This window comes from Vicia villosa, linkage group LG4 (genome assembly GCF_029867415.1).
Source record: "Vicia villosa cultivar HV-30 ecotype Madison, WI linkage group LG4, Vvil1.0, whole genome shotgun sequence".
In the NCBI taxonomy this organism is placed as follows: Eukaryota; Viridiplantae; Streptophyta; class Magnoliopsida; order Fabales; family Fabaceae; genus Vicia; species Vicia villosa.
Window position 1 is genome coordinate 152,423,834 of NC_081183.1, and position 70,704 is coordinate 152,494,537.

A 70,704-nucleotide genomic window follows, 5' to 3' on the forward strand; every position below is an offset into this window, starting at 1 on the left:
GTTGAAGACGAGTCGATTGTATACCTTTTTGTTGGAACTTGAATTGTATATGATTTTAATTTCTTATCTTTAACGCTTATGTATGTTTCTTATACCATTTATAACATCACTACATATTATTCTAGACATATATGTACAGGGTGTTACATGTTTCATAATTTGAATTTAATGATAAATTTTCGCAGAGGAAACATTTAGGGAAAAAGTTATAATCTTTTCCAAAAAGATTGCAAAATTATTATGATAGTGTCATGTTATTAGTAATATTTGTTTTACCTACCCCAAGCTTTATAAAATAAGATATATTTATTCATCATGTTTTAATAGTAAAAAATATGAATAAATAGTTAATTAACATAACTCACTTAATTTTAAATTTTTAATAATACTTTATTATAGTACAAGAAACAAAAAAGGTAAGTTATACATTTAATTTTTAAATGGAACCAATGTGTCACTTTAGAATTGTCTTTGAAGGGATTCATTGTTAATTCTTTGAATATACAATGTCAATCTCTTAGAAATGAACTACGACCTCAATGATGCGTTATTATTTCGACTTATCTAAAAGCTACAGGAAATTTTGACATAAAAGTATTTTTGATAAAAATCTTTAGGTTAAAAAATAATTTGATTTTTCTTTATTATATTGATTTATCCTAGTAAACGAAAATTACATTTTACATGACTTATGTGCGATCAATATGGTGACCTTACCAACTAACACAATCTTCGCCGTCATAATTTATGAATATTGAAACTTCAAAAACATAAATAAAGATCATTTCTTTGATAATCATATATTTTTAAATAATCAATAATTATTTTGATTGACGGATTCGTTATGATCATTTTAAAATTTATTGATGAGTTCAAAGTTAAAAAATATCAAAAGTAGCTTAATTTAAACTTTTATCATTTTAAGTAAGATCATATTATTAGTCAAACAAATAAAATAAAATAATATTGAGAATTTAAATGAAGTGAATAAGCATTCAACTAATATGTCAGTTACTTAAATATATTAATTATAAAACGAAAATACCTATGATTAATTATTTTTATTTTAAAATTTACAAGATACAAATACAATAAGAGATTAACTTAATAACATAGAGGGAGGAATGTAAAACTTTGTATGATACGAATATAAAATTGATAACTATTTTTATTGTTTTTAATAATATTTTCCCAAAACTTCTTCTTTTAATTTAGAACATTTTACTAGTTTTTAAAAGTTTACTAGTTTATTTATAATTACATATAGGAAGAATTAACTAAAACTTATTGCAGTAGTGTTGTGAAACAGTGGGTGCAAAAAACCAAACAATCATATATATATATATATATATATATATATATATATATATATATATATATATATATATATATATATATATATATATATATATATATATATATATATATATATATATATATATATATATAATCACTTTTAATCATTTCTAGCGTAGATTAATTTTCACTAACTTGAAAATATAAGACAAAGCCCTTATAACTAACCAAACACCTAAATTATACTCCCTCCGGTCCTTTTTATTAGAGACACTACACCTTTTTAGATTCATTGATTAATTAATGTATTTGGTCTATAATACTCACTAGGTAGTAGGTACATTAATTATTTAATGAATCTAGAAAGGTGAAGAGTCTCTTATAAAAAGGGTCGGAGATAGTATTTGGGTTAAAAGGTAGTGCACTGACAGTGTAAAATAGTTTTACACTGTCATCCAATAGAAAACTATCAATTAGCCATGTCATTAAATTATTTTTTAAATAAAAGAGTGGTTTAATTGGAAACATGGTGGTGATTGATTGACAGTGTAAAAATATTTTACACTGTCAGTGCATCACCCCTTTTCTTATAGTATTTAATTATTTCCAATAATAAAATGAAGAATAAAAATTTTGACTGAAACATGTTATAATATATTTTTTAATTATCATTATGCTATGTATTTTAACAAAATTATTTTCTTTAAATTCTCATAACAACAAAATTCAATGTTTTACAAGGAGTGTGCAATATATATAACAACCTTACTGGATCAAACTCACTCACTACAACCCAACTTGCAATACAATCCAATTTGCAAAACAATTGAAAATTCCTAGTTACAATACATTCATAATGACAATTCAATCTTTTATTCTTATTGTCCTTGTTGTTGTTTTTTCCTCTGCGGCCATTAATCATGCTACCTTCATCAACCCCAATGATCCATTAGTTAATGAAATTGGCAACTTTGCTGTAAACGAATACAACAAACAAGGTAATAAACTGAAATTCGAGAAGGTCTTAAGTGGTGTATCTGAAATAACACCACAAGGAACCAACTACCGCATCACGCTTTCTGCCACAGATGGTTCAACCTCCAACAAATATGCAGCCATTGTATTGGATAATCCAACACAACATGTTAGAAAATTGGTGAATTTTGCAGTTATTAAAGTCTAAATTATTAGATGCAATGCCTCTTATGTTGTCATTTGTCTTTATCCTTCAAATTAGTGTACCAATAACATACATGTTTTGTATATCAATAATTGATTATTGAACTAAATAAATGATAAGAAGTTTAAACTATGTTCGAACAGTCTGTGGTTTTTTCTCTCTAAAAGGTTTTTATTATAACTTTGTAATTTAAGTGTGGGAGTATTCACTAGGGGAGAATTCTAATATTTTAAAAATAATATCTAATTTATTCGATAAAATTATAGATTAAGAATTCTACTCAACTATAGAATTTGGATTGTTAAAGATCATTATGACAAATCAATGGTTCATAATGTGTGAATCAGTTAAAGACAATTTCTTAAATACTCAAATTTTCTAAATGAAACAATATTTGTTTTGATTGAAAGCTTACAATAATCACGTGTAGGGGCTATCGATGGGTTTTAATTGCATAAATATATAATAAAAATTTCTTATTCTATTTTTTTAGAGTTTTAGAATATTACTTCTAATCAATTTAAAAATATTTATAATAGTCATTGTAAAAACGAGAATACACATTAAACAATTAAACGATAAACATGTCTGTATCCTTTAAAAAAATAATTTTTTAATAAAAATACTTCTATATTATTGTTCTTCTTTAAGTTTTTGAACTGCCTGCAAAGTAAAAGCCATATTTTGTAAAGTTGAGAGATAAACATCAAAACCCATGTTGAAATGTTGCAATAAATCATCAGTGTTCAATTTTTAATAATAATTTTATATTCCGAGAGTTTATTTAAAATTTATTTAATTATTTTATTTGGTCTTTAAATCTTTAAATAATCTTTTATTTATTTAAAGATTATAATTTGTTAATACATATAAGAGCGGTTTTCTGAACATATAATATATGTATGTCAAAATATTTATTTGAAAATTTAATATCAATTAATATCAATCCAAATCCTCAATATATTATTCATTTGTCATATGTTTCATGGTTTGAATTTAATGGTAAATTTTCGCAATGGAAACATTTCGGGAAAAAGTTATAATCTTTCCCACAAAGATTGCAAAATTATTATGACAGTGTCATGTTATTAGTAATATTTGTTTTTTCTATCCCAAGCTTTATAAAATAAGATATATTTATTCATTATATTTTAATAGTAAAAAATATGAATAAATAGTTAATTAATATAACTCACGTAATTTTAAATTTTTAATAATACTTTATTATAGTACAAAGATTGCAAAATTATTATGACAGTGTCATGTTATTAGTAATATTTGTTTTTTCTATCCCAAGCTTTATAAAATAAGATATATTTATTCATTATATTTTAATAGTAAAAAATATGAATAAATAGTTAATTAATATAACTCACGTAATTTTAAATTTTTAATAATACTTTATTATAGTGCAAGAAACAAAAAAAGGTAAGTAATACATTTAATTTTTAAATGAAACCAATGTGTCACTTTAGAATTGTCTTTGAAGGGATTCATTGATAATTCTTTGAATATACAATGTCAATCTCTTAGAAATGAGCTACGACCTCAAGGATGCGTTATTATTTCGACTAATCAAAAAGCTACGGGAAATTTTGACATAAAAATATTTTTCATTAAAATCTTTAGATTAAAAAATAATTTGATATTTCTTCATTATATTGATTTATCCTAGTAAACAAAAATTACATTTTACATGACTTATGTGCGATCAATATGGTGACCTTACCAACTAACACAATCTTTGCCGTCATAATTTATGAATATTGAAAACTTCAAAAACATAAATAAAGATCATTTCTTTGATAATCATATATTTTTAAATAATCAAGAATTATTTTGATTTACGGATTCGTTATGATCATTTTAAAATTTATTGATGAGTTCAAAGTTAAAAAATATCAAAAGTAGCTTAATTTAAACTTTTATCATTTTAAATAAGATCATATTATTAGTCAAACAAATAAAATAAAATAATATTTAGAATTTAAATGAAGTGAATAAGCATTCAACTAATATGGCAGTTACTTAAATATACTAGATTGTCGACCCGTGCTTCGCACGGGGAACACAGATATGTTAGAAACAAAACTACATTTTTATAATAGTTGATATTTAATTTTTTATTTACATATAAAATTATCTTGTAGGTTATTTAAATTATAATCAATTTTATTATTAAATTTTTAATGTGAAACAATAATACAAAAAGTGTTTATAATATTATTTTTTAGGTTATTAGAAAATTTATTATGGTTTCATTTATATATTAAAATAAGCAAGTTATTTCTTACAAAATATGACTACTTGAACTATATTGAGTTTAACATTTAACTCATAATTTAAATTAATTTTTTGTACTTATTATTTAAATTTAAATATGAAATATAGAAGAGAGAGATTTTCTAGCTTATATTTTAGAAATGATAAATATATCTTAAAATTGTATTTATATTTTTAATCATTCTCTATTTTAAATTATTTATATAAAATTTATTTTCTAGTCATGGAAGTAATTTTAAAAATCAAGTAATTGTAATAAAGTTTAGACAATAATTGGTAATAAATTGAAAGAAAGAAAAACTTTATGAGTGTTAAAGCCAAATATATTTAGTGAATATGATTTTCCTTTAATGAGTTGTTTTACATACAATCATTTTATTTTTAATTTAAATAAAATATTATTAATCATTTTTAACAATATTTTGAATTTTTTTAAAGAATTAATAAAATATAAACTTATAAAAATTTATTTTTATTTTAAATCTAAAATATATTAAATAATAAGCATTAGGATTAGGATTGTCATGATAACAACCTTAGATTTATATTAAGGAGATTATTATTATTATTATTATTATTATTATTATTATTATTATTATTATTATTGTTATTATTATTATTATTATTATTATTATTATCTCTTACTATTATTAGTTAAACATTATGTTATTATACATTATTTATATATTATTATTAATAGTTATATTTAATATAATATCAAATAATAAAAGTTAGAATTAGGGGATTGTATAAATTATATTACTTATATAAATAAAGTAATTTTATAAAAATAATTTTAACACATAATTTTATAAGTATAAAAAAATGAATTCCTAAACTATATTAATTTAAAAATTTAAGTTATAAGTTAAATTAAATTTTTTTAACTTATTATTTAAATTTGAATTGTTGTAGAGAGAGATTTTAACTTATATTTTAAAAATGATAAATATATATATATATATATATATATATATATATATATATAAATTGTATTTATATTTTTTATTTCTTATCCATTATAAATTATTTGTATAAACTTATTTTATATTTGTAATTTTCTTTTACTATTATTAGTTAAATATTATATATTACATATTTATATAATTATTATTAATATTTAGATTTAGATTTACTATCAAGGTGACATGTGGCTAAGTTTTGTTTAGAGATACTACCAAGGTGACATGGGGCTAGGGTTGCCATCATGACAACCTTGGATTTATATATATTAAGATTAATTATAAAACGAAAACACCTATGATTAATTATTTTTATTTTAAAATTTACGAAATACAAATACAATAAGAGATTAACTTAATAACTTAGAGGGAGGAATGTAAAACTTTGTATGATACGAATGTAAAATTGATAACTATTTTTATTGTTATTAATAATATTTTCCCAAATTTTTTTCTTTTAATTTAGAAAATATTTACTAACTATTGTTTACGTTATTAAAATTAATACTTAATGTTTACATTAATAATTAATATTAATATTATTAGTTAATTATTATTAGTTATTAGTTAATATTTATGAGTTAATGTTAATGTTATTAAATAATATTAGTTAAATTATAAAATAATAATTAATATTTATTTTACTGTTTAACTTAATTAAAATATAAAATATAAACTAAAATAACTAATTTTAATTAATATTAGTTTATATTAATTTAATTTAGTTTAATTTAATTTATATTTTATAATTAATACTATTTTAGTTTATATTCTACGGTTAACATTATTAATTAATATTTGTTTATATTATTTTAATTTAGTTTAGATTTTCTAATTAATATTAGTTTAATTAAATTTAATGTTTATATTAACGTTTATATGTAATTTAATTTAATTAATGTTATTTTACTTTTAACATTATATTTAACTTAATAAGTTTAATTTAAATATTTTATATAAATGTTTATATCTAATTTAATTTAATTTATTTTACTGTTAACGTTATTAATTAATATTTTTTATATTAAGTTAATTTAGTTTATATTTTCTAATTAATATTAGTTTAATTTAATTTAACATTTATGTTTAATTTAATTTAATTTATTTTATTTAATTTATTTAATATTATTTTACTATTAACGTTATATTTAAGTTAATTAATTTAATTTAAACAATTTATATTAATATTTATATTTAATTTAATTTACTATTAACGTTATTAATTAATATTATTTTATATTAATTTAATTTAGTTTATAATTTAATTAACTTTAACAGTAAAATAAATATTAATTATTATTTTATAATTTAGTAATATTAATTAACAATATTAACTATTAACTATTAATTATTAACTAATAATATTAATATTAAATAATAATGAAAATAGTAATTAAATCAATACTAATAATGAAACGTTAACAAAAAGTATTATAAAACAGCTAAGTCAATTCTATGTCATAATGTGAAGCCCAGCGCAGTGGTAAGGTGTTGGACATAGATGCTATGGTTCCTGGGTTCAGCATCCTATGGGACCAGTTTTTAAACTTTGATATTTAACATTTTAAGAACTAAAGAATATAATAGTAATAATAAAAATGTGGAATTAAATTAAATAAAAAATAATAATAATGCCACATAAGCCACATTTTAAGAACTAAAGAATATAATAGTAATAATAAAAATGTGGAATTAAATTAAATAAAAAATAATAATAATGCCACATAAGCCTGCCACACGGGTTTTTCAAATACACCCCATATGGCAGGGGTGAAAATAGGTATTAACCCTTGATTAATTAATGTATTTGGTCTATAATACTCACTAGGTTAATGTATTTGGTCTATAATACTCACTAGGTACATTAATTATTTAATAAATCTAGAAAGGTGAAGAGTCTCTTATAAAAAGGGTCAGAGATAGTATTTAATTATTTCCAATAATAAAATGAAGAATGAAAATTCTGACTGAAACATGTTATAATATATTTTTTAATTATCATTATGCTATGTATTTTAACAAAATTATTTTCTTTAAATTCTCATAACAACAAAATTCAATGTTTTATAAGGACTGTGCACTATATATAACAACCTTACTGGATCAAACTCACTCACTACAACCCAACTTGCAATACAACCCAATTTGCAAAACAATTGAAAATTCATAGTTACAATACATTCATAATGAGAATTCAATCTTTTATTCTTATTGTCCTTGTTGTTGTTTTTTCCTCTGCGGCCATTAATCATGCTACCTTCATCAACCCCAATGATCCATTAGTTAATGAAATTGGCAACTTTGCTGTTAACGAATACAACAAACAAGGTAATAAGCTGAAATTCGAGAAGATCTTAAGTGGTGTATCTGAAATAACACCACAAGGGACCAACTACCGCATCACGCTTTCTGCCACAGATGGTTCAACCTCCAACAAATATGCAGCCATTGTATTGGATAATCCAACACAACATGTTAGAAAATTGGTGAATTTTGCAGTTATTAAAGTCTAAATTATTTGATGCAATGCCTCTTATGTTGTCATTTGTCTTTATCCTTCAAATTAGTGTACCAATAAAATACATGTTTTGTATATAATTGATTATTGAACTAAATAAATGATAAGAAGTTTAAACTATGTTCGAACAGTCTGTGGTTTTTTCTCTCTAAAAGGTTTTTATTATAACTTTGTAATTTAAGTGTTGGAGTATTCACTAGGGGAGAATTCTAATATTTTAAAAATAATATCTAATTTATTCGATGAAATTATAGATTAAGAATTCTACTCAACTATAGAATTTGGTTTGTTAAAGATCATTATGACAAATCAATGGTTCATAATGTGTGAATCAGTTAAAGACAATTTCTTAAATACTCAAATTTTCTAAATGAAACAATATTTGTTTTGATTGAAAGCTTACAATAATCACGTGTAGGGGCTATCGATGGGTTTTAATTGCATAAATATATAATAAAAATTTCTTATTCTATTTTTTTAGAGTTTTAGAATATTACTTCTAATCAATTTAAAAATATTTATAATAGTCATTGTAAAAACGAGAATAGACATTAAACAATTAAACGATAAACATGTTTGTATCCTTTAAAAAAAATATTTTTTTAAATAAAAATACTTTTATATTATTGTTCTTCTTTAAGTATTTGAACTGCCTGCATAGTAAAAGCCATATTTTATAAAGTTGAGAGATTAACATTAAAACCCATGCTGAAATGTTGCAATAAATCAGCAGTGTTCAATTTTTAATAATAATTTTTCATTCCGAGAGTTTATTTAAAATTTATTTAATTATTTTGAAGAAAGTGCTCAATACCCAACCTATCTTCTTGAAGAAAGTGAAATGCATAGTAAAAGAAAACATGGCATAACAGAAGGTATTATTTGTTGGAATTCTCTCGGCCAAACCTATACAAAGAGTATTTAAATTCAATCATAGAATTGAGATAAGTAATTCTTAGGATAAATTAATTAATAAAAACAAATTTAGTTCTCATATTAGACATTAACAAAAATATTGGGGTTTTTCAGAATTTGGGATTTGGGGTTTCTACATAATCTGTCCAAGCGAGATTGAAAATTCTAAAAAGTGAAGAGAAAAAACGTTGTAGCCAAGGACAAAGGAGTTAATGGTATGATAGGAAATGAAATACTAAGACTTGAAACTACCACACCTTATTCAACAGAGAAATTTGCTATTTACATCCATGATTTTTTATCAGAATACTTTGAAAAAGATAGAGGGGCTAAAATAATTTTGTAACACCAATGCTCGAAGTAAATTGCAAAAACATGACAGACGTAAAATTGAAATTACAGTGTTATCTCTTTTATTGTTCATCTCTGCTAGATCTGTGTTGATTTCCTTTCCCTAGTTTTAGTTTCATGTGTTGATTTACTAGGGGTTAGATCTGCAAATGAGCAATCAAAATTTAAAATGCAGAAAAATTTGGGGAAGGAGATAAACAGTAATTAAAATTCAGAAATAGTTTTAGCGTCGATTTTTTCGACGCTGACTCCGTTGCAATAGTTGGTCAAATGTGCCACGTGGATTTTTAACAGACTTTGACTAACAGAGTTGACGGAAGAGACTTGTTTGCATCGTTTTGAAAATTAAGGGATCAATTTGGCACGGAAAAAATATAAGGGATCAAAGTGAACCATGACCTATAGTTAAGGGATCAAAATGAGTATTTTTCCTATCAAAAATTATTTTGATTGACGGATTCGTTATGATCATTTTAAAAATTATTGATGTGTTCAAAGTTAAAAAATATCAAAAGTAGCTTAATTTAAAATTTAATCATTTTAAATTAGATCAAACTATTAGTAAAACAATTAAGATAAAATAATATTTAGAATTTAAATGAAGTGAATAAGCATTCAACTAATATGTCAGTTACTTAATAACTTAGAGGGAGGAATGTAAAATTTTGTATGAAACAAATGTAAAATTGATAACTATTTTTATTGTTATTAATAATATTCTCCCAAAAAATTTTCTTTAAATTATACTACATTTTATTAGTTTTTAAAAATTTACTAGTTTTTTTATAATTACATATAGGAAGAATTAACTAAAACTTATTGCAGTAGTGTTGTGCAACAGTGGGTGCAAAAAACCAAACAATCAAAAGAAAAAATCACTTTATATATATATATATATATATATATATATATATATATATATATATATACACACACACACAAACACACATTATGTTCTAGAAAATAAGGAAAAATAAAAATGTTTATAAATTATAGTGTCATAAATGGCGACACAAACAATCATTTTTAATCTTTTCTAGTGAAGATTAATTTTCACTAACTTGAGAAATTAACATCAAAACCCTTGCTGAAATGTTGCAATATATCAGCACTGTTCGATTTTTAATAATAATTTTTCATTCCGAGAATTTATTTAAAAGTTATTTACTTATTTTATTTGGTCTTTGAATCTTTAAATAATCTTTTATTTATTTAAAGGTTATCTTTTGTTATTACTTATAAGAGCGGTTCCCTGAACATATAATATATGTACACCAGAATATTTATTTGAAAATTTTATATCAATTAATATCAAGCCAAATCCCCAACAGACATATAAACCTTATTATATTATTCATTTGTCATATGTTTCGTGGTTTGAATTTAATGGTAAATTTTTGCAGTGGAAACATTTAGGAAAAAAGTTATAATCTTTCCCAAAAAGATTGGAAAATTATTATGATAGTGTCATGTTATTAATAGTATTTTTTTCTATCCTAAACTTTACAAAATAAGATATATTTATTCATTATGTTTTAATAGTAAAAAAATATTAATAAATAGTTAATTAATAAAACTCACTTAATTTAAAAATTTTAATAATACTTTATTGTAGTACAAGAAACAAAAAAGGTAAGTTATATATTTAATTTTTTAAATGGAACCGATGTGTCACTTTAGAATTGTCTTTGAAGGGATTTATTGTTAATTCTTTGAATATACAATGTCAATCTCTTAGAAATGAGCTACCACCTCAAATATGTATTATTATTTCGACTAATAAAAAAGCTATAGGAATTGGTAGTCTAGTGGGATGCCTTAATTTTGCCTAAGTCAATTAACTTAGCGACCTTTTCTTCTTCCTTTTTTTCTTTTGACTGAACAAATCGTGTGACATTGGCTTTGTCTTGACTTTGTTGAGAAGGTGATGACTTCCTCGTTCTTTGATGGATGAGGGATAACCATTGTGGTTTCACATCTTCTGGCCTCATGATATGTGAAGGATAACCATTGTGGTTGATCTTCAGAAGTGTCTTCCTTTTTTAATTTTGAACACTCGGTCATATTAATTGAAGACTACCTTTCTCCTGGGTTAAATGTGAAGGTTTTTCTGTATAAAAAAAGAAACTCCTACTTCAAGGCTCAAAGTGGTTAACGAGAGATTATCTTCCTTATATCTCCAGGGGAGAATACATCGGTTTTATCGGTATGTGATACACACCTGAGCTACCATTGCAATGCGCAAGTGAGGGTATATGAGGTGTTTCCCACTTAGAGTACGTGTCAGTGTGCTATGTATGGTGAGTTAGTGATGCCACGTAGGCAATATCACTTTGATTACTCGCCTCTAGTGGTGCCACATATGCAATGCCACTAGGCTTTCGCCCGGTGGGCTTGTACTGTCATGTAGGAATTTTCGAATTTGGTCAATCACCTGCATTTATATGATTGATGCGGTAGTGACACCACTTAGGAAGTCGATGCGGTAACTCGTCACAGAATAAGTTGTGTTGTCAAGTAGGCGTAAATCCCACGGTATTCATCTGATTCATCATGCGGTGGTCTTATGCGAGTCTCTTGACGTGGTGTACAGGGGGAACTCACCAAGGGTGTGATAGGGTGGGCCTAGGTAGATAATTTACTTCTAGATTTCTCGTACATGGTTACGGGTCTGCATACTTGTTTATGTGACTTAAGGACAATTTCCGACCTTGAGCGTAACTCCCAAGAGAAGGCAGGCAGGTAAACTCAGAAGACCTATTCTGGAGGAAACTGGTACTCATGTTTGTTTGTTGATCTCATTGGTTAGTCAAGGGACTTCCAATGTGGATTGTATCTTTTGTTGAGTGTTTGTACCCAGCCGTGAGGAAAACCCGGGATCCACAATGGATCCATTTGTTGCATGCACCTTGTAGAACCGACTGAACCCATAAGATAGGGGAAATCATTGAGATTTAGTAATCTAACCCCAATCACCTTATTGTTTTTCATGAACATGTTAGTAGTAGAAGAATCGCTAGATGGATGTTATCGAAGACTGCTGGTCAGCAGATGGCAGGAAAACCTCGTCAAATCTTATCTTCCGTTGCGCAAACCTATTGAAGACACATGTTTTATACTTTCTAGTAGAATGTCATGTTGTATTCAATATAATCTTCTTGTATCTTTGACTTTTGTATGTACTCAATATTAATTTTAATGTTTCATGCATAATATACTAGTCAGTTATGTATGGGGTGTTACAATGGCAGGTAGGGGTGTTTGCGATGCGGTTTGTGTGGTTTTTGCGTAAAACAATATCCGAACCGCAAACAAAAAAAGTGTGTGGTTCGGTTTGTTTCGGTTGAATTTTAAAAGTTACACCGAAATAAACCAAACCAAACCAATGCGGTTAGGGTTGGTTCGGTTTTTAAAAAAAAAATATTGAACCATACATATACCTATAGATGGCAACATAACTTTGTATTTAATCATTTATGCATTATCAAAAAACAACAAAACTCATCATATTTTAGACAACAACTTTCTATTTAATATACATAAATAAAATAGATAAAAGTGGAATAAAAAACATAAAATAGTAGCATAAAACAATATCAAAAATATTATAATGAAATAGAAAAAGAGAGAAGTGAGAGATTAGAGAAGATGAAAAAAGAAAGAGCAAAAGAGAGGAGAGATTAGAGAATAAGAGGAGCATTAAAAACGTAATTGGAAGAAAGAACAGTAGAATTAAAATAATAGGATGAAAAAGAAATAACTTAAGAGATGAGAGAATAGAGAAGAAGATGTGATATGTACTTGGAAAAGAAGATGATAAAAACGCGTGATACCGCTAGGTGAGATTTGAGAAGACTTAAACTAAACCTTTAGTGTGCGGAAGGGAAAATCATTCGTAATCGTAAGGTTAAGGCATAATAGGTTTATGTTTGAGTTGGATGTGGGTTAAGTGAATGTTGGTTGTAAAGTAATGCGGTTTGGTTCAGTTTGTAAATTACAAACCGCAAACCGAATCGAACCGCGCAGTTTTGTTAAAAAATGAACCAAATACATTCGAACCAAATGCGATTTCTTGCGATTTCGATTTAGTTCAGTTCGATTTTGCAATTTTGTATTGGGTCGATTTGGTTTTGAACACCCCTAATGGCAGGGGAAAATGGGTTTTATCCTTTATTAATATTGTTAGTTGATGAAGATTTAGTACCTTACTAAATAATTTATCAGTCAACCTCCTTGTTATAAACTCAAATTGATTCTCAATGACTTTAGTTTTTTTTTTAAATTTTTGTTCAATCACTCTTTCTCATAACTTAATGGTCTAACTCATAAATTTAATCCCTTATAAATAATTTACATAATTTTATATATCCCCTTGGTCTAATAAATTAGAACTAAAGTGTTTCTTTTCCGTTCATCCAACATTTTTTTTTAATCTTATCATTGAATTAAAGAATTTAATTAGCTACTCCATGTCTTACTTTTACTCCTCATCTTCAACTATTGGACAAAATATTAGAAACACAAAAAATCACACTTACAAAGAATAGAAAACCCATTTAACTCGAAAGAGAAAGGAAGTTTCTTTTCGCACCTTGTATTTTCTTCTAAACCCCTGACAAAATATAAAAAATGCCCCCATTTTCATCTTTAAACACACAATTTCTTTATTTTACTTAAATTAAATTTGGATATGCATCTCCGGTTAAACTCCAAAATTTTTTAATACAAAAAGGGTAACTTCGGAGATAAATATCCGAAAAGGTGACTGGTTGAATTTTTTTAAAATACGCGAGGTTTATTCAAATATGTATATCTAAAAACTTACCTAAACGAGGAGCAAACCAGAAACTTAGTATACAAGCACATACAATATAAACCATAAAATTTTTAATCAAGAATTACACATTCATTGCTGAGGTTATATATTATGTATGTATTCAATCGTATCAAGATTACATCGGTGACGATAATACGTTCAAAAAAGTGTATCGATTATAATATAAAATGCATCATGATGCGTCCAAAATGATCTTTAGGTGAGCCACTCCGAAGTTGAAAAAAATTTCTCCAAGAAACCATATTTTGTCGGATCGATACACACCATGTCATACGAACTTGTTATAAGATGGCTCCTTTCGGGGAAGCGCGTCCATTTTGACTTTGGTCACTACAAGAAATTGGTTCCCTAGCGCCATATATTTGTGACGTGTTATTCACGTGGGAAGAAAAGGATTGTTCTGACGTGAATAACACGTCGGTATATTATTTTAATGAATAATATTAACAATTACGTAATCACATGGGGGATCAGAAAAAAATGTTTTTTAAAAAAACTTGTGAAATGATTTCCACGTCGCAAACGATAAAACAAAATTTTTAAACTTTGAAATCTGTAAAGTCTAATGGGGGAAAACAAAAATTTTGAAATTTTCAGTTGTGACGTGGTTTTCACGTCAGAACACTTTAATGTTGACTTTGAATTGACCTGCGCAGGCTTTGGCAGGTGAAGACAGATTGGAATTTCAAAATTTATTACCGTTGGCAGCTTGCGACGTGGCATCCCAGTCACTAATTAGCGACGTGATTCTAATGACGCTGCCAACTGGACCGTTGGCAGCTTGCGACGTGGCTTGAACGTCAGTATTTACCGGCAGTGCATTCACGTCGCTAATGTTTAATAAATTATGCACACTTCCCCTTCTCTTCCTCTCTTATCATTCTTCCTCTCTTCCTCATTTCTCATTCTTCCTCTCTTCTCCACTGTATATTTCTCCATTCCTCTTCTCTCATTCTCTTCCTCTTCTCATTAATTTCATTCTCACACCATTGTTGAAGGTATTAATTTATTTAGTTTATTTATATTTTATATTTTGTTTATTTATAATTTGTATTGATTAAAATTCTAACTTATTTTAATTTTTTTATTCAAGATTTTGAAGATTGGAGGTGATATATATTATAAGAATTGAACTTGAAGATTGGAGGAGATTAGAAGATTGAGGTATTTTTATAATTTTAAATCTAATTTTTTTTAGTATATTTTTGTGTTATATTTGTGTTAATAGATAAATATTATATTTTTTCTGTAATATTTGGATATATTAATTAGATTATTGAATATTGTTAGGTTAATGTAGTATGTAATATTTGTGATAATTGTATGTTTTTTCTGGAATTTTTGTGATATATTAATGTAGTATGTAATATTTGTGATAATAGATAAATTGTATGTTTTTATAGAATTTTTGTGATATAAATTGTAGGTTATGTAGTAATTTATGGTAAATAAAAATATTTATGTTTTTTAATAAAATATATTATGTTTTTTTATTAAGATAGATTGTGGCATATAAATCACGTGGCAACTAATTTTCAATTTAGTATTTAATATAATTTAATTTAAGTTATATATACATAATTTTTATTCTATTTTATGTGTAGGAGGATTATCAAACAAAGCTTGTGGATTTTTTGGTCGCTAATCCCAAATATACTCCTAGAGAAGGAGAGCCGCTTCATCCAGATGTTAATTTTTATATTTGGAATGAAGTCATTGACGGAAAAGGGCCTAATGGATGTTTTTTTGGTGCGGGAAATTTGGCGGGAAGCTTGAGAAGTGGAGATCGAAATTTATTTCAAAGAGTTAGAGATGGGGAAGGATCGTCACGTCCAACACAATTGGCACCGCAAGTAATGGAAACAATAAGACAGTTGGCTCTAACTGAGGCGAGACGCGAGTTAGCGCAACGTGAGGCGGAGCTAAAGGCCCAAATGGATGAACGTGAGGCGGCGCTAAAAGCACAAGTGGAGGGGCAACAACGAAAAATAGAGGCAATGGCGAAGATGCAAGCAGAGATGCAACAACAACAAATAGAGGCAATGGCGAAGATGCAAGCAGAGATGCAACAACAAATGCGGTTATTTATGCAGTCTCAACAAAGTGGTGGTCAACCGTTTAGAGGAAACGTGGGAGCAGCTGACACTGAGCAAGAGAATGATGATGATTTCAACCTTGATAATTATCCTGATCCCGATGATGATTTTTTATGATGAATTTTATTTTTAATTTAATTTTAAATTGTATGAGATAACAAAATTTTATTTATTATATTTTAGTATTTTAGATATTATATTATAAATATAATATATTTTAGTAGTTTAATATATTTTTGTATTTAGTTATTATTATTATTAATTTAACTAAATAAATATTTTTATTAATATTTATTAATTTTCAACAAATAATATTAACAATTTTTTTTTATAATAATAAAAATCAGATTTTTTTTAAAAACATTTTAATGTTTGTGGCGTGTTTTCCATGTCACTGATTTGTGACATGTAAGACACGTCGCAACTTCCAAAATTAATTTCAAAATTAGCGACGTGTTTTACATGTCACAAATCAGTGACATGGAAAACACGCCACAACTTTTCTTCGTGTACTGTGCCATACTGCTTTTTGCAGACCTTGTCTGTCCCAGTTGCAGATGGAGGCTTGGTAATTGTGCAAGATTAGCGACGTGAATGCCATGTCACAAAGTTGTGACGTGATAAACACAACACAAAAAGTTCCCACGCACTCTCAGGCGACGTATATGACCATGTCGCTAATTTTACGTTCTGACGTGATTTTCCATGTTGTGTCATGGATTCCACGTCGCTACAGACGTGATTTTTTGTAGTGGGTGCGGGACCGCTAACACAAGGAATAAGAGCATCGTGAATTAGTATAACCATGTGTAGAATTCCCTATGCGTCGTCAACTCTTTCAAAAGTTGTTGGCAGACAAGAAAGTGATTCTCATCTTCTCTACCGAGCAAGCTGGATACGACATATGAACCGCAATTACCATCACCCTTAACATTTACAATTCGCTCAATGTGTTTGTGCATAAAAATATCACTAAGTGGTTGAATGTTAAATCATCTTAATAAAACTACTGTGAAATAGCTTCAGATGTATTTTTGAAAATGCATTTGCAAATTAACCTCATAAAAATTCAGAGATGCATCTTTAAATGTATTTCAAAAATAAATAAAATTTGGGCCAGGGCCCTGGGCTCTTCTTTATACAAGACCAAATGACATTTAGACTAAAAAACTTGCAGATATGGCCCCCACAAAAAAAAAAACAGTACTTGCATGGGTTTTCACATTATTATCTCTATTATTGTTTCAGTTTGTGGCTGAAATATATAGAACATCAATAATTTCCATTATACTCATTAGTGGGTAATAATCATTCAACTATTTTGCGCGTGATATTCCTTGAAGTGAGAAGTTATATGTCAATGTTCTGAGCACTAGCCACGATATTTATCGATCAGTTCATAGATACCATTGCCTTATTAGGGCTTCTATTTTAAGTCAAAATATAACCCAGGTAAACTAAACATATGAATTTCCATATATAGTTTTCAAAAGAAAGTATATGATAGTATTACGTTGCATTCTTCAGTCCCTAAAGAAAAGGTGTGATGTTGTATTTGTTTAATGATGTATGACATGTCACCCTTGATAAGTAAAAAATTAGGTGGATATTTATGTATATCTCATAGTTTGTTAGATTCGGTATACAATTCAATTATTAATTTAATGGAAATACACCGATAGTGTAAGTGAAATTCAAACCGTTAAATTTTGTAAAAATTTGACTTTTCTTTAAATTAAATATAATATTTACTTTTTAAGAGTTGTGATGTAAAAAAATTTACACTGTCAGTGCGCTAACTTTAAGCTTTATTTTTTATTTAATTCTTAAAATGAATTTAATTTTTTAATTAATTTTTTCACATGGTCTTTATACCTATAATAAACAATAGATGAAGGTGTAACAGTTATGCTATTTTTAATGGAAAATATATATTAGTAAAAGTCCCAAATAAAGAAGAAGAAAACATTCAAAGATCCAATAACAAGTACATAGAAGCAACTAGAAAAAAAAAAGTATCTGGTTAAGTCAAAACAAACATGAAGAACAATAACCACAACAACAACAAAATACAGCAACAAAGCTCTAAAAGAAATACCCACACCAAAATAATTAAGGCAGAACGATGCACATGTTTTTCAAAACCTTCACGTTTATGGGGATACTTGGAAGTGGTATAGTAGTTCTATTTGTTTTGCCCGTGTATAGGTTTTTTTTTTCCTTTGCATATGAAGGTGTGATTAGAAATATTTAAGAATTTTTTTTTCCATGTAAACTACAATGATTGATGCCCAACAAAGGAATCTACTGGATGAAATTTTAAATAATTGAAATCTTATTTGGGTGTGATAATGGGCAAATGATTTTAAGAATAAGAGGGGGGTTTAATTGTGATATTTAAAATTTATAATTAATTTTATATTTTTTATTAAAATCGTATTAGTAATTTTAGTCGAGTGAATTGCAGCAGAAATAAAATAATGATAGTAAATTGTTAAAATTGATAGAATAGGATTAGAGAAATCGCACCAGAGATTTATACCGATTTTGACGAACGTTGGCCTAGTCCTCTTTCTAAGAAGTCTTCTTGAGAGTTTGTCTATAACCATTGACATTTTGAAACTAATGCCCACGAAACTTAACACAATCTGATCTTGATATTTTTACAAGTTTATCCCCCAACTAACGACAGCTTTTACCCTAGACTAAGTTAATGAATTGTTTGGAGATTTATGACTTATCGCAATAATAAAAACAAGGTTTTTTCCAGCAAAGCTCAAGAAACCAACCACGGAGATTTTATGACAGGTTTATCTCATGAATCAAACTCAATCTCTCAAAAGTATCACACTCATAAGAATTTAAATGACCAACACAATCACTTAAAAAAAAGTGTCTTCCTTACAAGCAAAACTTCACTTACAAGAACTAAGGTAATATCAAGTGAAAGAAATATTTTTTAGAGAGAGAGTGTGTGTGAAATTAGAGAGATATATTCTTAAAAAAATGTAAAACGTTGGAAAGTGGTATAAAATGAGGAGGAGGCATGTCTCCCTTAAATTGTAGTTGGAAAAACCTAAAATGGAAATAATTCATTGGCCAAATTAATGAGTCAGTCGATTGGCATAAGGTTTCAATCGATTGGCTATCTCATTTATAAGCGATTAACAATCCCAAATAGGAAAGTTTTGATATAGAGCCGTAGCAAGTCATTTATGTGTTGTACTTTTAATTTGGTCAATTGATTAGCACTCTTACAATCGATTGGATGTGTTAGAAATTTTTTGCCAATCGAATGGTTAGTTTATAAATGTTTTGGGAAAGGTTTGGACATCTTTTTAATCACTTAGCTTGGTTCAGAAAATCATTTTTAAAACATTCGAAGAGATGATTTAGGTTTGTGTGTGTGTGTGTGTGTGTGAGAGAGAGAGAGAGAGAGAGAGAGAGAGAGATTTGCCTTAGTACTTCTAAGCTACTTCTTTACTTTTAACCACATAGTTTTATGACAGGTTGATCTCATGAACCAAACTCAATCTCTCATGAGTAACGCACTCTTAAGAATTTAAACGACCAACACGACCACTTACAAAAAACGTTTCTTCCTCACAAGCAAAGCTTCACTTACAAGCACTAAGACAATATCAAGTGAAAGAAATATTTTATAGACGGAGAGAGAAAGAAATAAATTAGAGAGATAAATTCTACAGAAAATGTAAAACGTTGGAAAGTGGTGTAAAATGAGGAGGAGGCGTGCCTCCCTTATATAGTAGTTGAAAAAAATAAAAATAGAAATAATCCATAGACCGAATTAATGAGACAATCGAATGTTATAAGACTTTAATAGATGGGCCAAGTCATTTCTAATCGATTAGCAAGCCCAAATAGGAAGGTTTGGATATATAGTTGTTGCAAGTCATTAATGTGTTGTCCTTTTCATTTTGGTAATCAATTAGCACTCTTCCAATAGATTGCTTAGTGATCCAATTGATTATTTGACTCATAAATTTTTTGTCAATCGATTAGTAAGTTCAAAATTGTTTTAGAAAAAGTTTGGAAAGATTTTAATTAATCATTTTTCTTGGCTTAAAGTATAATTTTCAAAATATTTGAAGAGATTTTTTATGAGAGTGTATGTTTGTGTGTGAGAGAGAAACTTTAATAGATGCCTTAGTACTTCTAAGCTACTTCTTTACTTTTACAGTACTTGGATCACTTAGACACACGAAAATACATGATTGGCGAGTTTTCACACTTTACTCGAGGCTTCAAGAATCTTTGCTAGATTACTTTTGATTATATAAGCACTTTAATCTCAAATCTCTTTTTTGTTGATGAGGCATGAGATGTTTCTCTAGTTAGATCTCCATCATCAAGGTTGAAAGTTGTTGTCATTGACTTTAATTATCGTTGTCGTCATTAAAATATCAGAGGAGATCTTTTGCGGGGCTGTCAAATTTATACATGCAATCACATAGATCCACAAATATGTAAATGAAAAAAACCTGAATTTCATATTAATTAAATATAGTCTACAAAGAATTTATAAATAGTGGTATTCCTCACCTTACAAGTCAGTTTTGTACAAGAATGAATTATGTCAAACTCTATTTCTTAAATGGTACCAGAGTTTATTGATTGGATCTTAGTTCACCCACCTTTTACATCCACCCAATAAGTTCAATAACGCTAGATGTAAGGAAGTGTATTGAGAAAATCCCAAGTCCGACATTAATTTGAGATAAAATTAGGACAAACTTTATATAGAGTGGCATCTTTCATCTTACAATTTATTTTTTGTTGGAATGAGTTAGGTTAAGCGCTAATTCTAATAGGGTATCAAGAATCTATTAATTCGAATCACTCACCATTTATATATTTGCACCATACCCAATAGTGATGAGTGTATTGAAAAAATCAAGTCTCGTGATTGGATCTTAGTTCACCCACCTTTTACATCCACCCAATAAGTTCAATAACGCTAGATGTATGGAATTGTATTGAGGAAATCTCAAGCCCGACATTAATTTGAGATAAAATTAGGACAAAATTTATATAGAGTGACATCTTTTATATTACAAGTTATTTTTTGTTGGAATGGGTTAGGTTAAGCGCTAATTCTAATAGGGTATCAAGAATCTATTAATTTGAATCACTCACCATTTATATATTTGCACCATACCCAATAGTGATGAGTGTAAAGAGTGTATCGAAAAAATCAAGTCTTGTGTATCAATAATATGGATTACTTATTATTAATGTCCACAAACCAAATCTAATAGTACTCAATGTGAGTGGTATGTTGGAAAAAACTCAAATTACACATTATTTAAAGGTAAAGTCTACACTTAAGTTTATATATAAAAATTCTTCTCACTTTATAATTAAGTCGATTTTGTATGAGTTTAACTAAATTTTAATTATAATAATGTGTACCATTTATTTTTAAATTGTATGTTTTTGTAGAAAACATAGATGAAAGTAGTACGATAGTTAAGTTTTTTCCTAGGGACTTATCAAAGTATATTTGTTATTTTATGAGACACGACATTAGTATGCACGAGCCTCTAAATTCTCTTTAAAAATTTCTGTATCCATGGTGTTATAAAACTAAAAGTGTCAAAGGCAATTGGTATGAAAGTATGTTGATTCTCGAAACACCTTTGAAGGGTATGAAAACACTTAGAAAGGGGGGAGGTTTGATTAAGTGGTTTCTTTTTGCAATAAAAAGGACATAGTATTTTTATCCTGGTTCGTTATAACTCAACTACTCCAGTCCACCCGCCAAGGTGATTTCGTCTTTCTCAGTCGAGGACTTAATCCACTAATCAAAATTGATTACAACAATCCACGAAGGCAACAGCCAACGTCTTCTTGAGAATCTTAACCACAACTTGATTACTCAAGGAATACAAACTTTGACTTCTTGAGAATCCTAACCACAACTTGGTTACTCAAGAAACAATTACAGACATAATTTCTAACAAGTGATCTTAAGTGCTTCTTAATCTAAGTTGTATCACAACTATAATTTTTGACTAAGTTTAGTACAATGAAGATAAACTTTAAACTGATACTTTGAACAATAATATTTTCTTTCAGTATAAGTGTTCAAGTATGAGATATTTTCTTTGAGCGTGCTAACTTGTATCTCGCTTGTGTTGTTTATATCATGTATGAGCTCTCTTGTGTTGTATATATTTCTTTTTCGAATGATCTTCTATTTATAGCATTTTGAAGATTTCGTCTGATGCTGGATAATAGGCTAGCTCAGCCTTTCATGTTTGCGTGTTATCTTGGATAAACTTGCTTTCCACGCTTCTTGAGACTTGTTACTAAATCTGCTTTTAGCCGTTAATAATCATGATGTCTCCAACGGTAATCTTTCTTCTGTTAGAGTATTTTATCTTTGTATTTCTTCAAGAAAACTTCTTTCTGACTTTGTAGAGATAACGTCTATCAGAATTTTGCTTCAGCGGTTGGTGCTTTAAGAAGTTTCTTCATTAGAACTTCTTTAGACTTTAGTGTGACTGTCTTTCAGCATTTGTATGTAGTCCAAGTTCTGATGGTACTTGTTTTTCTTGAACTTCAGCATATGTTTAGAACTTCTTCTGAAACAAGAGATATATAATTAGAGTATCATATTTACTTATACAAAATTTATTTAATTGTTACCATTAAAACACTAAGATAATATTAGAACCAAACTATGTTCTAACAACCTTTTTCATGTTTGGCCACTTTACTTGAAGCGGATTTGAGGTTCTTCCACAATAAAATCTCTAGTCCTTAATGCCACAAATGGAGAAACTCCAGTCAAGTCTACGCATCTATGTTTCTCTCATACTCACTTGTACATCATAACATCTGATAGGCTAGGTGTTGATCTCCTCACATGTGGGACGTTAGACAAGAAATTCACATGCGACTCATTTTTCACAGATATTATGCGTCATCAAAATATGTCAAATAGTACATTTCTAATAAAGTCATGTCAGTACTTAAAGTCTAAAAGCTTCCTACAATAGATTGTATGTTACCTAAATGTATTTTAACATGCCTTGAGATAAACAGGGAAAACCTTATCAATAGGAAATAATGGAATCATAAGGTGATATTTAAGGATAGTTCGATACTCTACTAGGGAAATATGTTGGCCTAGTCCATCAATCGGAATAGCAAGGAGAAAATTATGAGCATGTGTTGCTTGCCAACAACCAAAAATTGTTTTTTGTTTTGTGGTCATTTCAAAGCTTACATTCATGTCTTGAGCACTTTTAATAAAAATGCCACTCGTTAAAACATGTTGTGTTTAGGAGTGAATGTGTCATTGCTAGTAAAACTTCTCAAGTCAAAATCTAGAATAGCAGTACTAAGACCATTCAAAACTTTATAGAAATCACATTCCATACCATATATCCCATTGTCTCTTAATATATGATCTTGTAACACCAAAGATATTGGACCCTAAAAGCCACAAAAGCGTATGAGACAACCCTATATTCCCGAATACAAACTCGATCCCCCAAATCTAATACGTAAATAAGACACCCTCTATTGAAGGGCCTTGAAGAAATGACCTTTTCAACCACTATACATAATTCTTTATCAAACCAAATAGATGCTTTCTCCATATATGTTGACATTTTCTTAGGCCAAAAAAGAGTTTGGCGATACCCATGCAAGATGGACGAAGAAGAAGATCACTTTGAGGACCCCTTATATGTGGCTAAAGATACATTAACTTAACATTCCTGATTACTCTCTTCATGGACAACCCCACGATAAGCCTCCATATCGACTAAAACCCCTCCAAGCAACTTCACATCCAGGATGCGTCTCCCAATGAAAAAAAGAACAACTCCCCCCCCACGAAGTTTACTACCAACATACGAGATCCAAAAGGTCTCATTTTTAATAATATTCAATTTGAGACCTAATCTTGGACCTGACTCTCAAATGATGTCAGTAGCTTTAGCCACCTCCATTAAATCTTTTATGATGGCCTAGTCGTTAAAATATTATGCATGAAGAAGAAGCTTACAATTATATATAATATGATGAATAAGTAGGTGTAACATAAGAGCAAAAAAGGAGCGAACCTAATAGGTCACCTTGTTGCACTCCAATGATTGACGTTATATGTTTATCCCCAAGGTATAACATTGTTACCTAACCATAAAGAAATATAACCCACAAGAAAATAAATGGGCATTTCACCCTCACTTTTCGTAATAGGTTTAATCGATCTATCAAGTTGAAAGCGTTCGTGAAATGTATCATGAACATAGCCAAAGATCCATATTCACGTCGCTTGCTTAACACCCTATTGGTACTGTACAAAGTGGCCTCAACACCACATGATACCCTAACTATAAACTAGAAGTCATTGAGACATTGCGTCACCATATCATTACTGACCCTTTTTATTGTAATATTGGATACCAAACACCTCCAAATAGAATCCACAACAATTGACATATTCCATCATCATATTTTAATAACAGTATCAAGGGTGCGGAGGCAACAAACTCTGTCAAACTCATCAGACATCCCCCTTCTAACCATAAATTAACAACTAGAATGATTGTGCATAAGAAATATCTAGACATAATAGAATCTTCTTCACACACTACGTCAAATAAGTGTTTGACACGCAAACCATAACTACATAAACCCTTTTGAAAATGATGGATTTTAAATAATGTAAAATTGATAACTAAACCTAGATTTGATTAGTTTAATTCAATTTTGATCGAGACATAAATTATTTCAGTTAAATTAGATTGTATCATTGAGTTCTTCAAATAGACATTTAAAAAATTCTTTTATAAAAAGAAATTTGAAGATGCGGGCATGAAAACTACGTGTCTTTAGCCACATCACAAGAAGAAGTAGCAGGGGGACACAAGCAGGACCAAATTTAGTTATATATGGCCCCCTAATTTTAAAGTTATATCTCAACACACAACAATGATATGCCAAGAGAGTGCATTAAAAATATTTGTTAATTCGTGGCTAAGGTAGGGACTGTGGGGAGATACTATAAGGTTGCTCCACGTGTTAGATCAGTTTCAATGAAAGGATTCGAAAGGAACATTGCTTTCTGAATAAAAGAGAAGGCACCCCACCCCACATACAAATTAAAGAAAGAGTGTGTGGGTGTGGTATGGGCTTTCAGTGTGTATGTATAAGCACCTTCTTGTGCTTCTAAATAAGGGCCGTCAAATACTGTACATAACTTTCTAGCCTGTCTTTCTTGTCATGTGACAATGACTAGTATAGAACATTTTTGAAAGAGAATTTCATGTAAGATTTAATTAAATTTGATGTTTTTGTATTTAATATAATCGATTGTTTATATTATGTTTATATTTATATTTTATGTTTGTATCTAGACTATACTCTATTTGTTTAGTGACAAATTATATATATGAAAAGGGAAATAAGGCATCTCAAATGCTATTCAATCAATTTTAAAGATAGTGATCAACTAGACAGCACCTCAATCCAAAATATAATTTGTTACACAATGAAACGAAAAAAGAAAAAAACACACCCCAAAATAGTGGGAGAAAAAATCTAAAAAAAAAAAAGAAAAAAAAATGTCACACAATTAAAAAAAATCATTTTAATCTCTCACAAACATTACACAGGTTAAATTAGTTCCTCACAAAAAAATAGAATTGACTTAATCCCTTATAAAATTTATCTAGATTATATTGGTCCTTCTGCTGATATTTTTTCAAATCGATTTTTTCTATTTTTAAATCGGTTTTTTATACTTTTAAACCATAAATAGACTGTCACTGCCACATTAAATTTTATTTTTTATTTTTTACTTTTAAATATTAAATTAATTTTTATTTTTAATTTTATTTTCAAATAATTATTAATTAGAAAAATTAATTTCTATTATTAGTAAATGATTATTATTTACAATAAGAAAAATCAATTTCTATGGTTAATAAAGTGACTATTATTTATAATTAGACAAATCAGTTTCTATTATTAGTAAAGTGACTATCATTTACCACTAGACAAATCAATTTCTATTGTTAATAAAGTGATTATCATTTACAATTAGACCAATTAATTTTTATTGTTAGTAAAGTGAATATCATTTACAGTTAAGCAAATCAATTCCTATTATTAATAAAGTGACTATCATTTACAACTAGACAAATCAATTTCTCCGGTTAGCAAAGTGACTATCAATGTAACAACTAGATAAATCAATTTTTATTGTTATTAAAGTAACTATCATTTACAAATAGACAAATCAATTTCTATTGTAGTAAATTGACTGTCATTTAATCTGGAAGGACTTGGGTTTGTCATTTGATCTCGAAGGACTTTGGTTTGACACTCTATTGGTACAAATTTTATATTTTTATTTTAAATTCAGAATTGTTTAAGATTACAAGAAATCATTGGAATTACTTATCATGAATGCTTATCGGTCTAATTATAAAAACGTAAAAAATAATTGTGCGGTTCTTTTTTGCTAATGTAGGTTGGATATCTATTTTCTTTCTTTATTTAAATTTTTTACCTTTAAATTAGAAAAGACTATGTAAAAAAAATAGGCTAAGTTTCTTCTTTTTAGATTTAAATCTTAATGAGTAGGTTTCGTCCTAATTCTCCTACTATCTTTTGTGTAACAATTTTCTTTTTAATATATTTTGGCCTTTAATTTTTTTTTTTATAAAACCATTTCAGAAGCAGAAAAAAGGCTTTGCAACCCATTCATAAAAAGTACAAGGAGACAATGAATACTTATAAAAAATCTATACCAATTGAACAATATTTGCTTCCATATTTGAGAATATTGTATCATTTCGAGACTTGCAAATTGAACCCACCACTAAATGCAAAACTAAAGTTTAACAATATTTAAGGTGAGTGTCAACTTCAAAGCACAAAAAATTGAAAATAAATCAAACTATACATGTGACATTACTACCTCCTACCTCCACCAATTAAAAGCTGTGTGCCAAACTTAAAAGAAAAATTCATAAATTACAAAAAACTACATGAATATCTCTTGGTAGTGACCACATAACACATAGTTGGACCTATCAAGTATTGAATAACCCAACACCCAAAATGTTTTTTCATTTAATATTTTAAATTTACAATAGATATTATAATTTTCTATTATATTTAATCCACATATTAAAGAGGAAAAACAACTCATTTCATTTAATCACTTTAATAAACTCAACAACCTTTTTATTTTGTTTGTCTTGTTGAATTATTTAAGTTTTTAGATGATAAATGCTTGAATGAAACTTTTATATATATTTGGTATCATTTAGTTAAGTTGAGATTTTTTAGTTCATTTTTTTCATGAATTTTTTTCGTTCTTTTTTTAGTTCTAAAGTCTTTGATTGCCTATGAACAACCATCGGTAAGCCCTTTTAGCAATGTGTCTTTCTCATCGTTGACTATAGGGGCGATGGGACCGATGTGGGTGGTGTGATACCGTCTCCTTGTGGGTTTGGAGGCGGTAGTGGGAATTCTTCGTTTGCCAAGGATATCTCCAGAGGTGGGATGTCTTTTAGACGAGAACGAGAAGATGAGAAATTTGTTATCAATGGTTAAGGTGGAATTAATGCTCCATGATGCAAAGAGGATGTTGTGAACATGTCATTAGGGTCATGGTTCACTAAAGGATCTCTCTAGCTAGAGATATCGGGGACGAGTGGAGGCTAGTGTAAATATGTTGCCTCTGCCCATTATTTAAATGTTGATTTATGTGGTGGAAATGTTGATGATTGATTTCTATAGATGACGCCAATGATCTTGCGGAGACCTGAGATGCTCAATAACGAAAAGGTGAGTCTGAATCATGACGGTGAACTTTGAATTGTGAATGAGGTCTTGAGGATCGAGTCGTCATTAGGGGGTATTTTAGGGATAGAAAATGTGTACATTGATGTGACACCTTAATTCTCTTTTTATAGCGAGGTTATAGGATTTCAAAAAACTCTGATATATGGCAATTGTCTAAAAGAAGGATAAATCTCATAAACCTACTCTAAAAATCTGGCATTTTTAAAACATGTCAATACAGATGTCCCAACATCAAAACAAGATATTGAGACAGATGTTACAACATTTGTTGGCAGACAAAACCAACATATCAAAACAATAACTTATGCAGAAATAATTTAGAGAATGATAAATAATACAAAGAATTGTTAACTGATTTCGGTGCAACGTTATCTACTCTGGAGGCTACCAAGCTATAAAGAAAATTCACTATGATAGTATTAGTTCAAAACCTAAACAGTCCCAGTTTACAACTTATCGCCTAATCCCTACCTTGTGCAACTTCTACCTAGAACCCTCAAGATATAAGACCTTCCTCTCACTTCCTACAATCAATCACCTCAGTGATTAAACAGTCACAATCCTAATAAAAAAAACTAGCCACAATCCAAATGACTAATAACCAAAAATAAAGAACCAAAACAGAAGATTACACTTCCAATACAAAACAACTCAGATTTGCGTAACATCTTTCACTGAGAATAATACTCAACTCTATGCTTAAAAGCTTCAAGAGTGAGAACAATAACTTGATAAATTATCAAGTAACAATCAGTCTACCTCACTATATTAAAAGATACATGGGTGACTTACAAACACACAAGAGACTCTCAAAACCTAAGACTCTAAGCTTCCCTTAATTTTAAAATTGTGAAAGACTTGATTACATTAGGTTTATGTATCCCTTTAAATACTATTCAACACTCCATGGATTTCAAAATATTCACCCAGATATTCCTTGATCCACAAGCTGAGAGCTGCACCAATTATGCCAAAAAATCTCCTTAAATCTTTGAACAAAATATTGAATTTTCTAAATTGTCTCAATATCCAATTTTAGAAACTTATGTATAGTTGGAGATCAAACCACTTATTCCAGATTAAATCTTCTTGACCTGCAAAAATAAGTGAGTCATACCCAAACAGAATCTCACAAAATCAATTTAAATCAGTCAAGAATTAAAACAGTTTGTACTGATGTTCTGGTACAATATGTCTCAACATCTGTCTTCAGTGAACCTGACCAACATGTTAGGAAATTTTCTCCAACATCTTTATGTGAACCATGTTTTAGCAAAAATGTTGTCAATCCTAAAGCCATGGTCTAACATACTCTTTATGGGATCTGACAGTTCTGCTTTAGTCATTTGCTATAGTCATTCTTTTAAGATAGATCCATCTTAAGTCTCGTATTTCTAAAACCTTCTTGAGAATTCTGACTACAAAGATGGTGTCCTTGGCTTGTTGCCATGGTGATGACATCATGACTCGGTGATCCTTTAATCTGACGATTTGTAATCTTTCCAGTTGTAGTACTCTATTTTTTGACAGGGTCACTCATAATTTGTGCATTGTGAACAAGTCAATACTATATATATATATATATATATATATATATATATATATATATATATATATATATATATATATATATATATATATATATATATATATATATATTACATGAGTCCATGGAATAATTTAGAATTTGTGTCACCATCTGCGTTCCATAGGTACGGGTGTGTACCCAGTACCCGATACGAGTACCGGTACGGAGTACGACATTTTTAAAAAAACTAAGGTATGGGTACGTTAGTATAATGCTTTAAATAATAAAATTAAAAAATAGTTTGTTTAAAAATAGTTATATATATATATATATATATATATATATATATATATATATATATATATATATATATATATATATATATATATATATATATATATATATATTAAAATAATTAATATTTTAAATGATAATTTAATTTTGAATATTTTTATTTTATTCAATAAATTATTTATTTTAATATCAAGTTTTTTAATATTTTTTTTAATGTTAGGTTATATTTTTAAGAATAAATATTAACTTTATTTTTTTATTTTATATAATTTTAAAAGGATTGAATTTATCATAAGAAGATGTAGCGACCCAACTTGTTTTCCGTTTAAACTTATTTCTATATAATCTTTATTATTAATTTAAAAAATATATATAATAAAGTTTTTAATTAACTTATCATATATATTATATTGTACATTTAATATTAATAAAATTGTAATATGATAGGTTACACTTCTCATATTTTAACTCTTATCATGGAGACCAACATATCCTTATTGTTTAGAATCTATTATGGAATATCCAGAATCAATTAACAAAAAGAATTAAATAGTTAGGTGGAGAAATAGTTTGGAAACCTTCTTCAAAGTATATGGACCAATTTAAGAACTATAGTGATAATACGACACGTATTTAATAACAGAATTTAAAGACCAAAATGATGGAACACAACATCTGAGACAGTAACAAAGAGAAAAGACTATTTCAGCTTCATAATCATCTGTCATGCAGAGACCAGACCACTCAATAAGCACTTTTACTGGTAGGCCTTGACTGAAATATTGGTTCAATTCAAACTTTGAAACTTGATTGGTCTTAATCTAAATCTGCACGTTCAAGAGAATATACTGTTCAAACGGCAAAGAGAAAATTGTTTGCAACTCAATTATATGCACTTAGAAGTTAGAAGTATCACTGTCTGTCACTAATTAAATCAAGAAAGCGATTTCCATTTGCATTAAGCTTTTGTCATTAAGCTTTTGATTTTATTCGTATTAGAGGATATTCATTTCGAGGGTTAAATTGGTCTTTCTTTGATGAGACAAATATTTTGTATTTTGTATATTTCCATTTACTTTGTCTTGTTTGTGTTTATACATTTACATGTATATGTATATGTTATAGTGACAAGTACTAAAGCTTTGCTTAAACAAATGGCTGCCATAAAACATATTGTCGATATGTTGCCTATACTTTTTAATGTGTTGGTATAAGTAGCCAACAGTTTGATGATTTTCATGTATTAAATATGGAATGGGCAAAATATAAAGTATGTACCTTCCATGCAGATTCCAAATTGAACTAAGGATAAAAAAACCATGTTTGAGCTTTGTGAGAGTTTCCTTTTCCATGTCATACAAGTTCAAACTTAAAATAAATATAAAAATAATTAGAAGCAATATATCATCTAGAGTCAAATGTAAATACTAATCATTCAAACTAACTAAGATTCTCTTGGGGTAATATATACTATAAAGATATCCTGAATTAAGGGTATGTTTGGTATGCAAGAAGTTGATGCGAGAGAGACGTGAGAGAGAAAGAGCAGAGAAATAAGCTATTTCTCTTGCTTGGTGAATCAGAGAAATGTAAAAGAGAGAGTTAAATTATATGGGACCCACCAACTTTTCATTTCTCCTCACAAGTGCGAAGAAAGAAGAAATTGGAACACTTTTATCATTATACCCCTCATATACCTTATATATTTCCACATTTATGTTTTTAAAAAAATTGAAAAACGTGTTATTATTAACTTAAAAAGTGTGGTGTATATTTAAATCAAAATAAATAATTAAATAATTTAATTATTTTAAATAATTATTTGATTAATTATTTAAATTAACATTAATTAATAAATTTAATAAAATTTAATTTTAGTAGATATTTTTCAAATCAAGGATATTTTGGTACTTTCATACTTAATCAACACTTCTCACTCTTCTATTTCCTTTCTTTTTCTCTTATAACAAATAATACTTCAAATCTATTCGACTTCTTACATATTTCTCTCTTCTTCCACTCTCTCTCACATATTTCTTTCTTCAGAACTTCTCTTTACAACCAAACATACCCTAAGTGAAAAGATGTATTTAAACCTAAAAATAGAAGATTTAGAAGTGAGGGACTTCCGGCTAGTTAATTTTGGCCTTTTGACAAAGTGGATAAAAGGTTGCTTACATGAGATTTAGGTCTCTAGTGAGATATTCTTGTAGATATGTAGTTTTGTCTCTTTGTGGAGGGAGGACTAGAGGTCTCCTCTCTACTTCTTCATGGTGAAAAAAGTATCTCTTATTGGATCTAAAGAGGAAGAAAACTCATTATTTTGTTCATATATATATATATATATATATATATATATATATATATATATATATATATATATATATATATATATATATATATATATATATATATATATATATATATATATATATATATATATATATATATATATATATATATATATAACTTCCTTTTGGAACGACTCTTGGTTAGGGTCCATTTCCTTTAAGACAAAGTTCTTTGGTTTGTTCTTGATTTGTTCTCAGTCTGATAGGTTAGTGAGAGAGATTGACTTGGTTGTTAAGCGGTTATGATTTGAGATTTTAGGTTGCAGAGATCATTTTTTCTTAGAAGCTACCCATTTCTTAGGAGCTTTTATCTTTACTTTGAGATGTCACCCTTTCTAAGAACAGAGACAAGTGGATTTGGAAGCATGCGATAGAGGATAATTTCCCAATGGCCTTCGCTTACAATGTTCACATGGTCAATTCAATTTCTTTTTCGGCTCCTTTTTCGACAAATAGTCGGATCCTCCCTATTATCTAGATTAGTTGAGCTCTTTCGAATATCTTGGTATTTTCTTGTAAGCTTTAATAAGATAGACTTTTTGTCTAGAGAAAATATATTTAAGAGAGCAATAATTTTTTATCTTAGTAAAATCTCTCGTCCCTTTTTTGGCTTTTTGGTTGAGTCGGTCTCTCATCTCTTTGTAACTTGTGAGCTTGTTTTGTTTGTATGGTATAAAAATTTTAAGTGGTTGGGTTGGTGATAGCCTAGAAATTCGACGTCATTGAGCTCGATAAATAAAGGAGTTCAGAAAAATACTTAGTGAAATTTTTCCATCTTGGAAGAGTATTTCGAAAAAGATAGTTTAGTCCAAAGAAGTTGAAGTCAAGAGTATTGCGACATAAAGAGATTTTGTCGAAGAAGTCGAAGTCGCTACTCGCAAGCCGAAGGGGATAAATAACTAATTTTGGTCTTATCCAAACCAAGAAAACACGTGGAAGCAAATCTAAATACGAAAAGCATGCAGCGGAATACATGTCGACATGTGGAAGCAAGTCTAAGGGGCCAGTATTGAATTGGACAAGGGTGACCCTGTCTATATAGACATGAGGGCAAAAGGGTAATTGTACATACAAACATTATCACATAAAAGTTTTGTCAAATCACATGACATTTTTGTGACTTGGGTATTAATGAGGTGTTGCTAGATACCGCTCACTGTTTATTATATTAAATATTTGATTTAGTATAATTGACAACGTCGCGAGAACCTACAAGGTCATACACATAAGGACAGATTGATGAGAGATAGAATTATAACACACAGTAAGGTACACTGCACTTAAGTGAATTATAGGACACCTTATAATACGATGTACTTAAGTGAAATATAAAATATTATAAGCTACTATGCACTAAAAGTGAGTTACAATACATTCTAAGGTATGGTGTACTTAAGTCAAAATATAGAATATTATAAGCTACTATGCACTAAAAGTGAGTTACAATACATTATAAGGTATGGTGTACTTAAGTGAAATATAGAATATTATAAGTTACTGTGCACTAAAAGTGAGTTACAATACATTATAAGGTATGGTGTACTTAAGTCAAAATATAGAATATTATAAGCTACTATGCACTAAAAGTGAGTTACAATACATTATAAGGTATGGTGTACTTAAGTGAAAATATAGAATATTATAAGCTACTATGCACTAAAAGTGAGTTACAATACATTATAAGATATGGTGTATTAAGTGAAATATAGAATATTATAAGCTACTATGCACTAAAAGTGAGTTACAATACATTATAAGGTATGGTGTACTTAAGTCAAAATGTTAAATACTATTACACAAATACTAGTGTAGTGATGCCCTTAAGTAAAGAATGTTGTTGGCATTTTCCTCTTAATTTGTGATGAATTATAGTCTAGTCATCAAAATAATTCTAATGCATGAAAAGGGAATATGAACATCCAAGGTTTAAATTTCTTCTTTAAACATTTAGACTAACATTCAAACTTAAAAATATAAAAAGGAGGATTACAAGAGTCTTGTTTACTATTTGAGTCGGATGAGAATTTGAGAGATATTATATATGTATGAGTTGAGGTTAGATTGAAAAATGTTCTCTTAAATGAAGAGGATTTATGATCTTACTTCTATATAGTCTCTCTCATATTGAAGTTTTTTTTTCATGTAAAAATGTTAGAGTAATTTTAATATTTTATTCTCTTGATTTTATTTTTTATTAGTGTCAACTTTAAATTCACATTAAAAAAAATTAGGTAGATATTTCCCAACATTTTATACATGTGTCATACAATAAATTATAATAATTATTACTGGAGCTAGTTAATAGAAATACACTAAGAAGTTTAAAGAAACCGATCAACTATGACATAGAGCTATACATTCTTAGTCTTTTAGGAGACATCTATACCAATGTAAAGATGGTAACTATTTATTTTGTACTTTTATATTTATCTTTTCATTAAGGACTATTTAGATTTTTGTCACTATACACAACATTAGGAAATCCAAGGCTTCCATAAAAAACACAAGGTTTGTCTTATCAAAATAAAAACAAAAAACGCGTTTATAGATATATTATAATTTTATAAGCTATGGTTTTGTTTCTTTGACAGGGTGCTATAGTTTATTTCTAAAAAATATCTTAGTAGAGCAATTAAGACAAACTATCTATGTTTCAGCCTATAAATTTTGTCTTTATGAATGAGACATTTTTTTGACCTAATTATTCGAAGTTAGTTCTTTGAAAGGTCAGCCATGTGGCAAGTACTAGGAAAAATGTACTTAAACTGCATTAAATCCAAGAGAACTTGTCTTGCTTGTACACAAAGACATGTTCTTGATGACAAGAATAAAAGAACCTTTTGTTTTCATTTACTGTAGATAACTACTCTCATAGCTTGTGACAATAATGTTCATTTACTGTTAGGTTATGTGCTTTGCACTTGTTTGAGTCTATTTGTTTTTTTGTTTTTGACCTAAATACCTTTTTATTCTCTTGTTTCTTATACATTGCTTCATCTCTTGTCCTAAGTTTTTTCTATCTAAATATTGTGTACTTTAAAGTTGTTTCGGGTATTTTGGTTTAAGTAAAGTGGACTAAATCCGAACACAAATAATTGCGGATACTTTGATTTAAGAAAAGTGGAATAAATTCGAAATACAAATAAATGCCTATGTAGTACCATTAAGAAGATATGGTTAACCAGGGTTGTTTCGTTGTACAGAGTTTCCAAAAAAGAAATTGTCCAATAAACTTTTATATAAGATATTACACTTTTGAATATTTAAAATCGTCTTTTATAAGTTTGGAGATGCATCCCACACGCACCAAAATCACAATTAAAATGTATTATTTTGAGATCTACTATAATTTAAAACAAAATATAGTTCAGAGATGTACCTATTTATAGTATTTGGGTGTTTTCAGAGATGCATCTTTGAATATTCTCTGAAAAATTCTAAAAAACATGATAAATACAAAGGGGGGCTAAAACATCTAATGTTTCCAAAAAAACCTAACTCAAAAACCAAAACATAATTTTTTTTTTATTTGAAAAACTTACCTAAATGAAATTAATTGATGAGAAGAAGCAATGCTTCAATATTTCGATGCTGATGCTTCAATGTAATAATTGGGAGAGGGAGAGATGAAAAGTTCTTTTTTAGAGCTTTTTAGAAAATAAAGTAGGAGAAAGAGGGAACGGTTCTCGTACGGGTTAATAAAAAAAAAGTTCGGAGATATATGCTAAATAGGTCGCCTATATATGAACATTTAGACCGACCTATTTAGCATTTTTTTCTAATATATATGCATATATAGACCAATTTATATATATATATATATATATATATATATATATATATATATATATATATATATATATATATATATATATATATATATATATATATATATATATATATATATATATATAGGACCGGCCCTGGGCCAGGACAAACAGGCCCACAGCCCAGGGCCTCAAATTTGGGTTATGGGCTTTAAGTAGTAATATAAAAAATATAGTATATATAATTGTTCAGAATTCGGATACTTATATTGCATTGTCCAAGCGGCAACACCGTTTGAGATGTGCCAGGTTGGTCATGTGTTTGATACCTGAAGCAGCCATACATAATGTATGTAGATTTTTTCCAAAACTGTTATTTTTAAAATTAAAAAAAAAAAACAACACTTCCTTCCCACTCGTTAACTTTTTTTTCTTCAAATTAAGATATATAATATCTACTATATAATAAAAGGAGCATTATTCCTCTAGCATCATTCCACCATTCAAGCAATATCAATTTTTCCCATCTACTTCTTAACCTCAATTCTCTCATAATATTTTATTTAAATCTCTTAATAATTTTTTTAAACATAAATTTTAGATATATTAATATTTTATAATTTTATATTTAAATATTTATTATATGTTCATTTTCATTTATAAAACTTAAAACATTCTTATAATTTTTAATATTATTTACGCTTTAAGTGAAATATATTTTTTTTAAATTCTTTCCATTATAATTTTTTAATAGAGGTCCGTTTTTATTACTAGCCCCGGGCCTCTAAAAAATCAGGACCGGCCCTGTATATATGTCAACCTATTTAGACTAATTTTAATATATATGAAAATATAGGCCGGCCTACAAGGCTTTATAGGCTTTTTTAATAGCCTGGGCCTGGCCTATTTTATTAAATAGGCTTTTAAAAAAGCCCAAGCCTGACTTTTTTATCGAATAGGCCTGGCCTGGACTGGCCTTAAGTAGGCTAGGCTATAGGTATTCCGTATTCCCACCCCTACTGCTCGGTCCTTGGTAGGTGGAAATTTGTTTTTTTATTTTATTAAAACTAGCATGATGCAATAAAAAAAGATCAAACTATGATAAAAGAGTGCAAATCAAATGTCTTAATGTTTAAATACTTCTTTTATATATAATCATTTAAAAGTCATTATGGGACAAAAACTGAAAAAATTAATGATTCCTTGTCTATTTATCCATGCCATGGTAATTTTTTATTTAATTTTATTTTTAATACAAATTATCGATAATATTTATTATTAAATATATATTATAAAACTAATTTATTTATTACTAAATATTTTTAATATTTTTATAGAAAATATATTATTAAATTTAGTTTGATAATAATATATAAAAGATTGAGAAAAAATAAAATACAATAACAATATAAAATATTTTTATAGTGATAAACGATGAGAAATATGTATCACAATAAGTTTTATTTTTATTTTTATTTTTTAAATATTAAAATGATATGACAAATATAAGAATTTTGATTTATTGCATATATAAAATTGTTTTATACCGTACACTATTTTTAAACTCTTTAAAATTTAATATATTAATATTATATTTAATTAAATCATCATAATTATATAAATAATAAATTAAATTAATATGTGAAAAATATTTTTAAATAATCTTACTTGAATTGTTCTAGTCTAACACCATATTTATAAAGGTTAATTTCTAATTAAGTCCGGCATTTTTTTCATGTTAATATGTCAATTCTAATAAAATTTTAAAGAAATTTATTACATAACACAGATTTTAAACTTTAAAATCAAAACTTAAGTGTGTTTCCCAAATGATAATTAAAGAAATTAAAATTAAATATCTAAGCTTGTATTTATGTTTTAAACTTTTAACCGATTTACTTATACTGTATGCTAAACCTTCTTATCTATACCACTACACCAAGTTTTTAACATTGATATTTTTATTTATTATATAATAAATTTAATTCATTAACGGTTCATAGCCACCTTTTTTTATAATAATTTTTTTATTGAACAAAATTTAGAATATTATTTTTCAATTATTATTAAATATTTAACAGTCAATTTTTAAATTTGTACTAGGCCTCTGAATAGTTTGAAACAGCCATGTGGTTAACTTATAACTTATGTGGTTGAAGGTTATTTTCAAAAATGTCTTTGAATAAGATTTAGATTTGAAAGTTAAACTTTTGATTGAAGAAAATTTAAAGTTTGAATTGCAAGAAAGTAAATAAATGTAGTAAAATTAACAAATGAATCAAAATAGCGGGAAAGTAATGTTGATAATGTTATATTATTAATTATTATTTGTTATTTTTTATTTGGCCTAGTCTGTATTGATCGTGAGAGGATCGTGTTTGGAGTTTGTTATCTTTGATTATGCCTAGATTGTAGGGAGTCTAGTATTGCTTAGTGGCCTTACTTCATCGTCACTACTTAGGACCTAAGTAATCGGTTTCTTTTGTAAGTTATTTATATAGCACTCTTAAACTCTAACAAAGTAAGTCAGTTACCAAATTTGCTAAGATATGGTATCCGAGCGAGGAAGAATTCAAAGAGTGCGAGGGATTCAAAAGAGTTTCTTGATAGGAAAGAAATCATGAGAGTACCACAAAACAAGGTGTCTGAGGAATGGGATCCGAAGAAAAGAATGGTGGATTTTCCGCACCCTCCATTCCCATATTCAATGGAGATTACTATCATTGGAAGATGGTCATGGAAAATCTCTTAAGATCTAGAGAACATTGGCTACTGGTGGAGATATGTTATTGATTCCCAGAGAATGAGAAGTACTTACAGATGTGCAAAGGAATACCCTAGATGATTTGAATCTTAAGGATTTTAAGGTGAAGAATTATTTGTTCCAATCATTGGACAAATCAATTCCAAGAACCATCACCAAGAAGGACACCTCCAAGCAGTTGTGGGACACCATGAAGATGAAGTACTAAGGAAATGGTCGGGACCGGTGTGCTAAGCTTAATCAACTCCGATGAGAATTCAAGGTGTTGCCTATGAAACAGGGGGAGTCAATCAATGACTACTTCGGCAGGGTGATGACTATAGCCAATGACTTAGGAAATTACGGTGAAGATATGACAGATGTCAAAATCATTGAGAAAATTCTGCAAACACTGACGAAGAAATGGAATTACACTGTGTGTTCTATTGAGGAAGATAAAGATGTTGATACGCTCACATTTGATGCCTTGCAAAGTTCCACCTTGGCCCGTTAACAGAAGTTCAAGAGTGAACTAGATGAATAACAAGTACTGAAGGTTTCTTATGGTGACACCGGTGGTCGAGGGCGAGCAAGAAACACCTTCAGAAGAGGAAGAAGCCGTAGACGAGGGCGAGCAAGAAACACATTCAGATGAGGAAGAGGTCGTGGACGAGGTCGTTAAAGCTACCAAAAAAAACAGTTGAATGTTACAAATGCCACCAATTAGGGCATTTTCAATATGAATGCCTTAATCCTTAACTATGCTGAGATGAGTAAGGATGTAGAGATGCTTCTTATGGCTTATATTGAAGGATCAAGGGTAAAGGGAAAAATTGTATGGTTCTTAGATAGTGGGTGCATCAACTACTTGAGAGGAGACATCTCTCTTTTATACCATAGAGGAAGGGTTCAAAAGAGAAGTAGGTATAGAGAACCATATGAAGATGAAGGTTGTGGGAAAAGGGAGTGTTAGGTTAAATCTTACTGGTGTATGTCATGTTGTTCAATAAGTGCTTTATATTACACAATTGAAGAATAATTTACTAAGTATTAGACAACTGTAGGAGAAAGGCTTGACCTTTCTAATCAAGAACAATGATGGCAAAATATATCACCCATCAATGGGCCTTATCCTTAAAATCATAATAACATTCAACAAAATGTTCATATTATTGTGAATACGTCCTCATCCACCAATGAGTCAAGTGAATGCTACTTTCAAATTAACATCCAAGAAATTGCTCATCTATGACACTGCAAGTGTGGTCGCCTTAGCTATAATGAACTCTAAACTTTGGCAAGCAACAACATGGTTAAAAGCTTGCCAAATATTGGAGAAATATTTGTTTCTAGATAAACTACTTTTGTATGCATTAAGTGTTTGAAAGGAAAAAAACATAGGGAGATCATGCCAAGAAAAACCATGTGGAGAGTTGAAGCCCGATTGGAGCTTATACATGCCAACATATATGGTCCCATATCTCCGATGTCACATAAGCAAAAAAGTTATCTCATTTGTTTCATTGACGACTTCAGTAGTAAAGCTTGGATGTATTTTATTTCTTATACGAGTGATGTATTTTCTACATTCAAGCAACTTAAAAGTCAGGTAGAAAGGGAGTCAGTTTTATTTGTGAAATGCTTGAGAACTGATTTGGGAGGTGAGTTTACCTCACATGAGTTTACTGATTATTATAGACAAGAAGGGATTACAAAGACAACTCAACACAACATACACACCACAACAAAATGGATTTTCCGAAAGGAAAACCCTAACTGTCACGAACATGGCCCAAATTTTGTTTGTCTAGAAGGAATTGCCTAAGATTTCTTTGCCTGAAGTATGTTGGTAGCAAAGTTGCAATAAACTGTTTGATTTTGATGTTGAATACACTTGATATCAAATTATATCTGGTGACATATTATCTATTGAAGATAGATCAAGAAATCGAAGATGCTCAATATTTCTTATCAAGCTATCCTTTTGAAGATGCTCTTGAATATCAAGTCATCTCTTTGTTTTATAGCGACAACACCTGATATCAAATGATATCTAGTTAAGTCCTTATCTATTGAAGATATCTAGAACAATTGAAGAAGCCCAATATTTTTTTTGAAGTTATCCTTTTGAAGATGCTCTTATATATAAATTCATATCTTTGTTTTGATGATGACACCACTTGATATTAAGAGATATCTAGTAATGTTCTTATCTTCTAAAGATAGCTCAAGCAATCGAAGATGCTCAAAATGTTTTATCTAGATATCATCTTTAATGAATTTATCCTTTGAAGATGATCTTAAAGATCTAGGTATTTCTTTGAAGTACACATTATGGTTAAAATTCATTCAATTTAAAACTTATGTTTCTAGGTTGATTGGTGGTTTGATCTCTCAACTCCTAAATGATGGTAATAAATGTGAAGATATATCAAGCCTCCCTAAGAAGATTTAAGGTTCTTGTGTGAGGCTAAACTCAAGGATAATGATTTCAAGACTTGAAGCTTCACGGTTGTGAAAGAGAAGAAGTGTGAAAGCTCGTCTGGTCGAGACCATCTGAGTGACTAGTGTCTTGTAAAGGCACAAGGGTGCTTATGGAAATACTATTGAAAAATCATACTAATAACTCATATTTTGTGAGTTATTATAAACCTTAATGCTCAAATTTATCTTTTTATCTTAGTTATCCAATATCTTAATTTGTTGCATTTTAAAGTTTGTTCGTAGTTTATAAAGAGTACAATAGGTGCTCTCTTTTGTTAGTTTTTATGCATTTCTTTACTTGTGTAGATTTAACTTCTAATGAGGTCAGGAACGATAGTACTTGAATAATTCTCTAACCCCAATTAAAATAAGATAGTTAAATGCAATGGAAGTTAAAAACATATGTCATTCATTTTTCTAGGGCATATGTGGCAACTATATACAAAATGGAGGGTTTTGAATCAAACGTGCAAAGGTTTAAGATAAAGGATCTAGAGGATAAAACTATGCACCATAGCACACCCTCTACAACACCTTAATGCTACAAAGGACAAATACAAGACATTGTCGCCTGAATACCTGTGCCACTATCCTGCCACAAGATACTTTGTCTCCCACACGCTGATTGTACTTGGCTCTGCACTGGTATGAAATGGAAGAATTGGAGGAAATTATGTTCATCCCTTTGTGCCATAACTCGCAAATATCCAAAATCCCATGATCCAAGACAACACCAAAACCCTAGGTGAACGTGACTATAGAAGGACCACTTAGAGGAAAAGCAATGAGGTTCAACATTTAGAGAAAGAAACACTTAGAGAAAATTAGTGAAAAGAGTGAGTTGGACAAAGCAGAGATCTTCTTCTCATAATTTCAAGTGTATGCTACCAATATTTGGCTTGACAGAGGTCGTCTCTTAGTGATTAACAATTGCAAGAAGAAGAAGAAGAAGTTACTCTTAGGTTTTCATTTCTTTTTCATTATGTGCTTAAGAATGTTTAGCTTAGGAACCAGTATTGGTGTATGTACTAAGCTCATCATGAGCTAAACCCTTTTATGTCGAGCATATGAAGTTAATATGAAATAGTCATTTATGTTAAATGATGTTTTGTTAGTGCTTTGTTTTATCATGTGTTAAACTGTCATAAATTTGTTTCTTTGAATGATCAACTTAGGAAAAGGTACAAGCTTGTTATTGTGAAAAATCCAGAAACAACTGGATTTCATGATAAAAGTGATTGAAAATAGCACGATAGATATATTCACTAGATTCGTTACTTTAGGGTGTGTTTGGTTCGAGGTAAATGGAGGGAAAGAGAGGGGAGGGGAGGGAATGTTTATAATAAATTGTGTTTGGTTCAATTTTTAGGAGGGGAGAGGAGGGGAGGGGAGGGGAGCAAAATCCCTCCAAATCACACTTTTTGCGTCCCCCGAATCGGGGGAATTCGGAGGGGAGGGGAGGGAACGTGACTGTTGATATTTAATAAATTTATATTTACTAAAATATCCTCAATTTTATTTTATTATTTCAAAATTATTATTTTCTTTCGTTTGCTTCTTCCTTTTTTGTGATTTTTCTCTATTGCTTATTATAATGATTTTTTATCTTAAAATTATTATGTTTATTTAATAAAAATTATAATCACTAAAAATTTTAATTTTTTATTATAATTTTAATTTTTATGTTTATTTATAATAATTTTTTTTCTAATTTTATTATATATTCTATTATATATATTTTATATAAAATTTTAAACCATTCATTTATTTTGTTTATTATATATATATATATATATATATATATATATATATATATATATATATATATATATATATATATATATATATATATATATATATATATATATATATATATATATATATGACAATAAGTTATTTTATGTATTCAAAAGTTGTTATCAACATATAGATAATTTTGCGCCGAAAGTTATAATACGTATAAAGTGTATTCAGTTTTTTTAATATTATGTGGTAAGTTATAAATTTTTAATCACTCAATATTACAAATATTATTTCAAAAAAATTATTTATGAAATTTTCACCTTTGAATATCATGTCAGTAATATAAAATCATAAGGATAAAAATATAAATTATTAACAAAATCCCTCCCCTCCCCTCGTGAACCAAACACATTTTTAACCAAAATCTCTTTCCTCCCCTCCCCTCCCCTCGTTTGAACCAAACATACATATAATTAATAAAAATCCCTCCCCTTTCCTCCATTAAAATCCCTCCCCTCCCCTCCCCCTCATTTGAACCAAACAGACCCTTAGAGATAAAGAGCTACAATCAGAGAGGGTATTCATAATAAAACCAAACATGCATTAAAGTTACAAGCGAGGCTAAGAGATTTTACCCTTGCTTTATTGTATATGTTTATGATGTTGTAGAGATACAACATAAGATCACTTTTTGACCTCTTCTGGCATGACATAACACATCATGCACACACAACTAACAAATTATATTAATGGATCATTGCCCAACATGCTCTCCCTTATTGAACTCATTTACTCTTTTTAAATTGTTCTTGACATTGTCTACTACCAAACTAAATTTTGACAGCCATCAATTTTTTGTATTCTTGCTCATTCTCATTTACAAAAGATAGTTTTGCAACATCAACCTAAGTTATTTTCTACTCCCTGTGGGTTAAACATCCTTACTATTCTATCATTTTCTACTTTAAACATACATGTATACTTGAATGTGACACCACACATTTTCAAGCAACTCTAAATGAGAAGCCACTCTTATTTTAGCAAAACCACCTAAAAATGTTTTTAAGGCCTATCTAAATGATTAGGGGGTTGTTTGATCAATTGGATGACATTTTCTACCTGAAGAATCAATTATCCCTAACCATCTAATTGATTATTTTCACTTGGTTGATTCTAAAAGCGATTGGGATAGTCTCTTAATGATTGTGACAATTAAATATCAAAACCTTCCATTTGTGGGTTGAACAATGGAGTATTAGAGGTCAATAATTGATTGGCCTAATCGGTTATGGCATTTATTTTATTCATGGATTGTTTCCAAATTTAAACCGTAATATGGCCTATAAATAGCGAGCTTATCTATCATTTTATTTCATCCAGAAAATGAGCTTTGATCTCACTTTCTTACTTTCATCAATTTCTCTAAATTTCTCAGTTTCTCACATATATTTTGCCATTAAATCTTCAAGAGTATACTTAAGTCTAAGTGAGGATCATTATTCTAGGAAAGGGTATTTTAGTTTACCAAGTGTATGAGAAAGAAATGGTCATCAATCTTTTCCACTTAGTTAGAGGTGTGCTCCTATCTCAGATCCAGATCGGTGGTGGTGGACATGCTAAGGACGATGTGTTTTTGGCTTACTCGTCTTATTCTTCTCTTGTTGACCAGACCCTGATTCTACATTTCCTTCTTCGAGAATGGACTCGATTCTACCACTTATTTAGGTCAACTAGGTGCTTTATAAAGTTGTGGTCTTTTCTTGGAAACTCTTATAAGATGATCCCTACTAGGGTTAATCTTTTGAAATATAGATTTATTGTGCCTCTTGAGAATGTGAGGTGTCCTATATGTAATGGAGAAGATGAGTCCCATTCCCATTTGTTGTTTACCTGTGAGTTAGTGGCGATCCTATGGTATATGATCTTTAAATAGGGTGGAATTTAGTTCTTCCTTGATAACTCAATTCACATTTTGAGTTGTTTCTTTCCTTGTGTGAGATTTCTAGGATTGTATTTGACACACAATAGTTTGGTCAATATGGAAAAAATATATTTAACAGAAAAAATATATATTGAGATGTCAAAGTAAGTGGTAGGCATGACAACGGGAGAGGCGAAGGCGAATTTAAGCATTACCATCCTCGCCCCCGCCCCAGTCGAAGGTAATAAATGACCATCCTCTTCGTCCCAACAGGGAATGGGTTTCTACCCCACACCCACCCGTAAAAATTATATTTTTAATTTTTTTTTTGCATAACAACAAAAATCAATAATTAAATATTTGATATTTTTTTAACAATTATAATAATTGATCATTTTTATTTATATATTTTTTAAAAAATGATTAATAATATTAATAAATTGAATATATATTAAGATTAGGAAAAATAAATATATAGTAAAATTACTAAAAATAAAATGATAAAATAAATATAATAGGTCGGGAGATGGATGTGAGGCGGGTATTAGCATAGCCCCGCTCCTATAGTTAAAAATCGGATTTTTTTCTGTAGTCACTCTGCTCTCAATTAAATCAATTTTTTATTGTTAAATTCAAAGTGGAGGCAGCCGGATTCAGGCAGAATGGATTTTATTGTGATGTCAGACAAGTGGTCAATCTTAAAAATTCATTATCTATGATGTTGAATCTCTCTTCCTAGACTGATAACATTGCATTTTTTTTCTTGATTTCAACACTGGTTCATTGTCTTTTCTCTATTTAGAGGTTCAATCAAGTCCTCAAAGGTAATCTTAAAAATTCATTATCGGAAATCATCTCTTTTGTCTATAGCTGAAAGGATGCAATTGATTAAATGTGCAATTCAAGGCCTCTATCTGTAACATTCTTTTATTAATATATTTGATAAAACATACATAAACATTATTATATAATTTATGAGGAAGAAAAATTATGAAGCAACTTTACAACTTCTTTCTTAACATATGTATATTCAGAAATGGAATCAAACATATTTCATAGTTCGATTTTAAAATAGTTCCTTATGAATTAGGATTCAAATAAAGCTCTATTTCTTTCTCCAAGGCTACGTTTCTAACTTAGATTACGACATTGCCAAAAAGAAAAGATATTGACTATGACACATCAATAATATATATACACATTGGATTGATTGTACATTGGATTGATTATTGGATCAAAAGATATTATTGGATTGAAATATTATTATGTAAATTATACGTATAAATTTTGAGATTAATCTAAAATAATTTTTTATGCTATCAATTTATATAAAGATTAACATAAAAAACGTATTTTTATATGACGTTAAATTCAATGTAATTAATGTTGAAAAATACACTAGTTCAAAAAGGTTAATTTACACCTATTTTTTTAATTAAATTTACACCTATTATTTTTAATAAAAATCGGGTATATATCCACCGGGTGAGAAATGTCTAACGAATTTAAACCCGTTTAAAATGGGTGTAAATACGTTCTAGTTTACACCCTATTTTAATTAAAATCGGGTGTAATTATGTTCTTAATTACACCCTATTTTAATAAAAATTGGGTGTAAATACATTCTATGTTACACTCTATTTTAATAAAAATCGGGTGTAATTACGTTTTTAATTACACCCTGTTTTAATTAAAATCAGGTGTAATTACGTTCTTAATTACACCCTATTTTAATAAAAATCGGGTGTAATTGCGTTCTTAATTACACCCTATTTTAATAAAAACCGGGTATGAACATGTTCTTAATTATACTCTATTTTAATAAAAATCGAGTGTAAATACGTTTTTAATTACACCTTTTTAATAAAAATCGGGTGTAAATACGTTCTTAGTTACATTCTTTTTAAATATAGTTTACACCCTTTATGAATGAACAAATTATATTATATTTAATTTCATTTACACCCTATTTCATATGCCACATTGCATCCTATTTTAGTTATTACATTTCTTCATATTTCTTGTACTAAGAATAACATTTCAAATACTAGAAAATCATACACATAAAAATAAGGGAGAATTATGTATTAATCAAGAAAAGCATATCAACATACAATCCAAAAATGTATTCACTAGTTGACAACAACTAACAAAACTGATTAAATAACTGAAGCAAAGAACAACTAACAAAATCATATATTTTACATGAAGTCCAAACAAATTTACAAAAACCATCTAAGTCAAAAGCCTGTAGTCAAGAAGAGGTCGAACAAACTTTTTGTGTTCCAATGACAACTCCACCAATTTCACACTGTCTCAGTTTCACTGCTCAAAAAGCAAAAAGAACTTTGTTTAGATCCAGTTCTCAAATATTTTCCAGAATAAAGTCAGACTTTATATACCCAAAAAATATTAGTTATACTTCAAGATGAAAGCTTATACAATGTGATGGTATCATATTATTTAAGGACGGAGGTGATGTTGAAAATACCTTTCCATATCAAGTCCATGATATTATAATAAAATCCACGTCCATGTAGAGTTTTATTTAAATAACAAAGTAACAATGTAAATAAGTATTCGTTAGTGGAGATTGAGAAAAAATAAGACAAACGGATGAAATATCTAAAAAATATGGCTGCAACTTACTCTACGCTTTAAAGAGCAGCTGCAATTCCGAAAGTATGACAACCACATCCAATAGCATCTTGCAGAATATCACATTCAATATCATTCACAATGGTAGGCCAACTGCCAACATATGACAATGTTACCACATCCATAGGGAAATCCATGTTGCATCCATTAGAGAAGTGGCTAATATCTCTAAAAGTTTATATAAGTGAGGTTGTATTGAGAAATAAATGTGAGTTTTAAGTCGCACATTGTTTAAAAAAGTGGAGGTTAAACACTTTATAAATGAGAGGACCGACACACCTATCACCTTAAGATTTTTTGTAAATATGTGGTGTCTCTCATTTTTTTGATAAGTATTTAACCTTTAGGTGAGTGTTTCACCCAATGTGTATACGTCCCCATTATGCTAACCCACATTGGCATCAGATTCTGGTTCAAGTAAGAGACTGACTCCTTGTGTTTGAAAGTCTTCATGACATGGTGGTCAGGAAACGTGTCTAATTAAAATGCATGTGACTAAGGGTGTTCAAAACCAAACCAACCTAATAGAAAATCGCAACCCAAACCAAACTGAAACCGTAAAAAACCGCATTTGATTCAGATTTGTTTGGGTCATCTTTTAACAAAACCGCACGATTCAGTTTGTATTTTGTAAACCGAATCAAACCGCATTATGTTACAACTTAACTTTTACTTAACTCACATCCAACCTAAATTTAAACCTATTATACCTTAGCCTTATGATTACGAACAATTTTCTCTTTCTTACACATTATTTTAGTCCCGATCTTCTCAAATCTCTAATAGCATTATCGCGTCTTCTTTGCCACATACATCTCTCCTCTTCTTCTCTAATCTCTACTCTCTTATATTCTTTCTTTTTCACCTTCTCATTTTTATGCAAATGTTTCCTATTTCAGTTTTGTTTTTATCGCACATCTTCTTCTCTAATCTTTCAACTCTTTTGTTTTTTTCTTTTTCATCTTCACTAATCTCTCGTCTCTTCTATTTTTTTCATTATAATAATTTTTATATTTTTTATGCTATTATTTTATGTTTATTATTTCACTTTTGTCTAATTTAATTTTTACATATTAAATGAAAAGTTGTCAAAATATGATGAGTTTTGTTGTTATTTGATAGTGTATGAATGTCTAAATACGAAGTTATGTTGTCATCTATATGTGTATGTATAGCTCAATAAAATATTTGTAAAAAACCAAACCAACTGATTCGAACCAAACCGCATTGGTTTGGTTTGGTTCGATTTTTTTTCTAAAAGCCAACCGAACCAAACTAAACCGCACGATTTTTTCTCTCGCGGTTTAGATGATTTTTTTCGTCAAAATCGCCCAAACTCACGAACACCCCTACATGTGACAATATAACGATGTCTCTCAACGGTGGTACAAGTGTATGGACGAAAAAGCTTCCGCTTGAAGGGGAGCGTAGTGGTGGGCTCACACTTGAGATAGAGATTGTTGAGGAATAATTATGAGTTCTAAGTCTCACATTGCTTAGAAAAGTGGAGGTTAAGCACTTTATAATGAGATGACCTATACACATATCACCTTAAGGTTTTTGGTGAATATGTAGTGTCTCTCTCACTTGTTTATGTGAGTCTTTAACCCAATATGAATGTTTTCCCCTCGTAATAACCCATCAATTCGATGACATAAAAAATCAAGATAAATTAATCTCAAATTTTATACATATATAATTTATATAATATTATCTTTCAACTCAACCATTGATTTTAAAAAAAATTAATAAATTTTTTATCTAATGGTTATAAATGATCGAAATGACCACTTAGTAACTCAATAGAATCTTTCTAACCATTCTCTCCTATTTTTAATAATAAATAATTTTATTTTATCAATGTTGGAATATTTTTATATATTATTTTAATATTCTAATAACTATTATGTCGACATAAATATTTTAATTATATTAGTTATTTTATAAATTAAATACCTTAAATAATTAAGTGATCAAATAAATAAAATGGTTAATTAGATAATTGGACATGTGCTCAAATATAACAAATATAAGTGGATGTTGGATGATCTATTTTAAATAATGGGAACCTAATGTGTCATCACTCTACAAATGAGTTTTTAAGACATTAGGAGTACATGTTGAGGAAGAATCGTACAAGTCATCATATTATTCTTTGTTCGTCTTTTAACTTTCAGGATTACCGTCAACAAGTCATCATATTATTATTTGTTCATCTCTTAACTTTAAGGATTGCTGTCAACAAAAACTTTCTAAATAGATCCAAATGTTCATAAAATTAACTTATAAGTCTTTTAATTATATACACATCTGTATGAATCTGATTTTCGTACAAAATTAATTTATGTCGTATTTATGAACATATATATTCAATTAACCGATATTGTATTGATTTAGTTTTTAACTATCAAATTATAATAACTTTCATGAAATAAAATAGATTTTTCATAGTTTTTCTAACAACTTAAATAATTCAAAACATTTTAAAGAAAAAATAACATGAGATTTCTTAAAAAAAGATTTAGAATCATGTTATTTTTTCTTTGATATTTTAAATTTGTTAAAAATATTTTAAAAAATATTTAGAATGAAATTTGTTAAAAATATTTTAAATAATATTTTCATTCTTTTGGAGTAATAAGTGGTGGAGATTATATGTGAATATTTTTTTATTTTCTTTATTATTAAAATAAATTATGTAGGAGAAAGAAAAAAAAATTCACACATAATCTACACTATTTATTTTAAAATTTAATGGTTCAAATTCATTATCACATTCTCATATAAAAAAGGCATTGTCATATGATATATATATATATATATATATATATATATATATATATATATATATATATATATATATATATATATATATATATATATATATATATTAATTTTCATATTTTTTTTGAAAGTTTAAATCTGACATATTCAAATTACTTATTCTTATAAATATGTTTTTTTTTTAAGTCTACACCTATCTAGTCTATTAGATAAATATGTCGTGTTATTTCACACTTCAAGAGATCAGACTATTAGCCCCTCCCTATTAATAGGTGTGACATATTCTCATCCATATCATTGTCTATCAATTAATTTTAAAAAATATCATCTATTTCCTCCATTTCATAAAAAAATGTTTCATTTGAATAATGTCTGATTTTTGATAAAAATGATTACAGGTGTTGTTTTGACATATGTCTCATTGTTTATTGTTTATCTATTAAATGTAAACAATAAATTTGTTTTATTTTAAATACAATACAGAATAATTACCAAAATATATGAAAAAAATTAAATAACAAGTAATGAGTACGTAATAATGTAGTTGTGAATTAAAAAATCCAATATATCTATCTATCTATATAGTGCAAATATGAATTTAAAGGTAGGACACTGACAGTGTAAACTAACTTTACACATACAACAAATCAAAATTCTTACACTTGTCATGCATATTAGTTTTTTAAATTAAAATTGTGTTTTAATTGAATACATAGTTGTGATTGGTTGACAGTGTAAAAATATTTTACACTGTCAATGCATATCGCATCATATTTGTAAAAGTCGTTCACTAGTGTAGAAAAATTATATAAGGCTCTGTTTGACAAGTTATATATATTTAGTTTATAGTTTATAGTTTATAAACTCGTATGATAATAAAACATCTATTTGATAAGAGTTTTTTTATTATGAGTTTAAAGTTTATTTTACTAACTTATATATTATTTTTCAGATGATATTTTAAATAGCATTTTAACTTATAACTAATCGTTTTTTCTTTCATTAACACCCTTATAAATTTTAATTATTTTTAATGTGTATTTAATTATTAATTAAGAAAGAGGAGGGATATTTTTAATGTGTACTTTTATGTTATTTTATATTTATCCGTTAATTAAACCGTTAATTTTATCTAACACTTTAATTAGCTTATCAATTATTATTCATTAGCCATCAAATATCAATCATCAACTATTAACTATAAACTAATTTATACGTATTAAAAAAAACTATAAACTAACTTATCATTCAATAGTTAATTTTAATAAACAGAGCCCAAATATGTAATAACCACCGTGTTATCTTCTTCATGAATATGTATTTTATCAATAATTTCTCCAATGTCTTTGATTTAAAAAAATGGGCGACTGATATATCTTGAATAATTAAAATTTCTTGAATGTATTTTATTGTAATATCTATTGTTTTAATGATTATGGATACTTATCTTTTGTAGATCTTTTCAAACTAATGTTTCTTTTTTCTATGATGTGAAAATGTTTGGAAAGACTCATTAATTTTAAAAAAATAAAATAAAATTAAATGTTCTCAACATAAATTTGTTATGAACTTTCTTTACATATCGCCTTCTTTATCTTTGAAATCAACTTGTATAATGTAACCCAAAAAAACAAAAATTAATAAAGATATCTCTTCATAACATTCTTTAATAAAAACTTTCTTTAAAATTAATTTTTCTAAGATTAATATTTCTTGCTATTATAGATAATTCATATTTCTTGTATAAAATTAATAACTCTTCATAACTTTCTTTAATAAAAACTTTATTCTATCTTTAGAAATCAACTCTTCATAAAATTAATATTTCTTGCTATTATAGATGATTCATATTATCTCAAATAATAAAGATATCTTTAATACTACATCCGTCCCAGATATCCATTTGAAATAAAAAGTGTCCCGAAATAATATATATATATATATATATATATATATATATATATATATATATATATATATATATATATATATATATATATATATATATATATATATATATATATATATATATATATATATATATATATATATATTCCTTTTCAACCAAATTCAACCAATGTGAACGTAATGAAGAATTTTTTTTTGAAAATTACAATTTCACATAGACATTCCATACCCATACCTATGACTCTTTCTCGATAGTATAAATGTGAAAGCCAAGCTGTCAATGAAAGCTATATCCGTCTATAAATACCTCATATCGCCTCTCCCTAACCTTTCATGCATTACAATTCCAATTTCTCTATCTTTCTCATTCTTTTCCTCTCCTTGTTTTCACCAAACAAGAATCATGGTTGTTTTGTCTAAACCATCCTTAAACAACTTCCTACTCCCAAAATCACCATGCAAACCAACAACAACTATGTTCAATGGAATACCTGTCATCGACCTCACAGACCCGGATGCAAAGACACAGATTGTGAATGCTTGTAAGGAGGTTGGATTCTTCAAAGTTGTCAACCACGGAGTTTCATCCGAACTTATATCGAAGTTGGAAAACGAAGCACTTATATTCTTCAGGAAGTCACAGTCGGAGAAAGACAGAGCTGGTCCTCCTGACCCTTTTGGTTATGGAAGTAAGAAAATCGGATCGAACGGTGATGTTGGTTGGGTTGAATATATTCTTCTTAATACCAATCCTGATGTTGTCTCCAATAAGTCACTCGCCATTTTCCTGGAAATTCGACCGAATTTAAGGTAATGTTTTGTATACAGAGTCCTCTGTTTTTTTTTCTCAAACTTTCCAATGTTTGCAATTGCAGTGGTGGTTACAATCCTAGTTGTGGTTTTTTTTTTTTTTTAATTTTGAAAAAAAAATTGAAGAAAAAAACCTATTGCGGCCACAATTGTGCACTGCGAACTGTAATTTAAAATCATGCTCTTTTTGTTTTATATTATATGCAAATAATTATTTAAAAAATTTATTGAATAATTGATGTATTAATTCTACGGTTATTTTTTGCAGGACTGCTGTGGAAGATTATATTGATGCAATGAAGAAAATGTGTTATCTAGTATTGGAACTTATGGCGGATGGATTGGAGATTGAGCCAAGGAATGTGATAAGCAGATTATTGAGAAATGAGAAAAGTGATTCTTGTTTCAGAATTAACCATTACCCACCGTGTCCTGAAGTGCAACAAGGAGCATTAAAAGGAAAGAATTTAATAGGGTTTGGGGAGCATACTGACCCACAAGTGATTTCTATCTTGAGATCTAATAGCATTTCTGGTCTGCAAATCTGTCTTAATGATGGAACATGGGTTTCTGTTCCACCTGATCATAATTCCTTTTTCATCAATGTTGGTGACACTCTCCAGGTTCGAACACGTTTTTATCAAGAATAAATTCTCTATTTTTGTGTATTTGATTTTGCACTTAAATTTTTTTCTCACATCTCATATTTTAGTTGAAATTTGCAATGGAACTTAACTTTCACAATGTGAAGAATCAAAGTTTGAATTCTAGCTATATATGAATCAAAGTTTGAATTCGTAGGAGTGAAAAAATGGGTCGACCCGATTTAATGTGTTAATTTTTGTAAAACTTTTGTCACTTTACTCTTTATGGGCGGCAAGTCCAATAGAGTATGTTTCACCCCGTTTTTTTGGATTGAGTAAAAGTTTTTGATTTCTCTACTTTTTGTTCGTTCCACTGAATTTTTTGCGATATAATTGATTCCTTCTTCAACTTTGTTTGACTCACTCTGATTTTTTTTTCCAAAGTGAGTTAAGGTTTTTGATTCCTCTCTCTATTTTGTCTATTTCATTCCGTTTTATGTAAGTTAAGATAAGGTTTCTAACTTGTCTGTCTCACCCCATTTTTACTAACTTTGGTTGGGCGTGTCGCGACGTGAGCATGATGGTGTGCCACTCCTATGCATATCTATCCGCATTTGAGATTCGACAAACTTCAAAGATAATTATTTTAAGTAGAGATTTATTATAAACAAAACAAAAACAAAGTATCCAAAATAAAAATAAAATGCATAGTGACTCTACAACTTCATTCATACATATGTCACTAGTTGAATTATTCAAACCATATAGACTATTTGATTATAATCAAAAAGAAACTTTGTCTTAGAATCTTGATATTAGGTTGAATACAAATAAACATTAAAGCAAGAGAATATTAATTTAAAAGTGAATGCGACATCAAACTTGATGATCAAGTTGCATGCCATAAGAGGTCATCAATTATTATACTCTTTCTAAGTGTCGTGTTGACACAAGTCTCACACATCCTTTTTAGTACAAAAGAAACAAACATCCATCACATGTGTCTTGAATTTTTTATATTAAAAATTCCAACATAGTTGAATGATAAGTGTGTTGAAATTGATGCAGGTATTGACTAATGGTAGGTTCAAGAGTGTAAAACATAGGGTTTTATCTGACACAACAAAGTCAAGGTTGTCGATGATATACTTTGGAGGACCAGCCTTGAGTGAAAAGATAGTGCCTATAGCATCACTATTGTTGAAGAATGAAGAAAGTTTGTACAAAGAGTTCACGTGGTGTGAGTACAAGAAAGCTATGTATAATTCAAGGCTGGCTGATTATAGACTTGGGCCTTTTGAAAAAACTTATGGCAAGTAATTTTGGCACATGCTATTTGGACTTTCTTTTTGGGGGATTCCTATAGTTGACTCTACTTTTTTGACATATATATTTATAGAAAATGAATAGGTTGTTTGTTTACCATGTCATTCCTTTTTATATTTTTGTTGTGTTTTTTTCCTTGTTTATTTTAAATGTAAAAGTCACTATATTGCAATGAAATCCTAGTAGTTTTATCTTTTATCTTGTTGTGTTATACATTTTTGCATTTCTTTGTCAATTCAATTCATGCAATGGGTTCGAAACTCCGATTTCTCACTTTGGAAAATTTAAAAATTGAGTTTTATCGTGTGCAAAATCATAAACTGAAAGAGAATATCAATAAATTTGTATGTTCGAAGGGGTTCTCATGCGTACATGATGGGTTGTAGAACTTGGATATTGATGGAAGAATTCAAAATTTTGCAAGTGTTTAAATCTTATTTTGGAGGCTGTAATTTGGAGTTATTATTCCCAATACTTTGTTCTTTCTATGAATCTTTACATGCATTGGTCAATACACCATAAACATTATTAGTATTTTATATCAATAGTGAAATGTTTGCATCATTTGTTGGATGAGCATGTTAGCTATGTGCAAATTGACGATATGGGAGGCCACTTACTCGAGTAATATAATTAGGAGGCAATCTAAATGACATTGTTGTCAAGTGCGGTCTAGTTAGTGTCAAAAACATATAAATTATAATAAAATTGTTAGGACAACAATCAGAGAGAGTCGAGTGAAGAATATTCTTACTTTGTTTGAGCAAACATACTTTTGTGAAATAGACACTACTTATTCACTCAACTTTAAGGTGATACGTGAATGAGTTCTCTAACTTATAAATGTTCAGTTCATTATAATGTAAAACTAGTTCTCTACTACTCACACTTGTTATATATTCTCAACACACTTTCTATATATTCTCAACACTCCCCCTTAAATATGAGTCTATATTTAACCAAAGACTCTGATACCATATGTTAAGGTAGCAATCAGGGGAGGATTGAGCGATGAGTATTCATACTTTGTGAGACTTTCCTTTGTGGAAGACACACCACCTATTCACCAAAAATTTTAAGGTGATAGGGTAAATGTATTCTCCCACTTATAAGTATTCAATTCACCACGTTTCTATCCAATGTAAAACTATTTCCTCACTGCTCACCCTTGTTATATATATATTCTCAACAAAAATAAACTACATCAAAATAAAAACTAAAGAAATTTTTTTGCACAAATTGCACTTGATCAAATGCATATATCTATTTTAAAGTTAGATGTCATTTCTAAAATTTATCAAACAATTTTTTATTAAAATGTCCTTGACTATGCTAATGTATACTTAAATCTAACTTAGATATTACAGCTATACAATATTTTGTTCTATGCTTGGATCTCATTGAGTGTCATTGGTCGTCATTACTTTCCCACCAAACTCTGAAAATGATATCTCCAAAGCCTTTTTTCATTATGTAGTTAATGAAAATTTGTAATTTTTATTTAAGAAAATCTTATAAACTTTAAGTCATTTTGGCGAGGTCTTAACAGTCTTCTCATATTAATGAGAGGCAAACATGCAAAGCATAAACATGTGATAGCTGACTCATCATTGACACAAAAGTTTCACTTCAAATGTTTGGTTGTTTGAAGGGGTTGCTTAGAAATAAATGTCATTTATTGGACTTGTTTAGAAATAAAGTGTCCCAATAATTTTTTTCTTATTCATAATAAATTGTATTTATTATATTGTATGAATATTACTATATAAAAAGGATTAATTTTCTTTAGAAATCTACCGATAAAAGAATACAGAATTATTATATCTTTCTGTTTTTTTAATCTTATTTCTCTTTATTTTATAATAGGTTATCAACACGAATCTCTCAAATATATATTTGATTAGGATAATATCAACTGTAATTTTCATTCATCCTAGAAGATTTGCATGAACAATATTAAAACATCTCAGAAGTATTTCATAAATATTTTTTGATTGTATCGATTTAAAAATTTGTAATATGCTCACAATATGATTGTCATTCCAAAAGAATGATCCAAATAATTTTAACATATTCTAAGAGGATGGTTATATTTTTATTAGATCATTGTTTATAACAAATAAATTAAAGCATCCCAGAAGGATCATTATATTTTCTTTAAATCATTGTTTATAACATAATAATTTTAACTCATCCCTGTTATCTTATTTAGATCATTGTTTCTATTGAATAATTAAAGTATGCCTAAAGAATAACAAAATTATAATTTATTATATAGTTTCTGAAGAACTTATAAAGCATTATTGAAAGATTGAAAATAAATAATTTATTTTTTCAGTTTTTGAAGAACTTTATATAGTTCCTGAAGAACTTATCAAATATCCTTCGACGATAGTAATGAGATTTTATATAATTTATGATAATAAAATTATAATTTATTATATAGTTCCTGAAAAACTTATGAAATATCCTTGAAAGATTGGGAATGAATAATTTATTTTTCAAGAATTTTATATAGTTCATGAAGAACTTATCAAATATTCCTGAAGGATAGTAATGAAATTTTATACAGTTTCTGAAGAATTTATCAAATATCCCTGAAGAATAATATTGAGTTTTTATATAGTTTCTCAAATATTCTTGAAGAACAATATTTAAAGATTGCAAATATTATCATTTTTATTAATAAAAGATTTGTGATTGAGTTCCTGAAAAAACTATAAAATGAATTCCTGAAAAAGTTTATATAATTTTTGAAGGATTTTAATTTTTGATCTTTGTTGATAGAGATTTTTTGTTAAATTTTATAAGAATAAAAATCATTGGACTATAATTGAAGTTTAGAAGACCAATCTAATATGCATCTCAAGTAATACAATTGATAACATATTTTCAATAATATCTTGAAATATTACTCATAATAGTGATTGAGCTCTTGAAAAACTATACATTTATACCATGAATTTTTTTTCTATAGGATCTTAATTGATTTTAATATATGTTTTGTAACAAAATAAAGTAATGTAAATTTATAAATTAAGAAACTTTTTTCAAATATTTTAAGGTGTGTTTGATATTTTAACATAGTTTTTATATTGCTTAATTAATGTCATTTGGTGCAAAATTTTAAAGATATTATGTTTAATTTATTTTTTTATATTATATAATAATAACTTATAGTAATTAAGTAATAAGATCTTATTGTTTTATCTCATTCCTCTATTGACTATCACACTTAATTAGTAATAATGTAGTTTCTATATTTATTTGAAATTTATTTGATGTTTCTCATAAAATAAAATTGCATTTAGTTCTTTTGGCTAAATGTGTGTTACCTGAATAATATTGTTATGAAATAAACTTAGATTGAATTTATAACAATTAAATCAAATAAAATATGAGTATGATTTATGAAGATTTATTTATTGAAGAACAACATTGTTGATTCAAATAGATTAGAATAATTAAAATACATATATTATTATTATTATTATTATTATTATTATTATTATAAATCAGAAGTTTACAAATTACACTTATATATGTGTCGTTGGTAAAACCGGTTGGGTCATCTCAATTTGTAATGAAGAACCACAAGTTTTTTCAATCTAATAAATTTTATGTGTTTCTAAAGGAAATTAAAAATCAAAGAAATTGAGTTTTTTATGATGTTAATTGTTGCATCGACTAAAATATCATGCAAAATATTTATTTTTTACTCATTATCAAAAGTTTGTGAAATTGTTTTCTCGAACTAAGATCTAATTTTTTGATTTTTTTCTTCCAGAACTTTCTTGATAAGTATCACATATATTATTAAAAATTGATATTGAACATCTTGTAGCATATGTTCATATGATTACAAAAATGGACTTGAAGATTCATTCTTTAGACGTCTAAAGTTAGTTGTTTGATTGATACTTATGAGATTATAACTTCTAAATTATGCTTTAGAAACATGCAATCAAGTACATTAAAATATTTATTCGCATCAAGCCAACAAAATACTATATCTTAGTCCTCCATAATTTATTCTAGGGTTAATACCTATTTTCACCCCTGCCATATGGGGTTGGTTTGAAAATTCCCCTGCCAAAATTTTGTTTGCAAGAATTCCCCTAACAATTGAAGATTCTCTCGTTTTAAACCTTGTAAAAATTTTATTTTTAAAACCAACCTTGCCATTTGAAGGACTCTATCATTTTGTACCTTGTAAATAATTTTTTTTAGTAAAACCAACCTTGCCCGTCATATTCCAGAGGGTTTAAAATGACATAATCTACAAGATTATAGGGTTTAAAATGACTGAATCTTCAAATGGCAAGGTTGATTTTAAAAACAAAAATTTTACAAGGTTTAAAACGAGAGAATCTTCAAATATTAGAGGAATTCTTGCAACTTTTTTTTTGCAGGGGGATTTTTCAAACCAACCCCAAAATGGCAGGGGTGAAAATAGGTATTAACCCTTTAGTCTAATACTTCTCATATAAGTGAATCTTTGGATGTGTTATGTATATTCCAATTGCTCAAATATAACACATTAAGGTGACTCAAGAAAGAATATTGGAAAAATATAATTAATATGAATCTCAATTTTGAGGATATAATTTGAGCAAATAATCAAATACTTGATTGCAGCCCAGTAAGCTGATTATCACTTGATAATTTAATTTTCCCAATATTAGGGGGAGGGAATAACCAGCTGAAATCATGAACAAGAAGTTCAAATGAACAATTTTAGATCTTGATCCTCATACAAACCAATATGAACCAGAAGTTCGAAAGATTATTCATTTGCAAATTTTATACAACCAATAACAACTGCTAATACTTCAATCGAAGTGGATTCTCCAGTATTACAAATGAATTGAAACCGTGCATGAAGCATGGTAGGAAAGTTGGTTCCAATATTAATAATCCTCTACCAAGCAAATAAGCTAAAATTAAATATGACCCAAGTAAGGATATACAAAAATCTAAAAGAATCTTCAGATATAATAAACATTTCAAAAGAGATCTCGATAATTATGTCAAAAATGGAATACAATAGAATCGACACGAAGTCGACTTTGATGATATATTTTTGCGTACAATATAGAGCTAAATGTGATAAATGACAAAGAGGATCATGAACCAACGTCTATTAAAAATTACAGACAAAGTGAGGATCGGCCAAAATCGAAAGATGCAATTGAAGCAGAATTAAACTCACTCTACAAAAGACAAGTTTTTGGACCTGTAGTCCGAACACCTCAAAGTGTGAAGCTAGTTGGATACAAATGAGTTTTTGTGCAAAAGAGAAATGAAAATAATGAAATTGTGCGATACAAAGTTCAACTTGTCTCTCAAGGATTTTCACAGAGACCTGTAATTGATTTTGATGAGACATACTCACCTGTAATGGATGCAAGCACTTTTCGATATTTAATAAGCCTTGTAATACATGAAGGGCTTAATTTGCACATGATGGACGTTGTAACAACTTATTTGTATGGTTTACTTGATAGTGAAATTTACATGAAACTCCCTGAAGTGTTCAATATACCAAATGCGCATAATTCTGAATCTCAAGAAAGCTACTCCATAAAATTGAACAAACCTTTCTCTATGGATTGAAACAATTTGGACGCATGTGGTATAACCGTCTTAGTGAATATTTGCTTAGAGGGGAATATACAAATAACTTCATTTGTCCTTGTATTTTTATAAAAAGATCAGGAAAATAATTTGCAATAATAGCTATCTATGTTGATGACATAAATATTATTAGAACTCCTTAAGAGCTTCCAAAAGCTATGAATTGTTTAAAGAAAGAGTTTGAGATTAAGAACCTAGGAAAGACAAAATTATGTCTAGGTTTACAAATTGAGCATTTGGACAAATGAATATATGTACATCAAGAATGCTATATAGAAAAAGTGTTAAAATGCTTCTATATGGACAAATGTCACTCGTTGTCTACTTCAATAGTTGTTAGATCATTAGATGTAGAGAAAGATCCTTCTAGGCCTCGAGAAAAGGATGAAGAATTGCTTGGTCCTGAAGTACTATATTTCAGTGTGATTGGAATACTGATGTACCTTGCTAATTATACAATGTCTAATATATTATTTGCGGTCAATCTATTAGCATGAAACAGTTCTTCACCTACTCAAAGACATTGGAACTGAGTCAAACATATACTTCGTTATCTTCGAGGTACAATAGACATGAGTCTATTTTATAACAAAGTATCTAAACTTGAATTATCAGGTTATGCAGATGCATGTTACTTGTCAGATCCTTACAATGGTAGATCACAAACATATTATTTGTTTACATATGGTGATACATCTATTTCATGGAGATCAGTGAAACAAACAATACCAGCAACTTCATCTAATCATACAGAACTTTTAGCACTACATGAGGCAAGTCGAGAATGTGTTTGGTTGAGATCCTTAATCCAACGCATACAAAATACTTGTGGTTTGTCTTTTGGAAAAACAAATACAACGACCATATATGAAGATAATAATGCATGCATCACTCAATTGAGAGATGATTACATTAAAGGAGACCGAACAAAACACATCTCTCCAAAGTTTTTTTCCACTCATGATCTTTAGAAGAATGGTGATATAAACATCCAATAAATTCGTTCGAGTGATAATCTTATTGATCTTTCACAAAGTCATTCTCAAGTAGAACTTTTAGTCAACTAGTACAAAAGATTGGCCTTCATCGTCCAGAAATAATCGTTTAGCTGAGGGGGAGAAATAAATTTATTTTAAAAGGATATTGTACTCTTTTTTTCCTTCACTAGATTTTTTCTCACTGGATTTTTTTAGAGGCATATCCAAAACAAACATCCAAGGAGGAGTGTTATGAATAATTGGATGATTGTTTCTCAATTACTTTATTCCTTATTTATAACAGTTTGTATTTATTACATTGTCAGGATATTGTCATATAAATAAGACCAATCTCTTTGTAAAAATATACCGATGATAAAATATAGAATGACTCTGCCTCTGTTTGGTAAGACACAATTTTGAGCTTATAGCTTATAAGCTAATTTGACAATTTAGACCTGTTTGATAACGGTCTTTTCATCTCGAGCTTATAGCTTATTTTACTAACTTATAGCTTATCATTTTTTCTTCCTTTTTTATTCTTATTATTTTAGTAAAAACTCACTTCTATCCTTTATAATTTATTTTAATTTAAAATAAAATAATTATATATTAAATATCTTTTATGTCATTTCACATTTATAAGTTACTTGAACTGCTAATTTTACCAAACACTTCAAATAGCTTATCAGCTATCAGTCTCGACCATCAGCTATACGCTATAAACTATCAGTCATCAATCATCAGCTATAAACTATGTCATCAATTATAAGTTATATGCTATCAGCTAGCTTATCAAGCAACCGCTATTTTATCAAACATACCCTCTATTTTTCTCTCTTCTCTTTTATCTTATTTCTCTTTATTTTATAACAATTTTACTATTTTTATGTTATTATTTTTTTCATATGCAATTGACGATATGGGAGGCCAATACTCGAGTAATATAAGACCACTTGCGATGGGGGTGTTGAATATATTTTTCAATAGTTGAATGCTTCCAATGGATGGTTGAATGAGGTGTTGAAAATGACATGGATTAATTTGTGTTGAAAACATTCAACATGTTGAATGAGAAATGAGTGGGGGTCACTTATAATACTTAGCAAAATTTTATTGGTTGTTGTGGTTGTTTATATTTTTATCACACCTTAATTATTTGGAGTCAATTATTTTATAGAAAATCAATTATTTATTTTTATTTTTACCAAAATTCATCATTTTTTTGTCTATAAATAGAGCCTTGGTTCATTTGATTTGGACAAAAGAAAAAAAAATCCATTTTTTTCTCTAATTTTTCTATTTAGCCTCCAATAAATTTTTGTTTGCGAGTTGAGTCTATAGTACTAATTAATTTATGTGTGTTGTGTGTTTAGTGTATTGTATTGTATTTTAGGTTTTTTTTTTTAAATTTTATTTGTTTTAATAATGACTATCCCTATAGCTCATTTTTATTACTTGCAAATAAATAAATTAATTATGAATATAAAATTAGAAAAATAAAATAAAAATAAATTATTAAAATAAAATAATTAAGTCTTAATTATTTTTAATTTAAATTTAATCAATAATTCAAAAAACATAAAAGAAAATAAAAATATAAAATAAAAGTGGTGGATTATGGTGTTGAATTTCAGTAAACAAAAATTACTCTAATGGATAAAAGTTAAATGAGTGTTGAATTATCATATGGAAGAGAGAGAAAATGATGTGGAGTGTAAAAAGTGAAAAAATATGGTGTTGAATATGTAAACCATTATAAATAGTCTTATATTATGAGACATTTAGATTTTAAGTGACATTGTTGTCAGTTGCGATTTAGTTAGTGTCAATAGATATTTATGGAAAAATTGAATTGAACTTTTGTTGCTCCTTTTTTTTTTATATTTTCTTAAAATACAATTTCTTGTGTAATATTTCTTTATTAATTTAATTACGATGACTTTATATTGTTTAAATATAAATAAAAAACATATAAATTATAATAAAATAAAGTACATCAAAATAAAAACTAAAGAAATTTTTTTTGTAGTTAATCAAATGCATATAATCTATTTTAAAGTTAGATGTAATTTCTAAAATTTATTAAACAATTTTTTATTAAAATGTCCTTGACTATGCTAATGTATACTTATATCTAACTTAGATATTACAGCTACATTTTCTTCTATGCTTGGATCTCATTGTCTGTCATTGGTCGTCATTATTTTCCCACCAAACTCTGAAAATGACATCTCCAAAGCCTTTTTTCATTCTGTAATTAATGAAAATTTATAATTTTTATTCAAGAAAATCTTATACAACAAGTTTAAGTCTTTTTGGTGGGGTTTGAACAGTCTTCTCATATTAATGAGAGGCAAACATGCAAAGCATAAACATGCATGTGATAACTGACTTATCATGGCCATAAATGTTCTACTTCAAAGTGTGTTTGGTAGTACTATTATAAAGTGTTTGTTTAGAAATAAATGTCATTTATAGGGCTTGTTTAGAAATAAAGCGTCGGTGATCAAAGATAAATATTTGAAAAGTTTGTTTCCTGATTACTCAATAAAGTTAGACACAATTTATTTTCTTTTACCGACCAAATCATTCCAGCACAAAGTAAGGAATTAAATCTATATGCACGAGGTGAGTGAAAACTATGCACGAGGAGGATTTGAAAATTTGTGTTAGTCCATCGTTTTCATAAAATTAGATAGTATCATCTTATTGTTTAGCTTTGCTTTTATAATTTGCATAAAAGTTCTACTTCAAACAACCGGATGGATCAAGCTATTCAATATTTGGGTGGTTGGAACCTTTTCACCTGATCAGATTTATCACGGATTCACACATACGTGACTCGATTCATGCTAGAGTTTGATTCAAATCACATGCATAATTTAAGTTATGATTCGAATCAAATATGTGAAATTTGTTTTTTTATCATCTTGATTCAAGTCATTTGCTCACTTGATTCAAATACTTTTTTTCATTGTTAGAAAATATACCTTTGGTAAAACCATATTACTACGGCCATTTAATCAACCGTAGTAATAACTCATTTTTACACGTCTAATTTTATTTTATTTTATTAAAAGACATTTCAACACGGGTCATAATAACAACCATAGTGATAGATGAAAGGTTACATGCTTCGAATTTCAACACCAACAATTTTTTATTTTTCGTTACAAAAAGGATTTGTCCTGATACTCTTATAAATATATTAAAGATTAAAATACCTATCGCCACGGTTAGAACCAGAAACCGTTGTGAATAGTACTTACATTTTATCACGGTTTTTGTTAACAACTGTGGTGATAAGTGTTACATAAGCAAAGCTATCAAGCTTCGCACAGAATAGTCGTCTCTCTCAAACCAAAACCCTAACATCTTTCTTCCATATGCAGCGAACTCGTCTTTCTTCTTCTTCCACAGAACTCGTATTTCTTCTTCGTCATACTAAAAGGTAATCAAATTCAACATTTTTTCTTCTTTATCATTCATCTTCTTCTTCATAAGCTTTTTGTGTGTTATTCATACGCTTTCTTCTATTTTTTGTATAGGTTCTAATATTCATCCCTTTTGAAGAACTTTCAAAGTACGTTATTCCATTTGGCGTTACATAGGATTTTCATTTGGCATGGTGTTTTTGATTTCGGTTTCACATAATTTTCGTGTTTTTTGGGTTATCTTTACTTGGATCTCTGTTTTTGAAATGGTCAATTTGTGTTTAACAGATCAAAAGACAATATAAATGGGAAAGCAATTACCATATTGTTAAAAGTATGAATGTGTTCTTCTTAAATTTTTTTACTAACTTTTCAAATCTAATTTATGTTTCCGTTTATGTTAACACGTTGTTTGTAGGATTACAAAGTCATACTAATACATATTTTGACTTGCAGGGAAGGTGGATGAAAAAAATTAACTCAAAAAAGCGTATACTATGGGTGCGATTCACAAATTGTTTGTGTTTCTATGAAGAAAAAATACAAGGATGGTGAAGCTAATATGATAGGTGCAAATTTTTTTGAAAGACCCAGTATGATATCCATTCAAATTAACACAAGTTTGCAGCTCTCACTTCAGCTTCATTCTCCTTTTATTGTGGATGCCTTTTGAGACAAGTAGATCATTTCTTCATCTTCATTCTCCACGAATTTTTTCAATAAAAAGTATGTTTGTGAAATATTTTATAAGTTGAAATGTTGTTTTTGTTGTTCAAAATGTTTGTCTTGTTAAGGTTTGTTTATGTTTTTGTATGTCCTAGAACAAAGTTGTTTTGTGCAGCAGGATGTGATTTCGTTCGACTAACATGCAAGAAGAAAATATTGCTAAGTCACAAGAAAAAATGTTCTTGTAACTTAGCAAAATTTTGTTTTTGTAAATCTTGTAGCATTCATTTAAAATGTTTGCCTTGTTAAGGTTTGTTGAGTTTATTATATCGTATGTAGATTGCTTGTTTCATAACCCTTCAATGAACATGCATTCATTTAAATTGAGTTAGAAAATGGTAATATGAAAAATTAAGTTATATTTGAAAATCAAATTAGATCAATCAATTTTTTCCGAATTGCATGCATCTTGTAATTCATCTCTCGCTCTTTTAACATATAAAATTTGGTTCAATGCTCCAAGTTCTTCAAAACAACAATTCATTCTCTTCTAGTTTATTTTGAAAAGCATCAACTTGTTGAGAAATTCAGATTAATTGTCATTGTTGTCATCATAATAGTCATCATCATCGAATAAATAATGATGATAACAACAATGACGATGTGTCTAAAATAGTCAACAAATTGATGCTTTTTAAAATAAACTATAAGAGAATGAATCGTTACGTTGATGAACTTGGAGCATTGAACCAAATTATATATGTTAAAGAGTGAGAGATGAATTGCAAGATGCATTCAATTCGGAAAATAGTGGATCGTCTAAGTTGCTTTTCAAGAATAATTTAGTTTTTCAGATTATTATCTTCTAAACCAATTTGAATGGTTGTATATGTTTATTCAGGTGTAAGAAAAAGCAAGTAATCCACATATTTTATAATAAACTCATGTATACATACCACCACGGTTGGAATATATAACTGTGGTGAAATGTTAATTTTATTCGCGCTTTATATAGCAATGATTGTTTAAGATAACAGTTGTGATAGGTAGCATGCTACCTGGTTTATCACTACGGTCAGACACCCACGGTAGAAAGAAGCATACTTACAACCACACCCTACCTTACTACAGTTGATTAACCGTGATGGTATCCCTTTTTTCAACCGTGGTGAAATGGTTTTTATGTAGTAGTGTCTACATTTAACTCGAATAAAAGTGTCATTTTTACTTAGATTTAGAGCTCTATGTCTAGCACATATAAAAGTAAAAAATTTCTCTCTCTAAAATAATGAACTTTCATAATGTTTGAAAAATATTTGAGTGTTTTGTCAATCACACGAACTTTTTCTCTCAAATTAATCTTAAAGAAAAATTCCTAGGGTGTTAATTTTTTGCATTTCGAATAAGTGTTGTGTGAGATTTTTCTAAAAACTTCTTCAATTTCTAGCAAAAAAAAACCATTGTTAAGTGTTGCACAACTATAAAAGAGAGTATGAAATCCAGTATGAAGGAATTCTCAGGTGTTCAAATATTCTTGTAAAGATTATTTTGTTTTTTTTAGTTTGAAGAATCAGATTTTGAATGTGTTTTTTTGGAGATTGACATCCAGTGAAGAAAAAGAAGAATTTATTCTCCTAGTGAATTTCAGTAGGATCTAGTGAAGATTGTTGCAGATTTTTTTTTGAAGTTTTTCATTCCTTCAACAAGTTCAAAGACTTAGACAAGGGAATTATGGCAGGATCAAGTGAAGATCTCAGCGGACAAACTCTTGGAGTGCTTTAGTTATGAGATTATAGTTTAATTCAAGATTGGAGATCTTGAAGGATTTGCAGCTTAGTGAGTTGTGTACAACAAAAGACAAATGAAGATTTATATGTGTGTTGCTTAGCAATTGACTTTAAGTTTTCAGTTTGTGTGTGATTATCTATTGTATCAAAAGACGCTTGTAAATTTTATATTTATGAAAGACTTAACAATTTTTGATGGTTTTTCATTAGAAACTGGACTAGGTGTAAGCGAAGACGACATATCAAACTAGTATTAATTTGGGTTTACACTTTCTCTAACATTAACTATTTTAATTTTGCATAGATTATGGATGTTTTTATCTTTTAGTTGTTTGCTAGTTTATAGGTGATTAGGATTTTATTGCTTACAATGATTTAAGATTTAAGATAAGGTGTGTGTTAGATTAGATATAGTCTGGTAAACATTTTTCTGGAGATGATTCAAGAAATATGTAATTATTGATTGTTGTATCGATTAATTAAATTATATTTAAATATTATTTATTTCAATTTAACTATATTAATTACCATATTTTGGTTGGTTGATTCATTATTATTCTGTTGAGGAACAAGAAAAGGAGAGAATTGGAGCGAGGTTTCCTGAACACTACATGTAGCACCATGGATTGAAGGTTGCAATCATGGAGCTTCTTAAACCAAAGGCGTTAATATTGAATAAGTATGGTTAGTCTTCGATGTGACGGATCAAGGGGTTACCTGCATAGTTATCACTCGAGCGTCCAAGTTAGTTTAAGGTTCAAGATAATGGTAGTGAAAGTGATATTAGAGATTTTGTACCTGAAAACCCTTTGTGAAGGTATTTATACCTTAGGCCTGATAGAGCAGGTTGGATAATGGGCCTCATGTTATTGGACCTTTGGCCGACATGGAGCAGTGGGTCCCTAGGCCTTTGACCGACGCGTAACAGTTACCCCCAAGACTCATTGTGATTTGAAATTTCGGAGGAGTCTTTTAGTAGTCATGGTTGGCCCTTGAGAATGGTTTCCTAGGTGTCGGTTGACATATGCTGCTTTGGTTTTGCCAAAGAGTAATGGGGGAACATGAGCATTAAATGGAGTTTCATCCTTGAAAAATATCGCCGCTTTCCTCTTGACATGTGACCTGAAAAGGTATGGGGTACTGTAACGTAACTTACTAGACACTCAAGTACACTTAAGTTTGGTTATGTTCCCAAGATAAAATCTGACCATTGATCTATACTTGCTTTCAATTCTATCTTCTCGATTGTCTTTTCCTATATAAGGATAGAGAGAGAGAGAGAGAGAGAGAGAGAGAGACGTCGTGGGGGGAATTTTTTTTCCATATTTTAGATTGAGTTTCCCTTGTCTTCTTAAATCTTTTCCTTTTCTCTGAGAGAATTTTGCCATGGGTAAGTGTCATTACACATTCAAAGCTTTCAAAGCTTCACAATTTTCACTTTCGACCTTCCTTCTGCTTTATTACCCTTGACCTTACAGCTTTTCATTCCATCATTCTATCATATTTTGTTCCAGCATTCTATTATATTTTCACTACTATGAACAATAAACCTATTATCATCGAGAGTGATTCGGAGGGTAGTGTTTCTTTATATTTCAGAAGGGGAATAGAGTCTGACTCAAATTTCGTCAGTTATATTAGCTGGAATTTCAAACTAGAAGACATCCTTTTGAGTGATGATTCGGAAATGGAAGGGGGTGTTTGGAGAATCACTTTCAGAAATGGTTCCTTATAGGGATTCTTCATAGAATCTCTTTCTAGCAAAGTTTGATAGGGATGAAAACCTTGTCAAAAAGCTAACATCTCTTCCTATCTCAATCGAGGTAGAAATAGAAGCTTCCCGTCAAAGGAGGGAACTTACTGATAGCTTTGTCAAAACATACTAGGAAGTGACTTGTCAAGAACATAGAGATGTTGAAATCATCTGTCATTTGGATTTCCAGGGGAAGTTTCATTTTGTTCATGGGTTAGCCCTATTGATCATTATAATGCTGAAGTCCTGGCCCGCAAGGGGTTCCAGCTAACTGAGCCAGTTAATTCTAATAGATACCATTAGGGCCCACTAAAGTGTTTGGGACTCCTTCTTTCATGAACAATGTCGAGGCTGTTACAAAAGCTAGCATCATAGTGGTTAATCCCTCATATTGGTTGATTCTCCATGTAGCCTTGAAAGGGAGGACATGCAACTCTCTTGAAGGTTGTTAGATTCCCCTGTATGAATGCCTCTTTTCCGGGTTTGGGATACACTTACCTTTGCTCGATTTTGAGGTGGTCGTCAAGGACCATTTGAAGGTTTCCCCCTTGCAGGTTCTTCACAAAGCTTAGGATTTCATGAAGGTAATCCAACTCTGTTTTGAGTACAAATCTTGGAATTGGGCTCGTACATCTTAGGATAATACTCTCTGAACCAGGGTCGTTATCTAGAACGTTTCATACTGGTGAAACCTGTTACTCTCGGAGCTCGTCTTTCCTTTTGTTTGTCTTTGACCCCGGTGGGGTGTTCCCGTTCTTGTAGAAGCAGTTTTCTGAAGTACTGGTCTAGAGTGCACTTTCACCGGCTTATTCCTTTTTTCCATTTCTGGATAACTCCTCTATTCCTTAAGGAGGTAAAGATGAAATAGGATTTGTGTACTTGATATAAGGGGCTCGGGTATGAAGAGTAATTTGGTCCCAATGAAATACTCTCTTTTCGGCAAAAGAAAAGGCTAATAGACTTACGCGATTATTAGTGCATCTGATCATTCTGAGACACAAAAACGTTTTGGTGAAGATGGGGGTCTGTAGCACCCTTTTTTAATATCACACGTGTCTTATAGATAACATGGATTAGTTGAATAAGACTCTTGCGCTTGACAAGGATCGGGGTCTTACAACCAGTTTGTGTTTTTGAATATCGGTGGCTCTTGTTGTTGCTTCTACTTTTGCTCCTCCGGTCCAGGGGTCGGCTATAGTGACGGCTCTAGTGAAATTTATGACTACTATCCCGGGTACAACTCCTAAGGTGG

At 28.8% G+C, this 70,704-nt stretch overlaps 2 protein-coding genes across 2 annotated transcripts; both read left to right on the plus strand.

The window, feature by feature from the left end:
- The first annotated feature begins 2,152 nt into the window (after positions 1-2,152).
- On the plus strand, positions 2,153-2,479 carry LOC131598096 (cysteine proteinase inhibitor 5-like). The gene has a single exon (XM_058870729.1). The coding sequence runs from the start codon at positions 2,153-2,155 to the stop codon at positions 2,477-2,479; it is 327 nt and encodes a 108-aa protein (XP_058726712.1).
- A 50,294-nt stretch (positions 2,480-52,773) lies between these two features.
- LOC131599968 (gibberellin 2-beta-dioxygenase) lies at positions 52,774-55,373 on the plus strand. Its single transcript, XM_058872205.1, has 3 exons — positions 52,774-53,285; positions 53,554-53,908; positions 54,938-55,373. The coding sequence occupies exons 1-3, from the start codon at positions 52,879-52,881 to the stop codon at positions 55,187-55,189; spliced, it is 1,014 nt and encodes a 337-aa protein (XP_058728188.1). The 5' UTR covers positions 52,774-52,878; the 3' UTR covers positions 55,190-55,373.
- The last annotated feature ends 15,331 nt before the right edge of the window (positions 55,374-70,704 follow it).

Excerpts from the sequence above, each read along its gene's own strand:
- LOC131598096 (XM_058870729.1), top strand. The coding sequence starts at position 2,153 with ATGACAATTCAATCTTTTATTCTTATTGTCCTTGTTGTTGTTTTTTCC.
- LOC131599968 (XM_058872205.1), top strand. The coding sequence starts at position 52,879 with ATGGTTGTTTTGTCTAAACCATCCTTAAACAACTTCCTACTCCCAAAA. Across the intron at positions 53,286-53,553 it reads GAAATTCGACCGAATTTAAG|GACTGCTGTGGAAGATTATA; the intron begins GTAATGTTTTGT and ends TATTTTTTGCAG. Across the intron at positions 53,909-54,937 it reads ATGTTGGTGACACTCTCCAG|GTATTGACTAATGGTAGGTT; the intron begins GTTCGAACACGT and ends AAATTGATGCAG.